The following is a 72,089-nucleotide window of genomic DNA, read 5'->3' as shown; positions in this document are numbered from 1 at the left end:
TTAAAAGCACTGGAAATTTTTTGAATAAAGTATACAGAAAGTTAAATCAATGAGGTTACAAGTACATGTTATGCAATATATAAACAGCCAATGAGACACTAAAGTGTATAAGTAGATGTGCCAATGAGACACTCAAGTGTATAAGTAGATGTGCCAATGAGACACTCAAGTGTATAAGTAGATGTGCCAATGAGACACTCAAGTGTATAAGTAGATGTGCCAATGAGACACTCAAGTGTATAAGTAGATGTGCCAATGAGACACTCAAGTGTATAAGTAGATGTTGGTACAATATCTAATCCTCTTTTCACTTTGCTGAACAGACTTAGATAAGTAAAAGTATTTGCATTATTTGTTCTGATAAATATTTATGGGGGTTTTTTTCTGTTGGTATATTTACTTGCTTATATCTAGAAGTGTGGACTAGTGGTTCTTTCTTTAAATAAATACTTTACTTTCAATAAAATATATTTTTTTAAATTTTGATTCCGTTTTATTTATATAGTACAAGAATTATATCCTATTCCGCTTTTAGCTATGCGGTTTTGTTACCCTTTTCTTTCTTAGAGAAGTTGCAGCCTTCTGTTATGATTTTCGTTTGCAGTTTCAATCCGTCTCCATTTTCTTCCTAGCCACTCCCCTGTGACGTATCGGGATTCATTTTCCTGCCCTCATAGTTAACTCAAAAATCGTCAGACCCGCCTCTACACTCAGTCTGTCAACTTCTTATCCAAATTCCTTTCTAATTTAATTTTTGCAAAATTTGTTGCTTTCGGTTGCATAAACTAAGATTATACTCTCAGCTCATATTACTCATCTGTTCATGTAACGTTTTGTTATTTTGGGACTATTACAGTTTAGTTTTGTATTTTAATATTATAGTTAGTATTCAGGGTAACATCTATGCTCTGAGTTACATTAATGGTTAGAGCAACTGCTTAAAGGGACACTGAACCCAATTTTTTTTCTTTCGTGATTCAGATAGAGCGTGCAATTTTAAGCAACTTTCTAATTTACTCCTATTATCACATTTTCTTCATTCTCTTGGTATCTTTATTTGAAATGCAAGAATGTAAGTTTAGATGCCGGCCCATTTTTGCTGATTGGTGGATAAATTCATCCACCAATAAACAAGTGCTTTCCATGGTCCTGAACCAAAAAAATAGCTTAGATGCCTTCTTTTTCAAATAAAGAAAGCAAGAGAACGAAGAAAAATTGATAATAAGAGTAAATTTGCTTAAATTTGCATGCTCTATCTGAATTATGAAAGAAAAAATTTGGGTTCAGTGTCCCTTTAACCCCTTAAGGGCCAAGGCCATTTTTCAATTTCTTTCCCTTAAGGACCAGGGCTATTTTTACATTTCTGCGGTGTTTGTGTTTAGCTGTAATTTTCCGCTTACTCATTTACTGTACTCACACATATTATATACCGTTTTTCTCGCCACTAAATGGACTTTCTAAAGATACCATTATTTTCATCATATCTTATAATTTACTAATAAAAATATAAATTTAATATAAATTTAATTTATAAATAAATAAAAAAAATTGTTCACTTTTTCACAAACTTTAGGTTTCTCACAGAAATTATTTACAAACAACTTATGCAATTATGGCATAAATGGTTGTAAATGCTTCTCTGGGATCCCCTTTGTTCAGAAATAGCAGACTTATATGGCTTTGGCGTTGCTTTTTGGTAATTAGAAGGCTGCTAAATGTCACTGCGCACCACACGTGTTTTATGCCCAGCAGTGAAGGGGTTAATTAGGGAGCATGTAGGGAGCTTGTAGAGTTCATTTTAGCTATAGTGTAGTGTAGTAGACAACCCAAAGTATTGATCTAGGCCCATTTTGGTATATTTAATGCCACCATTTCACCGCCAAATGCAATCAAATTAAAAAAAAACTTAAATTTTTTCGCAATTTTAGGTTTCTCACTGAAATTATTTACAAACAGCTTGTGCAATTATGGCACAAATGGTTGTAAATGCTTCTCTGGGATGCCCTTTGTTTAGAAATAGCAGACATATATGGCTTTGGCGATGCTTTTTGGTAATTAGAAGGCTGCTAAATGCTGCTGCACATCACACGTGTATTATGTCTAGCAGTGAAGGGGTTAATTAGGGATCTTGTAGGGAGCTTGAAGGGTTAATTTTAGCTTTAGTGTAGAGATCAGCCTCCCACCTGACACATCAGACCCTTTGATCCCTCACAAACAGCTCTCTTCCCTCCCCCACCCCAGAATTGTCCCCGCCATCTTAAGTACTGGCAGAAAGTCTGCCAGTACTAAAATAAAAGGTATCTTTTATTTATTTGTTTAGCATATTTACATATGCTGCTGTGTAGGATCCCCTTTAGCCCCAAACCTCCCTGATCCCCCCCAAACAGCTCTCTAACCCTCCCCCTCTACATTATTGGGCGCCATCTTGGGTACTGGCAGCTGTCTGCCAGTACCCAGTTTACAAAAAAAATATATTTTTAATTTTTTCCCCCACTTTTCTGTAGTGTAGCTTCCCCCCCTAAAGACTAAACCCCCACCCCCTCCCAGATCACTTTGATTATTTATAATAAAATTTGATTCCCATTCTCTCCCTCTAAATTTTAACTAACTGTTCCATAGTGTAATGGTTCCCACCTGCTCCCTCCCCGTGCACTCCCCCTAGCTACCCCGCCCACCACTGAACTTAGAAGTCCATCGATGGCCGCCCACCCGCCTCCCACGTCGGCTCCCACCCACCAACGATTGCGGCCAACGATGTCCGGTGCAGAGAGGGCCACAGAGTGGCTCTCTCTGCATCGGATGGGGAAAAATGTTATTGCAGTGATTCCTCGATATCGAGGCCTCACTGCAATAACCAGAAAGCGGCTGGAAGCGATCACAATCGCTTCCAGCCGCTTTCAACCCCAACGTCGTACAGGGTATGTCGTTGGTCTTTAAAGACCAGTTTGTGCAAGATGTACCCTGTACAACGTATGTCGTTAAGGGGTTAAGGATTTACCATCTTAGGTTAGATTCCCAGTAGGGGAAAAAAGTTTTTTAAGAGATTTCAGTGTTTTCCCCCTCAGTATTTAGTGACATATATTTGGGGATTTTACTTTATCTTGTCAGTTAAGTTATTATTTATCTAGTTTCTCAAATATACTGTATATATTTAAATTATTTCAATATGTCAAATGAAAATACTACAGATGTTTCTAATAATACCGTTCAAGATATTATGTCTTCAATAGCTTCTCTCCAGCAGCAAATGCAGTCTGTTATGGCTGCAGTTAATGATTCTGGTAGCATTCCCAGAAAAGTAGCTTCTGAAAGAAAGAATTTAAACATTAATGATAATTTATCTCCTAAAATTTCTGCTGAAAAAGCAAATAAAATGTCTGCCTGGTTCAGACTATGAGTCTGCGCTTCCTAAAAAAAATTAATGATTTCTCTTCTGAGGATTCTGATCCTGTTATAGCCAAATCATTAAAACAAAATCTAAACGCAAAAGTAACGTTGACTTTGATTCAACGGATGACTCCAATTTTTCTGAGAATTTAAATCTAGATAATGACAAAAGAATATAAGGATGTTTCAGACTCATCATCCTCAAATGGTGATTCAACTAAATATAAAAGGTCTAAGAAATCCAAACCTAAAAAACCTAGATTGATAGATAACGCTGGAGAATCATACTTAGATCCGGATGAGATTGAACATCCGAGATCTTCTAATTGGAGACCTTCTAAAAGGGTAGCTAAATCTATTGCTTAAAAAAAAGTAATAAAATATTTTAGGAGCAGAATATCCAAGACCGGAATTGCCTTGTTCATCCCAAGCCACACCTGAGATTGACCTTAATTTGTTAAAAGTTATAGGTACAAAAAACCATATCCGTAAAGGTCCTGACAGGTTCTTAAAGGCATGTCAGGATAAATTATTGGACACTCTAGGCCCAGTCACTAAACTTCTAGAATTGTCGGAAGATGTAATTACTAATGATACTCAAGTTGACACTACAGTAATTAAACAATGGGTTCAACGCCTGGTATATTTGTTAGGAGACTAACACAGCTTTGTCTTGTCAAAGAAGATGTATTTTATTAAGCAAACTTGATCCAAAATTGTCTGATTTTGCACCCAAAGAGATGGGTCCCAAGGCAAAAGGTTTTTTGTTTGGTGATGCAGGACTCAAAGAACTGTCCAATTATGTCTCTTCACAAAAATTCTCTGAATAAAATCAAATCCCAGACTAAGAAGATGTTCAACCAGAACTCAAGAGTTTTTGAAAGGCGGGGAAAGGAAGGGGCCACTTTCCTGGCCGTTCCTCCTACACATCCAGGCCTCAGTACCAGAATAACCCAGTTCGAACAACCTCATTCAACAGCTTCTTCCCAACAAGAGGCAGATCTTGGTCATCTAGACCATCCAGAGGAAGACCATCTAGAAGACCCTAATCAGGTAAATTTGAACATTTGTCATTCCATACTTTCTTTCCCTCAAAAGATAGGTGGCAGGCTTGCCTTATTTATTCACAATTGGGGAAAAAATAACTCAAGATTCATGGGTGCTTCAAGCAGTCTCGGGTCTTCACCTAAACTTCATATCCATCCCCTATCAGTCATCTCTTCCCAATCCCATAACTTTTTCCCTTTCAGATTATAACCTATTGGATCTAGAAATTACAGAGACCTAGATTTGGAGTTTGGCGTTAGCCGTGAAAACCAGCGTTAGAGGCTCCTAACGCTGGTTTTAGGCTACCGCCGGTATTTGGAGTCACTCAAAATAGGGTCTAACGCTCACTTTTCAGCCGCGACTTTTCCATACCGCAGATCCCCTTACGTCAATTGCGTATCCTATCTTTTCAATGGGATTTTTCTAACTCCGGTATTTAGAGTCGTTTCTGAAGTGAGCGTTAGACATCTAACGACAAAACTCCAGCCGCAGGAAAAAAGTCAGTAGTTAAGAGCTTTCTGGGCTAACGCCGGTTTCTAAAGCTCTTAACTACTGTACTCTAAAGTACACTAACACCCATAAACTACCTATGTACCCCTAAACTGAGGTCCCCCCACATCGCCGACACTCAAATAATTTTTTTTAACCCCTAATCTGCCGACCGCCACCTACGTTATCCTTATGTACCCCTAATCTGCTCCCCCTAACACCGCCGACCCCTGTATTATATTTATTAACCCCTAATCTGCCCCCCTCAACATCGCCTCCATCTGCCTACACTTATTAACCCCTAATCTGCCGACCGCAAAGCACCGCCACCTACGTTATCCTTATGTACCCCTAATCTGCTGCCCCTAACACCGCCGACCCCTATATTATATTTATTAACCCCTAATCTGCCCCCCACAACGTCGCCTCCACCTGCCTACACTAATTAACCCCTAATCTGCCGAGCGGACCTGAGCGCTACTATAATAAAGTTATTAACCCCTAATCCGCATCACTAACCCTATAATAAATAGTATTAACCCCTAATCTGCCCTCCCTAACATCGCCGACACCTAACTTCAATTATTAACCCCTAATCTGCCGACCGGAGCTCACCGCTACTCTAATAAATGGATTAACCCCTAAAGCTAAGTCTAACCCTAACACTAACACCCCATCTAAGTTAAATATAATTTACATCTAACGAAATTAATTAACTCTTATTAAATAAATTATTCCTATTTAAAGATAAATACTTACCTGTAAAATAAATCCTAATATAGCTACAATATAAATTATAATTATATTATAGCTATTTTAGGATTAATATTTATTTTACAGGTAACTTTGTATTTATTTTAACCAGGTACAATAGCTATTAAATAGTTAAGAACTATTTAATAGCTAAAATAGTTAAAATAATTACAAAATTACCTGTAAAATAAATACTAACCTAAGTTACAATTAAACCTAACACTACACTATCAATAAATTAATTAAATAAACTACCTACAATTACCTACAATTAACCTAACACTACACTATCAATAAATTAATTAAATACAATTCCAACAAATAAATACAATTAAATAAACTAGCTAAAATACAAAAAATAAAAAAGAACTAAGTTACAAAAAATAATAAAAATACAATACCCCCCCCAACATTACAACCCACCACCCACATACCCCTAATCTAACCCAAACCCCCCTTAAATAAACCTAACACTAAGCCCCTGAAGATCATCCTACCTTGTCTTCATCTCACCAGGTATCACCGATCCGTCCTGGCTCCAAAATCTTCATCCAACCCAAGCGGGGGTTGGCGATCCATCATCCGGTGGCTGAAGAGGTCCAGAAGAGGCTCCAAAGTCTTCATCCTATCCGGGAAGAAGAGGCGATCCGGACCGGCAACCATCTTGATCCAAGCGGCATCTTCTATCTTCATCCGATGACGACCGGCTCCATCCTGAAGACCTCCACCGCGGACCCATCTTCTTCCGGCGACGTCCAACTGAAGAATGACGGTTCCTTTAAGGGACGTCATCCAAGATGGCGTCCCTCGAATTCCGATTGGCTGATAGGATTCTATCAGCCAATCGGAATTAAGGTAGGAATATTCTGATTGGCTGATAGAATCAGCCAATCAGAATCAAGTTCAATCCGATTGGCTGATCCAATCAGCCAATCAGATTGAGCTTGCATTCTATTGGCTGTTCCGATCAGCTGATTGGATCAGCCAATCGGATTGAACTTGATTCTGATTGGCTGATTCCATCAGCCAATCAGAATATTCCTACCTTAATTCCGATTGGCTGATAGAATCTTATCAGCCAATCGGAATTCGAGGGACGCCGTCTTGGATGACGTCCCTTAAAGGAACCATCATTCTTCAGTTGGACGTCGCCGGAAGAAGATGGGTCCGCGGTGGAGGTCTTCAGGATGGAGCCGGTCGTCATCGGATGAAGATAGAAGATGCCGCTTGGATCAAGATGGTTGCCGGTCCGGATCGCCTCTTCTTCCCAGATAGGATGAAGACTTTGGAGCCTCTTCTGGACCTCTTCAGCCACCGGATGATGGATCGCCAACCCCCGCTTGGGTTGGATGAAGATTTTGGAGCCAGGACGGATCGGTGATACCTGGTGAGGTGAAGACAAGGTAGGATGATCTTCAGGGGCTTAGTGTTAGGTTTATTTAAGGGGGGTTTGGGTTAGATTAGGGGTATGTGGGTGGTGGGTTGTAATGTTGGGGGGGGGGTATTGTATGTTTTTTTTTACAGGCAAAAGAGCTGAACTTCTTGGGGCATGCCCCGCAAAGGGCCCTGTTCAGGGCTGGTAAGGTAAAAGAGCTTTTAACTTTAGTAATTTAGAATAGGGTAGGGCATTTTTTATTTTGGGGGGCTTTGTTGTTTTATTAGGGGGCTTAGAGTAGGTGTAATTAGTTTAAAATTGTTGTAATATTTTTCTTATGTTTGTAAATATTTTTTTATTTTTTGTACTTTAGCTAGTTTATTTAATTGTATTTATTTGTAGGAATTGTATTTAATTAATTTATTGATAGTGTAGTGTTAGGTTAATTGTAGGTAATTGTAGGTAGTTTATTTAATTAATTTATTGATAGTGTAGTGTTAGGTTTAATTGTAACTTAGGTTAGTATGGAGCCGGTCGTCATCGGATGAAGATAGAAGATGCCGCTTGGATCAAGATGGTTGCCAGTCCGGATCGCCTCTTCTTCCCAGATAGGATGAAGACTTTGGAGCCTCTTCTGGACCTCTTCAGCCACCGGATGATGGATCGCCAACCCCCGCTTGGGTTGGATGAAGATTTTGGAGCCAGGACGGATCGGTGATACCTGGTGAGGTGAAGACAAGGTAGGATGATCTTCAGGGGCTTAGTGTTAGGTTTATTTAAGGGGGGTTTGGGTTAGATTAGGGGTATGTGGGTGGTGGGTTGTAATGTTGGGGGCCCTGTTCAGGGCTGGTAAGGTAAAAGAGCTTTTAACTTTAGTAATTTAGAATAGGGTAGGGCATTTTTTATTTTGGGGGGCTTTGTTGTTTTATTAGGGGTTTAGAGTAGGTGTAATTAGTTTACAATTGTTGTAATATTTTTCTTATGTTTGTAAATATTTTTTTATTTTTTGTAACTTAGTTCTTTTTTATTTTTTGTACTTTAGCTAGTTTATTTAATTGTATTTATTTGTAGGAATTGTATTTAATTAATTTATTGATAGTGTAGTGTTAGGTTTAATTGTAACTTAGGTTAGTATTTATTTTACAGGTAATTTTGTAATTATTTTAACTATTTTAGCTATTAAATAGTTCTTAACTATTTAATAGCTATTGTACCTGGTTAAAATAAATACAAAGTTACCTGTAAAATAAATATTAATCCTAAAATAGCTATAATATAATTATAATTTATATTGTAGCTATATTAGGATTTATTTTACAGGTAAGTATTTATCTTTAAATAGGAATAATTTATTTAATAAGAGTTAATTAATTTCGTTAGATTAAAATTATATTTAATTTAGGGGGGTGTTAGTGTTAGGGTTAGACTTAGCTTTAGGGGTTAATCCATTTATTAGAATAGCGGTGAGCTCCGGTCGGCAGATTAGGGGTTAATAATTGAAGTTAGGTGTCGGCGATGTTAGGGAGGGCAGATTAGGGGTTAATACTATTTATTATAGGGTTAGTGAGGCGGATTAGGGGTTAATAACTTTATTAAAATAGCAGTGCGGTCCTCTCGACAGATTAGGGGTTAATAATTGTAGGCAGGTGGAGGTGACGTTGTGGGGGGCAGATTAGGGGTTAATAAATATAATATAGGGGTCGGCGATGTTAGGGCAGCAGATTAGGGGTACATAGGGATAATGTAAGTAGCGGCGGTTTACGGAGCGGCAGATTAGGGGTTAAAAATAAAATGCAGGTGTCAGCGATAGCGGGGGCAGCAGATTAGGGGTTAATAAGTGTAAGGTTAGGGGTGTTTAGACTCGGGGTACATGTTAGAGTGTTAGGTGCAGACGTAGGAAGTGTTTCCCCATAGCAAACAATGGGGCTGCGTTAAGAGCTGAACGCGGCTTTTTTGCAGGTGTTAGGTTTTTTTTCAGCTCAAACAGCCCCATTGTTTCCTATGGGGGAATCGTGCACGAGCACGTTTTTGAGGCTGGCCGCTTGCGTAAGCAACTCTGGTATCGAGAGTTGAAGCTGCGTTAAAAATGCTCTACGCTCCTTTTTTGGAGCCTAACGCAGCCTTTATGTGGACTCTCAATACCAGAGTTATTTTTATGGTGCGGCCAGAAAAAAGCCGGCTTTAGTTTTTCGGGTCGTTACCGACAAAACTACAAATCTAGCCGAGTGTTAGCCAAAAAATAGCTATAGAGATGGCTCCTTCAAACAAAGATTCATATATCAGCAACATGTTTCTAGTCAAAAAGAAAGAGGATTCTTTTTGCCCTGTTATAAACCCGAAGAATCTCAATTGCCATTTAGAATACTATCATTTCAAGATGGAGGGAATTCATCTCCTCAGAGATTGTCTTCTTCCCAAAGATTGGTTAGTTCGTCTAGACCTGAAAGATGCATATTTTTCCACTCCTATTCATCATTCTTTCAGGAATTTTTTAAGATTTCTTTGGAAAAACAACCTTTGGCAGTTTACTTGCCTTACTTTTGGGCTTTCTTCTGCTCCTTTGGGCATTTACAAAAAACCTTCGTCCTGTAGTTGCTTGGCTTTGGATGAGGGGTGTTCGTTTTATAATTTATTTAGACGACATATTGTAACAATCTGGTATTGGATCTGTATCTTTAAGTCTTTATCACCTGACCCTGCCCACAATCCCTTTAAGTAGGCTGAACTCCCAGTATTCAGTGCTTAGTTTTTTGTGTATGTCTAGCTGTTTGCTGATAACCCTACCTAAGTTACCTACTTATATTCCTACACACCATATTTGGAACAAAGAAATTACAAGCTCTCACCAAGAGTTAAAGATCCTCTTTTACAAGAAATCTCCTGCTGCAACATCAAGGAACAACTTTACTTACAGACAATAAGACCAGTCACAACTGCTGCTGCACCAAAGCTAATTTCTTCCCTACAGCTCCGGATCTCACTGTAAAGGTATATCCTCTTCATAAGCAAATTCCTCATTTGATTTCTCTTCCTCAGAGATCCGCATCAACTGTACATTCTATTTTGCTTGTGTTTGTACCTGTGGAGACTGAACTGAAACCGGAGTAAAACTCCTCCCACTTTGGCTTTGAAAATCACTAACCGCTCTGGAAGTGAATCGACCAGCTGCTGAGCAAACCAAAAGAGTGAGTAATTTTCTTCCTTCATTTTTCTCTACAATAACCTTATCCCTGCTGTTACAAGTTAAACTCTTGTGTCAATCTGTTGCTATAAAGTATTACTCAGAGGTCCTGCTAAGAATTGATTAACCCAGAGACTGTATTATTATATCTGTGACTTGTGAATCTCAGAGCACCTGAGTACCGGCTGTTACATTACTAAATAAGAGACTTGCAAATCTCAGCTAATCTGTGTACAGGCAATCATAGGCCTAGATTTAGAGTTTGGCGGTAGCCGTGAAAACCAGCGTTAGAGGCTCCTAACGCTGGTTTTAGGCTACCGCCGGTATTTGGAGTCACTGAAAAAAGGGTCTAACGCTCACTTTTCAGCCGCGACTTTTCCATACCGCGGATCCCCTTACGTCAATTGCGTATCCTATCTTTTCAATGGGATATTCCTAACGCCGGTATTTAGAGTCGTTTCTGAAGTGAGCGTTAGAGCTCTAACGACAAAACTCCAGCCGCAGAAAAAAAGCAGGAGTTAAGAGCTTTCTGGGCTAACGCCGGTTCATAAAGCTCTTAACTACTGTACCCTAAAGTACACTAACACCCATAAACTACCTATGTACCCCTAAACCGAGGTCCCCCCACATCGCCGCCACTCGATTACATTTTTTTAACCCCTAATCTGCCGACCGCCACCTACGTTATACTTATGTACCCCTAATCTGCTGCCCCTAACACCGCCGACCCCTGTATTATATTTATTAACCCCTAACCTGCCCCCCTCAACGTCGCCGCCAGCTACTTACAATAATTAACCCCTAATCTGCCGACCGCAAAGCGCCGCCACCTACGTTATCCTTATGTACCCCTAATCTGCTGCCCCTAACACCGCCGACCCCTATATTATATTTATTAACCCCTAATCTGCCCCCCTCAACGTCGCCGACACCTGCCTACACTTATTAACCCCTAATCTGCCGAGCGGAACTGAGCGCTACTATAATAAAGTTATTAACCCCTAAACCGCCTCACTAACCCTATCATAAATAGTATTAACCCCTAATCTGCCCTCCCTAACATCGCCGACACCTAACTTCAATTATTAACCCCTAATCTGCCGACCGGAGCTCACCGCTATTCTAATAAATGTATTAACCCCTAAAGCTAAGTCTAACCCTAACACTAACACCCCCCTAACTTAAATATAATTTACATCTAATGAAATTAATGAACTCTTATTAAATAAATTATTCCTATTTAAAGCTAAATACTTACCTGTAAAATACATCCTAATATAGCTTCAATATAAATTATAATTACATTGTAGCTATTTTAGGATTAATATTTATTTTACAGGCAACTTTGTAATTATTTTAACCAGGTACAATAGCTATTAAATAGTTAAGAACTATTTAATAGTTACCTAGTTAAAATAATAACAAAATTACCTGTAAAATAAATCCTAACCTAAGTTATAATTAAACCTAACACTACCCTATCAATAAATTAATCAAATAAAATACCTACAATTACCTACAATAAAACCTAACACTACACTATCAATAAATAAATTAAATACAATTCCTACAAATAACTACAATTACATAAACTAACTAAAGTACAAAAAATAAAAAAGAACTAAGTTACAAAAAATAAAAAAATATTTACAAACATAAGAAAAATATTACAACAATTTTAAACTAATTACACCTACTCTAAGCCCCCTAATAAAATAACAAAGACCCCCAAAATAAAAAAATGCCCTACCCTATTCTAAATTAATAAAGTTAAAAGCTCTTTTACCTTACCAGCCCTGAACAGGGCCCTTTGCGGGGCATGCCCCAAGAAAATCAGCTCTTTTGCCTGTAAAAAAAAACATACAATACCCCCCCCCAACATTACAACCCACCACCCACATACCCCTAATCTAACCCAAACCCCCCTTAAATAAACCTAACACTAAGCCCCTGAAGATCTTCCTACCTTATCTTCACCTCACCGGGTATCACCGATCGGTCCTGGCATCCGGTGCTGAAGAGGTCCAGAAGAGGCTCCAAAGTCTTCCTCCTATCCGGCAAGAAGAGGACATCTGGACCGGCAAACATCTTCATCCAAGCGGCATCTTCGATCTTCTTCCATCCGGTGCGGAGCGGGTCCATGTTGAAGCAGCCGACGCGGATCCATCCTCTTCTTTCTGCGTCTCCCGACGAATGACGGTTCCTTTAAGGGATGTCATCCAAGATGGCGTCCCTCGAATTCCGATTGGCTGATAGGATTCTATCAGCCAATCGGAATTAAGGTAGGAATATTCTGATTGGCTGATTCCATCCGATCAGCCAATAGAATGCAAGCTCAATCTGATTGGCTGATTGGATCAGCCAATCGGATTGATCTTGATTCTGATTGGCTGATTCCATCAGCCAATCAGAATATTCCTACCTTAATTCCGATTGGCTGATAGAATCCTATCAGCCAATCGGAATTCGAGGGACGCCATCTTGGATGACGTCCCTTAAAGGAACCGTCATTCGTCGGGAGACGCAGAAAGAAGAGGATGGATCCGCGTCGGCTGCTTCAACATGGACCCGCTCCGCACCGGATGGAAGAAGATCGAAGATGCCGCTTGGATGAAGATGTTTGCCGGTCCGGATGTCCTCTTCTTGCCGGATAGGAGGAAGACTTTGGAGCCTCTTCTGGACCTCTTCAGCACCGGATGCCAGGACCGATCGGTGATACCCGGTGAGGTGAAGATAAGGTAGGAAGATCTTCAGGGGCTTAGTGTTAGGTTTATTTAAGGGGGGTTTGGGTTAGATTAGGGGTATGTGGGTGGTGGGTTGTAATGTTGGGGGGGGTATTGTATGTTTTTTTTTTACAGGCAAAAGAGCTGATTTTCTTGGGGCATGACCCGCAAAGGGCCCTGTTCAGGGCTGGTAAGGTAAAAGAGCTTTTAACTTTATTAATTTAGAATAGGGTAGGGCATTTTTTTATTTTGGGGGTCTTTGTTATTTTATTAGGGGGCTTAGAGTAGGTGTAATTAGTTTAAAATTGTTGTAATATTTTTCTTATGTTTGTAAATATTTTTTTATTTTTTGTAACTTAGTTCTTTTTTATTTTTTGTACTTTAGTTAGTTTATGTAATTGTAGTTATTTGTAGGAATTGTATTTAATTTATTTATTGATAGTGTAGTGTTAGGTTTTATTGTAGGTAATTGTAGGTATTTTATTTAATTAATTTATTGATAGGGTAGTGTTAGGTTTAATTATAACTTAGGTTAGGATTTATTTTACAGGTAATTTTGTTATTATTTTAACTAGGTAACTATTAAATAGTTCTTAACTATTTAATAGCTATTGTACCTGGTTAAAATAATTACAAAGTTGCCTGTAAAATAAATATTAATCCTAAAATAGCTACAATGTAATTATAATTTATATTGTAGCTATATTAGGATGTATTTTACAGGTAAGTATTTAGCTTTAAATAGGAATAATTTATTTAATAAGAGTTAATTAATTTCGTTAGATGTAAATTATATTTAATTTAGGGGGGTGTTAGTGTTAGGGTTAGACTTAGCTTTAGGGGTTAATCCATTTATTATAGTAGCGGTGAGCTCCGGTCGTCAGATTAGGGGTTAATAATTGAAGTTAGGTGTCGGCGATGTTAGGGAGGGCAGATTAGGGGTTAATACTATTTATGATAGGGTTAGTGAGGCGGATTAGGGGTTAATAACTTTATTATAGTAGCGCTCAGGTCCGCTCGGCAGATTAGGGGTTAATAAGTGTAGGCAGGTGTCGGCGACGTTGTGGGGGGCAGGTTAGGGGTTAATAAATATAATACAGGGGTCGGCGGTGTTAGGGGCAGCAGATTAGGGGTACATAGGGATAATGTAAGTTGCGGCGGTTTACGGAGCAGAAGATTAGGGGTTAATAATATAATGCAGGGGGCGGCAGATTAGGGGTTAATAAGTGTAAGGGTGTTTAGACTCGGGGTACATGTTAGAGTGTTAGGTGCAGACGTAGGAAGTGTTTCCCCATAGGAAACAATGGGGCTGCGTTAGGAGCTGAACGCTGCTTTTTTGCAGGTGTTTTTTTTTCAGCTCAAACAGCCCCATTGTTTCCTATGGGAGAATCGTGCACGAGCACGTTTTTGAGGCTGGCCGCGTCCGTAAGCAACTCTGGTATCGAGAGTTGCATTTGCGGTAAAAATGCTCTACGCTCCTTTTTTGGAGCCTAACGCAGCATTTTTTTGGACTCTCGATACCAGAGTTAATTTTATGGTGCGGCCAGAAAAAAGCCCGCGTAGCGTTAACAACCCATCTACCGCCAAACTCCAAATCTAGGCCATATTGTTTTTCCTTCAAGGAAAGTATTATTCAAGTGCTGTTGCAGGTTATCAAATACCATTTTCCTCTCTCCCACTTAATAAGGAATTAATAATACTCACTAGCTCTCTCCAGAGGGAACACTTGAACCATAGTGTGCTTCTAAGAGTTTGTGATACAAAAAAAACTATTTCCTTGTGAAATCTGCAAATTGAGTTCCACTTACCAGTTCCTGACACATACTTATCATGCACTAAGATTGTCTTTCTTTAACATCTCATCTCAATCTAGCGATAGATCTCTTTCAGAATTTAGGGTTTGTTATCAACTTCAACAAATCTGAAATCAATCCTTCACAGTCTTTAAATGTTCTGGGGTTTATAATAGATTCTCAGTCTGCAACTTTGAGTCTTCCTTTAGACAAAGTCAAGAATATAAAGAAATTTCATCTGTTCTCCAGAAAACTCAATTTCCTATTCGGACTTTAGTCCGTATAATTGGTATTCTGTTGTCATCCATCCAAGCTATTTTTCCAGCTCCCCTTCACTACCGAGCTCTTCAGAGATTTATTATCTTTGACAAGGTTTTTTTTATTTTCACAAGATTTCTTTGTCAGAAGAAGCAAGATGAGAATCGTTATAGTGGTTAGCCAATTTAGAGGCTTGGAATGGGAAGAGCATTTTTTGGGTGTTCTCCTGAGATTATTTTAGAATATCAGCAATGCGGGATGGGGTGCCAGATTTGGTCCCCTCATTACGGGAGGCAAATAGACTTCAGAAGAAAAGAACCTTCATATCAATTGTTTAGAACTGTTAGCAGGTTCTTTTTCTGTCAAGAGTTTTGTTTGTTCGACCGTCCAAAATGGACAATATTTCTACTGTCAAGTACCTCAACCGTTTAGGTGGTACTACATCAAAAATATTGTCAGATTTAACATCGGAATTTATCCATTCTTGTTTGGATCACAATATTGAATTACAAGCAGAATACATTCCGGGTCAGAACAACACGATGGCAGATTGGGGTTCTCATTACCTCTAAGATTCCAGTGACTGGAAATTGAATTATGTCTTACTGCAGAGGTCCTTTTTCCATAGATCTCTTTGCCTCTTGCCTGAACCCCCAACTGACTCCCTTTTTCAGTTGGAGACCAGACCCCCTAGCTTTAGCGACAGATGCGTTCCTTCAGAAATGGGCAATTCTAGGAGCTTATGCATTCCCCTCTTTTTCAATGATTCCTCTGACAATATCTTTTGTCAGAAGGAACCTCCTTTCAATGCTTCTAATAACTCCTTGGTGGTCAGCCCAGTCCTAGTTTCCAGCCCTACTGGAGATGTCTTACCTTCCTCCTCTCCAACAAGATCTTCCAACAAGATCTTCTATTGGACCTGAAAGGACAGCCTCACAACCTGGTCCTTCAAGGATCCTTACATCTAAATGCTTGGATGATTTCAGGGGATCCTGGTCATTCGAGGGACTTTCGGAAGTAGCTAAATCACTACTCTGAGAATCTTGGGCACCAGAAACCAAGAAATTATACAAATATGCATGGCTCAAATGGTCTAATTGGTGCAGTTGCAGGAATCTGGATCCCTTTTCAGCTTCTGTGAATTAAGTCATTAAATATTTGACGTCTTTGTTCAAAGCAGGATTGGCATACAGATCTATTAATGTAGCACGATCTGCAATCTCGGCATGGACATTACCCTTTAGCTAATATTCCTATTGGTCAGATCTCTTCTGTTAAAAAACATCTTAAAGCAATCAGAGTAAAAAAAAACTCCTGTTCCTAAAGATTCTTATTTTTGGGATGTAGATTTAGTGTTTAATTTGTTTAATAGTTGGCTTCTTAATAAAGATCTTTCTCTTAAACAACTAACCTGCAAATTAGCTACCTTAAAATGTTTACTTTCCTGTAAAAGAGTTTCAGATGTGAGAGCCATAGATACAATTCTAAAATGTTTTCTCCTCAAGGTGTAATTTTTTTTTTATCCAGGAGAACTAAATCTCTCTCGTCCTCTATTTTCTATCCTTACTTCTTTGACTTCCATAAATTGTGTGTGGTTTCATGTTTGAAAGAATATGAATCTATAACTTTACCTTTTACATCGTCTTCTTCCTGTAAACTCCTTATTTCTTTTGTTCCTCCTCATTTACCTGTCACTACTACGACAATAAGTAGATGGGGTAAGTGGATTATGTATTTAGCTGGTGTGGAAGACAAGTTTTCAGCTGATTCTGTTAGATGAGCTGCTGCTTCTAAAGCCTTTGTTAAATCTGCTTCATTACAAGAAATCCTCAATGCAGTAGATTGGTCCTCTGATTCTGCATTTCGTCAGTTTTATTTTAAACCTATGACTTCGATTCCACATCATATTTTGCTTTAAACTTGCAAAAACATAATTTATGTAAGAACTTACCTGATAAATTAATTTCTTTCATATTAGCAAGAGTCCATGAGCTAGTGACGTATGGGATATACATTCCTACCAGGAGGGGCAAAGTTTCCCAAACCTCAAAATGCCTATAAATACACCCCTCACCACACCCACAAATCAGTTTAACGCATAGCCAAGAAGTGGGGTGATAAGAAAAAAGTGCGAAAGCATAAAAAAATAAGGAATTGGAATAATTGTGCTTTATACAAAAAAATCATAACCACCACAAAAAGGGTGGGCCTCATGGACTCTTGCTAATATGAAAGAAATGAATTTATCAGGTAAGTTCTTACATAAATTATGTTTTCTTTCATGTAATTAGCAAGAGTCCATGAGCTAGTGACGTATGGGATAATGACTACCCCAGATGTGGATCTTCCACGCAAGAGTCACTAGAGAGGGAGGGATAAAATAAAGACAGCCAATTCCGCTGAAAATAATCCACACCCAAAATAAAGTTTAAATTTTATAATGAAAAAAACTGAAAATATATGCAAAAGAATCAAACTGAAACAGCTGCCTGAAGTATTTTTCTACCAAAAACTGCTTCAGAAGAAGAAAACACATCAAAATGGTAGAATTTAGTAAAAGTATGCAAAGAAGACCAAGTTGCTGCTTTGCAAATCTAATCAACCAAAGCTTCATTCCTAAACGCCCAGGAAGTAGAAACTGACCTAGTAGAATGAGCTGTAATCCTTTGAGGCGGAGTTTTACCCGACTCGACATAGGCATGATGAATTAAAGATTTTAACCAAGATGACAAAGAAATGGCAGAGGCCTTCTGACCTTTCCTAGAACTGGAAAAGATAACAAATAGACTAGAAGTCTTTCGGAAATTCTTAGTAGCTTCAACATAATATTTCAAAGCTCTAACTACATCCAAAGAATGCAATGATTTCTCCTTAGAATTCTTAGGATTAGGACATAATGAAGGAACCACAATTTCTCTACTAATGTTGTTAGAATTCCCAACCTTAGGTAAAAATTTAAAAGAAGTTCGCAACACCGCCTTATCCTGATGAAAAATCAGAAAAGGAGACTCACAAGAAAGAGCAGATAATTCAGAAACTCTTCTAGCAGAAGAGATGGCCAAAAGAAACAAAACTTTCCAAGAAAGTAATTTAATGTCCAATGAATGCATAGGTTCAAACGGAGGAGCTTGAAGAGCCCCCAGAACCAAATTCAAACTCCAAGGAGGAGAAATTGACTTAATGACAGGTTTTATACTAACCAAAGCTTGTACAAAACAATGAATATCAGGAAGATTAGCAATCTTTCTGTGAAAAAGAACAGAAAGAGCAGAGATTTGTCCTTTCAAGGAACTTGCAGACAAACCTATATCCAAACCATCCTGAAGAAACTGTAAAATTCTCGGAATTCTAAAAGAATGCCAGGAAAAATGATGAGAAAGACACCAAGAAATGTAAGTCTTCCAGACTCTATAATATATCTTCCTAGATACAGATTTACGAGCCTGTAACATAGTATTAATCACAGAGTCAGAGAAACCTCTTTGACTAAGAATCAAGCGTTCAATCTCAATACCTTTAAATTTAAGGATTTGAGATCCTGATAGAAAAAAGGACCTTGCGACAGAAGGTCTGGTCTTAACGGAAGATTCCACGGTTGGCAAGAGGCCATCCGGACAAGATCCGCATACCAAAACCTGTGAGGCCATGCTGGAGCCACCAGCAGAACAAACGAGCATTCCTTCAGAATCTTGGAGATTACTCTTGGAAGAAGAACTAGAGGCGGAAAGAGATAGGCAGGATGATACTTCCAAGGAAGTGACAATGCATCCACTGCTTCCGCCTGAGGATCCCTGGATCTGGACAGATACCTGGGAAGTTTCTTGTTTAGATGAGAAGCCATCAGATCTATTTCTGGAAGTCCCCACATTTGAACAATCTGAAGAAATACCTCTGGGTGAAGAGACCATTCGCCTGGATGTAACGTTTGGCGACTGAGATAATCCGCTTCCCAATTGTCTATACCTGGGATATGAACCACAGAAATTAGACAGGAGCTGGATTCCGCCCATACCAGTATTCGAGATACTTCTTTCATAGCCAGAGGACTGTGAGTCCCTCCTTGATGATTGATGTATGCCACAGTTGTGACATTGTCTGTCTGAAAACAAATGAACGATTCTCTCTTTAGAAGAGGCCATGACTGAAGAGCTCTGAAAATTGCACGGAGTTCCAACATATTGATTGGTAATCTCACCTCCTGAGATTCCCAAACCCCTTGTGCTGTCAGAGACCCCCAAACAGCTCCCCAACCTGTCAGACTTGCATCTGTTGAAATTACAGTCCAGGTCGGAAGAACAAAAGAAGCCCCCTGAACTAAACGATGGTGATCTGTCCACCACGTCAGAGAGTGTCGTACAATCGGTTTTAAAGATATTAATTGAGATATCTTTGTGTAATCCCTGCACCACTGGTTCAGCATACAGAGCTGAAGAGGTCGCATGTGAAAACGAGCAAAGGGGATCGCGTCCGATGCAGCAGTCATAAGACCTAGAATTTCCATGCATAAGGCTACCGAAGGGAAGGATTGTGATTGAAGGTTTCGACAAGCTGAGATCAATTTTAGACGTCTCTTGTCTGTCAGAGACAGAGTCATGGACACTGAATCTATCTGGAAACCTAAAAAGAATACCCTTGTCTGAGGAATCAATGAACTTTTCGGTAAATTGATCCTCCAACCATGATCTTGAAGAAATAACACAAGTTGATTCGTATGAGATTCTGCTAAATGTGAAGACTGAGCAAGTACCAAGATATCGTCCAAATAAGGAAATACCACAATACCCTGTTCTCTGATTACAGACAGAAGGGCACCGAGAACCTTTGTAAAAATTCTTGGAGCTGTTGCTAGGCTAAACGGCAGAGCCACAAACTGGTAATGCTTGTCTAGGAAAGAGAATCTCAGAAACTGATAGTGATCTGGATGAATCGGAATATGCATCCTGTAAATCTATTGTGGACATATAATGCCCTTGCTGAACAAAAGGCAGGATAGTCCTTATAGTTACCATTTTGAATGTTGGTATCCTTACATAACGATTCAATATTTTTAGATCCAGAACTGGTCTGAAGGAATTCTCCTTCTTTGGTACAATGAAGAGATTTAAATAAAACCCAGCCCCTGTTCCAGAACTGGAACTGGCATAATTACTCCAGCCAACTCTAGATATGAAACACATTTCAGAAATGCTTGAGCTTTCGCTGGATTTACTGGGACACGGGAAAGAAAAAATCTCTTTGCAGGAGGCCTTATCTTGAAGCCAATTCTGTACCCTTCTGAAACAATGTTCTGAATCCAAAGATTGTGAATTGAATTGATCCAGCTGGGTTGGAATGAGGGCTGTACCTTCATGTGGACTTGGGAGCTGGCTTTGGTTTTCTGAAAGGCTTGGATTTATTTCAGACTGGAGATGGTTTCCAAACTGATACCGCTCCTGTGGGTGAAGGATCAGGTTTTTGTTCCTTATTGTGACGAAAGGAACGAAAACGATTATTAGATCTAAATTTACCTTTAGATTTTTTATCCTGTGGTAAAAAAGTTCCTTTCCCTCCAGTAACAGTTGAGATAATAGAATCCAACTGAGAACCAAATAATTTATTACCCTGGAAAGAAAGAGAAAGCAAAGTTGACTTAGAAGACATATCAGCATTCCAAGTTTTAAGCCATAAAGCTCTTCTAGCTAAAATAGCTAGAGACATATACCTGACATCGACTCTAGTGATATTAAAGATGGCATCACAAATAAAGTTATTAGCATGTTGAAGAAGATTAACAATGCTATGAGAATTATGATCTGTTACTTGTTGCGCTAAAGCTTCTAACCAAAAAGTTGAAGCTGCAGCAACATCCGCTAAAGATATAGCTGGTCTAAGAAGATTACCTGAACATAAGTAAGCTTTTCTTAGAAAGGATTCAATCTTCCTATCTAAAGGATCCTTAAAGGAAGTACTATCTGCCGTAGGAATAGTAATACGTTTAGCAAGAGTAGAGATAGCCCCATCAACTTTAGGGATTTTGTCCCAAAACTCTAATCTGTCAGATGGCACAGGATATAATTGCTTAAAACGTTTAGAAGGAGTAAATGCATTATCCAAATTATTCCATTCCCTGGAGATTACTTCAGAAATAGCATCAGGGACAGGAAAAACTTCTGGAATAACTACAGGAGATTTAAAAACCTTATTTAAACGTTTGGATTTAGTATCAAGAGGACCAGAATCCTCTATTTCTAATGCAATTAAGACTTCTTTAAGTAAAGAACGAATAAATTCCATTTTAAATAAATATGAAGATTTATCAGCATCAACCTCTGAGACAGAATCCTCTGAACCAGAGGAACCATTATCAGAATCAGAATGATGATGTTCATTTAAAAATTCATCTGAAAAATGAGAAGTTTTAAAAGACCTTTTACGTTTACTAGAAGGAGGAATAACAGACATGGCCTTCTTAATGGATTTAGAAACAAAATCTCTTATGTTAACAGGAACACTCTGAGTATTAGATGTTGACGGAACAGCAACAGGTAATGTAACATTACTAAAGGAAATATTATCTGCATTAACAAGTTTGTTATGACATTCATTACAAACAACAGCTGGAGGAACAGATACCACAAGTTTACAGCAGATACACTTAACTTTGGTCGATCCAGCACCAGGCAGCGTTTTTCCAGAAGTATCTTCTGACTCAGTGTCAACCTGGGACATCTTGCAATATGTAATAGAAAAAACAACATATAAAGCAAAATTGATCAAATTCCTTAAATGACAGTTTCAGGAATGGGAAAAAATGCCAGCAAACAAGCTTCTAGCAACCAGAAGGAATAAATAATGAGACTTAAATAATGTGGAGACAATAGTGACGCCCATATTTTTTAGCGCCAAAAAAAATGCCCACATTATTTGGCGCCTAAATGCTTTTGGCGCCAAAAACGACACCACATCCGGAACGCCGACACTTTTGGCGCAAAAAAAGTAAAAAAATGACGCAACTTCCGGCGACACGTATGACGCCGGAAACAGAAAAAAAAATTTGCGCCAAAAAAGTCAGCGCCAAGAATGACGCAATAAAATTAAGCATTTCAGCCCCCGCGAGCCTAACAGCCCACAGGGAAAAAGTCAAATTTAAGGTAAGAAAAAAATTGATTTATTCATATGCATTATCCCAAATATGAAACTGACTGTCTGAAATAAGGAACGTTGAACATTCTGAGTCAAGGCAAATAAATGTTTGAATACATATATTTAGAACTTTATATAAAAGTGCCCAACCATAGCTTAGAGTGTCACAGAAAATAAGACTTACTTACCCCAGGACACTCATCTACATGTAGTAGAAAGCCAAACCAGTACTGAAACGAGAATCAGTAGAGGTAATGGTATATAAGAGTATATCGTCGATCTGAAAAGGGAGGTAAGAGATGAATCTCTACGACCGATAACAGAGAACCTATGAAATAGACCCCGTAGAAGGAGATCATTGAATTCAAATAGGCAATACTCTCCTCACATCCCTCTGACATTCACTGCACGCTGAGAGGAAAACCGGGCTCCAACCTGCTGCGGAGCGCATATCAACGTAGAATCTAGCACAAACTTACTTCACCACCTCCATAGGAGGCAAAGTTTGTAAAACTGATTTGTGGGTGTGGTGAGGGGTGTATTTATAGGCATTTTGAGGTTTGGGAAACTTTGCCCCTCCTGGTAGGAATGTATATCCCATACGTCACTAGCTCATGGACTCTTGCTAATTACATGAAAGAAATAGGAGTCTCTAAATGTCCTAACTTAGTGACAGAATAATCTAGATTTTATTAAAGTATTTTTCCTCCCTTTGTTGATATATATTATTTATACTATGTACATTTTTTCCCTCCCAAGTGAATAAGGATTTATTATATATTATGTTATTATTTTATATGTTCTCTCTTTTCAGCCGTGAACGCTGCAAATTCAGGATTCCAGTAATGATCAAGCTTTAGTATCTTATGTTTCCAGAGGAAATCCTTCTTTTCATCAGGCTGACATCAGACCCCTTGAAGATATTTCATCTCATCTTGGGAAGCAATTTTCTGTATACTTTATTCAAAATAATTTCCAGTGCTTTTAAGTGCTGTCTGTTCAGTAAAGGAAAAGTTATTGCAAAATACTCATCTCTGTCTCTTTAATAAAATCTAGATTATTCCGTCACTAAGTTAGGATAATCGTCATTTTGTTTCATGCTTTCCCAAGTCCTTAGGGCCAACTGACCAGCCTGGATGTACAGGACAGAAGATATAATTAGCTTATCAGTAATTGTGGTTATCTATTAATCTGGCCTGAGTGGGTCCTGAGTACTAGCGTAGGGAAACCCTGTTCTATACATATACAGATATATTATGTGTTAATCCTACAGATCAGATCAGTAGAATAATCATGGGCTAGATATAAAGGAGTCTCTGATGATCATACATACGAGAATACCAGGCATCAGTTTCATGCTTTTTCTTTCTTGCAAGCAGCATTTGGTAGGGAGCTCTCAAATACTGATCCTGTCCCGAATTGATGCTGCCATGAACACTGTAGGAGAAACGAAGATTCATTTCTTGTAGGTACAATTCCTAATGCTGTTCTTTTAATCTTATTTGGGGCAGTTCTCTTTCTTTTTCGTTAGTTTACTCTCACACAGAGACATATTCGTATACTAGTGGTGATATAGATAAAAATCTGTGGAGAATAATAGCCTAAGTAGGCGGCAGCACTAATACAACCAGAACCAGTCAGACTTTACCCTTTCTTTTTTTACGCCATTTTGAGGTTTACTACATCATGTTGAATAGATTATGAATACATTTACTGTTTTAATGGAAAACCTTATTTATTTATTTTTAAGGATGATGATGAGGAGGAGGAAATGGGTCTCAAATAGGTTAGAGAACCCCTGTCAAACAATGTAAAGATCAGCACTTGTTCACTTAGAAGAAAAAAAAATGACTGAGGGATCATGGGAAAGTGGGAAGGATTAAAAACTCTTGTGTTTGCCTACTCCTAGTGGACTAGACTCTAATGCCACATTTGATGGCTTATGGACTCTCATCATCTTATGAAAGAAACATTTCTTGTCTTTAATTTGTGGGTGCATCACTTTCTACCAAAAGAACTAAGGGAGTTTTCTTTATAAGCCAGAAAACATCCATCCCATTTACCAGTTACAGTACGTGCTTCTTGTTCATTGTAAAAGGAAATATAAAATAAAAAAAATAATGCCCTTTCATAAGCAAGGGAAATTAAATTCAATACTGAATTACGAATAAAATATTTACTTATATATAGGATAAAAGTATCACAATCCACTTTCATGATTTTACATTTTTCCTGATTTAAATCTGAAAGCTCTTATGCTACCCCACACACTGCACACTGATTGCTTGATATCTGCAGCAGCAGAATATCTGTCTCTGGCCACAACAAATAATGATATGATAAAGAACAATCAAGAAGAGGTCTGTTAGGATAGATCTAGGAAAGGGAGCTAAATTTCCGTTGCACTACTAATATCATCTTCACTTAATGATTTATTATTGCCATGGGCAGAAAATTCCAGGCAAGCCTGCTGTTAGCTGATCCACTCTCTAGTCCAACATAGAAAATGGCAAAATAAATCCATTTTAGTGCCACTGATACATAAAGTTATGTGCTGACAGTGCCAGAAAGATTTACAATCGGCTAGATTTAGAGTTCTGCGGCCAAAGGGGTGCGTTAGCTACGCATGTATTTTTTCTCCCGCACCTTTTAAATACCGCTGGTATTTAGAGTTCACAGAAGGGCTGCGTTAGGCTCCAAAAATGGAGCGTATAGCATAATTTACCGCCACTGCAACTCTCAATACCAGCGGTGCTTACAGACGTGGCCAGCTTCAAAAACGTGCTTGTGCATGATTCCCCCATAGGAAACCTAAAAAAAACCTAGAAAAAAAACCTAACACCTGCAAAAAAGCAGCGTTCAGCTCCTAACGCAGCCCCATTGTTTCCTATGGGGAAACACTTCCTATGTCTGCACCTAACACCCTAACATGTACCCGAGTCTAAACACCCCTAATCTTACACTTATTAACCCCTAATCTGCCGTCCCCGCTATCGCTGACCCCTGCATATTATTTTTAACCCCTAATCTGCCGCTCCGTACACCGCCGCAACCTACGTTATCCCTATGTACCCCTAATCTGCTGCCCCTAACACAGCCGACCCCATATTATATTTATTAACCCCTAATCTGCTGCCCCAAACGTCGCCGCTACCTACCTACAATTATTAACCCCTAATCTGCCGACCGGACCTCACCGCTACTCTAATAAATGTATTAACCCCTAAAGCTAAGTCTAACCCTAACACTAACACCCCCCTAAGTTAAATATAATTTTTATCTAACGAAATAAAATAAATCTTATTAAATAAATTATTCCTATTTAAAGCTAAATACTTACCGGTAAAATAAACCCTAATATAGCTACAATATAAATAATAATTATATTGTAGCTATTTTAAGATTTATAGTTATTTTACAGGCAACTTTGTATTTATTTTAACCAGGTACAATAGCTATTAAATAGTTAATAACTATTTAATAGCTACCTAGTTAAAATAATTACCAAATTACCTGTAAAATAAATCCTAACCTAAGTTACAATTAAACTTAACACTACACTATCAATAAATTAATTAAATAAACTACCTAAAATTATCTACAATTAAATCAACTAAACGACAAAAAAAAAAACCACTAAATTACAAAAACAAACAAACACTAAATTACAAAAAATAAAAAAAGATTACAAGAATTTTAAACTAATTACACCTACTCTAAGCCCCCTAAAAAAATAACAAAGCCCCCCAAAATAAAAAAATGCCCTACCCTATTCTACAATAAAAAATGTAAAGCTCTTTTACCTTACCAGCCCTTAAAAGGGCCTTTTGCGGGGCATGCCCCAAAGAATTCTGCTCTTTTGCCTGTAAAAAAAAACATACAATACCCCCCCCAACATTACAACCCACCACCCACATACCCCTAATCTAACCCAAACCCCCCTTAAATAAACCTAACACTAAGCCCCTGAAGATCTCCCTACCTTGTCTTCACCACGTTGGGTATCACCGATCCGTCCAGAAGAGGGTCTGAAGTCTTCATCCAATCCAGGCGATGTCTTCATCCAAGCGGGGGCTGAAGAGGTCCATCATCCGGCTGAAGTCTTCATCCAAGCGGGGGCTGAAGAGGTCCATCATCCGGCTGAAGTCTTCTATCAAGCGGCATCTTCAATCTTCTTTCTTCCGGCTCCATCTTCATCCCGCCGACGAGGAACATCCTTCCTCCATGACGAACTCCCGACGAATGAAGGTTCCTTTAAGGGACGTCATCCAAGATGGAGTCCCTCGAATTCCGATTGGCTGATAGGATTCTATCAGCCAATCGGAATTAAGGTAGGAAAATTCTGATTGGCTGATTGAATCAGCCAATCAGATTCAAGTTCAATCCGATTGGCTGATTGGATCAGCCAATCAGATTGAGCTCGCATTCTATTGGCTGATTGGAACAGCCAATAGAATGCAAGCTCAATCTGATTGGCTGATTGGATCAGCCAATCGGATTGAACTTGAATCTGATTGGCTGATTCAATCAGCCAATCAGATTATTCCTACCTTAATTCCGATTGGCTGATAGAATCCTATCAGCCAATCGGAATTCGAGGGACGCCATCTTGGATGATGTCTCTTAAAGGAACCGTCATTCGTCGGGAGTTCGTCGTGGAGGAAGAATGTTCCGCGTCGGCGGGATGAAGATGGAGCCGGAAGAAAGAAGATTGAAGATGCCGCTTGATAGAAGACTTCAGCCGGATGATGGACCTCTTCAGCCCCCGCTTGGATCAAGACTTCAGCCGGATGATGGACCTCTTCAGCCCCCGCTTGGATGAAGACATTGCCCGGATTGGATGAAGACTTCGGACCCTCTTCTGGACGGATCGGTGATACCCAGCGTGGTAAAGACAAGGTTGGGAGATCTTCAGGGGCTTAGTGTTAGGTTTATTTAAGGGGGGTTTGGGTTAGATTAGGGGTATGTGGGTGGTGGGTTGTAATGTTGGGGGGGGTATTGTATGTTTTTTTTTTACAGGCAAAAGAGCAGAATTCTTTGGGGCATGCCCCACAAAAGGCCCTTTTAAGGGCTGGTAAGGTAAAAGAGCTTTACAATTTTTATAGTAGAATAGGGTAGGGCATTTTTTTATTTTGGGGGGCTTTGTTATTTTATTAGGGGGCTTAGAGTAGGTGTAATTAGCTTAAAATTGTTGTAATATTTTTAAAATGTTTGTAAATTATTTTTTTATTTTTTGTAACTTAGTTCTTTTTTATTTTTTGTACTTTAGTTAGTGTATTTATTTGTAGGTATTTGTATTTAATTTATTGATAGTGTAGTGTTAGGTTTAATTGTAACTTAGGTTAGGATTTATTTTACTGGTAATTTTGTATTTCTTTTAGCTAGGTAGTTATTAAATAGTTAATAACTATTTAATAGCTATTGTACCTGGTTAAAATAAATACAAAGTTGCCTGTAAAATAAATATAAATCCTAAAATAGCTACAATATAATTATTATTTATATTGTAGCTATATTAGGGTTTATTTTACAGGTATTTAGTATACAAGTATTTAGCTTTAAATAGGAATAATTTATTTAATAAGATTTATTTTATTTTGTTAGATAAATATTATATTTAACTGGGGGGGGGTGTTAGTGTTAGGGTTAGACTTAACTTTAGGGGTTAATACATTTATTATAGTAGCGGTGAGGTCCGGTCGGCAGATTAGGGGTTAATAATTGTAGGTAGGTAGCCGCAACGTTGGGGGGGCAGATTAGGGGTTAATAAATATTATGTAGGTGTCGGCGATGTTAGGGGCATCAGATTAGGGGTACATAGGGATAATGTAGGTGGCGGCGGTGTGCGGTCGGCAGATTAGGGGTTAAAAAAATTTTATAGATTGGCGGCGATGTGGGGGGCCTCGGTTTAGGGGTATATAGGTAGTTTATGGGTGTTAGTGTACTTTAGAGCACAGTAGTTAAGAGCTTTATGAATCGGCGTTAGCCCAGAAAGCTCTTAACTCCTGGCTTTTCTCTGCGGCTGGAGTCTTGTCGTTAGATTTCTAACGCTCACTTCAGTCAAGACTCTAAATACCGGCGTTAGAAAGATCCCATTGAAAAGATAGGATACGCAATTGGCGTAGGGGGATCTGCGGTATGGAAAAGTCGCGGCTGGAAAGTGAGCGTTAGACCCTTTCCTGACTGACTCTAAATACCAGCGGGCGGCCAAAACCAGCGTTAGGACCCCCTAACGCTGGTTTTGACGGCTAACGCAGAACTCTAAATCTAGGCAATAGTGAATCTTTGGTTTACTCTGAGACTAATTTATTAAAGGGAAGGAATGCACCAATTGTCATATAACTGAATGTAATAGACACTAATATAAAGAAGAATATGCACAGATACTGATCTAAAAATCCAGTATAAAACTTACTTACAAGCTCCCGCCTCTCAGTTTAGGACTGTTGATGAGGGTAGGCTGGGACACCCACTGAAAGGGGCTGGGAAAACATGGAAGAGCAGACCCCCCTTCCTCCTTCCCTACATGTGAAAAGACAGATTAGACAGACAGGAGCAAGCAGTAGTCTGCAAACGAATGTATACATATGATACTTTGGGACATGGTTAGGAGCCAGAAAATCAGCACAATGTTAATAAATAAATAAGTAAAACTATACGTTGTTACAAAAACACTCCCAGATGGGCTGTATAAATAAATCATCTACGTAACATTTATGCAAACAAAAATGTCCCTTTCAAAACCCAATTTTGTAATAGTCTATATAAAAACATAATTTATGTAAGAACTTACCTGATAAATTCATTTCTTTCATATTAGCAAGAGTCCATGAGCTAGTGACGTATGGGATAACATAATTTATGTAAGAACTTACCTGATAAATTCATTTCTTTCATATTAACAAGAGTCCATGAGCTAGTGACGTATGGGATATACATTCCTACCAGGAGGGGCAAAGTTTCCCAAACCTTAAAATGCCTATAAATACACCCCTCACCACACCCACAAATCAGTTTAACGAATAGCCAAGAAGTGGGGTGATAAGAAAAAAAGTGCGAAGCATATAAAATAAGGAATTGGAATAATTGTGCTTTATACAAAAAAATCATAACCACCACAAAAAAGGGTGGGCCTCATGGACTCTTGTTAATATGAAAGAAATGAATTTATCAGGTAAGTTCTTACATAAATTATGTTTTCTTTCATGTAATTAACAAGAGTCCATGAGCTAGTGACGTATGGGATAATGACTACCCAAGATGTGGATCTTTCCACACAAGAGTCACTAGAGAGGGAGGGATAAAATAAAGACAGCCAATTCCTGCTGAAAATAATCCACACCCAAAATAAAGTTTAACGAAAAACATAAGCAGAAGATTCAAACTGAAACCGCTGCCTGAAGAACTTTTCTACCAAAAACTGCTTCAGAAGAAGAAAATACATCAAAATGGTAGAATTTAGTAAAAGTATGCAAAGAGGACCAAGTTGCTGCTTTGCAGATCTGGTCAACCGAAGCTTCATTCCTAAACGCCCAGGAAGTAGATACTGACCTAGTAGAATGAGCTGTAATTCTCTGAGGCGGAATTTTACCCGACTCAACATAGGCAAGATGAATTAAAGATTTCAACCAAGATGCCAAATAAATGGCAGAAGCTTTCTGGCCTTTCCTAGAACCGGAAAAGATAACAAATAGACTAGAAGTCTTACGGAAAGATTTCGTAGCTTCAACATAATATTTCAAAGCTCTAACAACATCCAAAGAATGCAACGATTTCTCCTTAGAATTCTTAGGATTAGGACATAATGAAGGAACCACAATTTCTCTACTAATGTTGTTGGAATTCACAACTTTAGGTAAAAATTCAAAAGAAGTTCGCAACACCGCCTTATCCTGATGAAAAATCAGAAAAGGAGACTCACAAGAAAGAGCAGATAAATCAGAAACTCTTCTAGCAGAAGAGATGGCCAAAAGGAACAAAACTTTCCAAGAAAGTAATTTAATGTCCAATGAATGCATAGATTCAAACGGAGGAGCTTGAAGAGCTCCCAGAACCAAATTCAAACTCCATGGAGGAGAAATTGACTTAATGACAGGTTTTATACGAACCAAAGCTTGTACAAAATAATGAATATCAGGAAGAATAGCAATCTTTCTGTGAAAAAGAACAGAAAGAGCGGAGATTTGTCCTTTCAAAGAACTTGCGGACAAACCCTTATCTAAACCATCCTGAAGAAACTGTAAAATTCTCGGTATTCTAAAAGAATGCCAAGAAAAATGATGAGAAAGACACCAAGAAATATAAGTCTTCCAGACTCTATAATATATCTCTCGAGATACAGATTTACGAGCCTGTAACATAGTATTAATCACGGAGTCAGAGAAACCTCTTTGACCAAGAATCAAGCGTTCAATCTCCATACCTTTAAATTTAAGGATTTCAGATCCGGATGGAAAAAAGGACCTTGCGACAGAAGGTCTGGTCTTAACGGAAGAGTCCATGGTTGGCAAGATGCCATCCGGACAAGATCCGCATACCAAAACCTGTGAGGCCATGCCGGAGCTATTAGCAGAACAAACGAGCATTCCCTCAGAATCTTGGAGATTACTCTTGGAAGAAGAACTAGAGGCGGAAAGATATAGGCAGGATGATACTTCCAAGGAAGTGATAATGCATCCACTGCCTCCGCCTGAGGATCCCGGGATCTGGACAGATACCTGGGAAGTTTCTTGTTTAGATGAGAGGCCATCAGATCTATCTCTGGGAGCCCCCACATTTGAACAATCTGAAGAAATACCTCTGGGTGAAGAGACCATTCGCCCGGATGCAACGTTTGGCGACTGAGATAATCCGCTTCCCAATTGTCTACACCTGGGATATGAACCGCAGAGATTAGACAGGAGCTGGATTCCGCCCAAACCAAAATTCGAGATACTTCTTTCATAGCCAGAGGACTGTGAGTCCCTCCTTGATGATTGATGTATGCCACAGTTGTGACATTGTCTGTCTGAAAACAAATGAACGATTCTCTCTTCAGAAGAGGCCAAAACTGAAGAGCTCTGAAAATTGCACGGAGTTCCAAAATATTGATCGGTAATCTCACCTCCTGAGATTCCCAAACTCCTTGTGCCGTCAGAGATCCCCACACAGCTCCCCAACCTGTGAGACTTGCATCTGTTGAAATTACAGTCCAGGTCGGAAGAACAAAAGAAGCCCCCTGAATTAAACGATGGTGATCTGTCCACCACGTTAGAGAGTGTCGAACAATCGGTTTTAAAGATATTAATTGATATATCTTCGTGTAATCCCTGCACCATTGGTTCAGCATACAGAGCTGAAGAGGTCGCATGTGAAAACGAGCAAAGGGGATCGCGTCCGATGCAGCAGTCATAAGACCTAGAATTTCCATGCATAAGGCTACCGAAGGGAATGATTGAGACTGAAGGTTTCGACAAGCTGTAATCAATTTTAGACGTCTCTTGTCTGTTAAAGACAGAGTCATGGACACTGAATCTATCTGGAAACCCAGAAAGGTTACCCTTGTTTGAGGAATCAAAGAACTTTTCGGTAAATTGATCCTCCAACCATGATCTTGAAGAAACAACACAAGTCGATTCGTATGAGACTCTGCTAAATGTAAAGACTGAGCAAGTACCAAGATATCGTCCAAATAAGGAAATACCACAATACCCTGTTCTCTGATTACAGACAGAAGGGCACCGAGAATCTTTGTGAAAATTCTTGGAGCTGTAGCAAGGCCAAACGGTAGAGCCACAAATTGGTAATGCTTGTCTAGAAAAGAGAATCTCAGGAACTGATAATGATCTGGATGAATCGGAATATGCAGATATGCATCCTGTAAATCTATTGTGGACATATAATTCCCTTGCTGAACAAAAGGCAATATAGTCCTTACAGTTACCATCTTGAACGTTGGTATCCTTACATAACGATTCAATAATTTTAGATCCAGAACTGGTCTGAAGGAATTCTCCTTCTTTGGTACAATGAAGAGATTTGAATAAAACCCCATCCCCTGTTCCGGAACTGGAACTGGCATAATTACTCCAGCCAACTCTAGATCTGAAACACAATTCAGAAATGCTTGAGCTTTCACTGGATTTACTGGGACACGGGAAAGAAAAAATCTCTTTGCAGGAGGTCTCATCTTGAAACCAATTCTGTACCCTTCTGAAACAATGTTCTGAATCCAAAGATTGTGAACAGAATTGATCCAAATTTCTTTGAAAAAACGTAACCTGCCCCCTACCAGCTGAACTGGAATGAGGGCCGTACCTTCATGTGAACTTAGAAGCAGGCTTTGCCTTTCTAGCAGGCTTGGATTTATTCCAGACTGGAGATGGTTTCCAAACTGAAACTGCTCCTGAGGACGAAGGATCAGGCTTTTGTTCTTTGTTGAAACGAAAGGAACGAAAACGATTGTTAGCCCTGTTTTTACCTTTAGATCTTTTATCCTGTGGTAAAAAAGTTCCTTTCCCACCAGTAACAGTTGAAATAATAGAATCCAACTGAGAACCAAATAATTTGTTTCCCTGGAAAGAAATGGAAAGTAGAGTTGATTTAGAAGCCATATCAGCATTCCAAGTCTTAAGCCATAAAGCTCTTCTGGCTAAGATAGCCAGAGACATAAACCTAACATCAACTCTAATAATATCAAAAATGGCATCACAGATAAAATTATTAGCATGCTGGAGAAGAATAATAATATCATGAGAATCACGATTTGTTACTTGTTGCGCTAGAGTTTCCAACCAAAAAGTTGAAGCTGCAGCAACATCAGCCAATGATATAGCAGGTCTAAGAAGATTACCTGAACACAGATAAGCTTTTCTTAGAAAAGATTCAATTTTTCTATCTAAAGGATCCTTAAACGAGGTACCATCTGACGTAGGAATGGTAGTACGTTTAGCAAGGGTAGAAATAGCCCCATCAACTTTAGGGATTTTGTCCCAAAATTCTAACCTGTCAGGCGGAACAGGATATAATTGCTTAAAACGTTTAGAAGGAGTAAATGAATTACCCAATTTATCCCATTCTTTGGAAATTACTGCAGAAATAGCATTAGGAACAGGAAAAACTTCTGGAATAACCGCAGGAGCTTTAAAAACCTTATCCAAACGTATAGAATTAGTATCAAGAGGACTAGAATCCTCTATTTCTAAAGCAATTAGTACTTCTTTAAGTAAAGAGCGAATAAATTCCATCTTAAATAAATATGAAGATTTATCAGCATCAATCTCTGAGATAGAATCCTCTGAACCAGAAGAGTCCAAAGAATCAGAATGATGGTGTTCATTTAAAAATTCATCTGTAGAGAGAGAAGATTTAAAAGACTTTTTACGTTTACTAGAAGGAGAAATAACAGACAAAGCCTTCTTTATAGATTCAGAAACAAAATCTCTTATGTTATCAGGAACATTCTGCACCTTAGATGTTGAGGGAACTGCAACAGGCAATGGTACATTACTAAAGGAAATATTATCTGCTTTAACAAGTTTGTCATGACAATTATTACAAACAACAGCTGGAGGAATAGCTACCAAAAGTTTACAGCAGATACACTTAGCTTTGGTAGATCCAGCAGGCAGTGATTTTCCTGTAGTATCTTCTGGCTCAGATGCAACGTGAGACATCTTGCAATATGTAAGAGAAAAAACAACATATAAAGCAAAATAGATCAAATTCCTTATAAGACAGTTTCAGGAATGGGAAAGAATGCCAAATATCAAGCTTCTAGCAACCAGAAGCAAATGAAAAATGAGACTGAAATAATGTGGAGACAAAAGCGACGCCCATATTTTTTAGCGCCAAATAAGACGCCCACATTATTTGGCGCCTAAATGCTTTTGGCGCCAAAAATGACGCCACATCCGGAACGCCGACATTTTTGTCCGCGCCAAGAATGACGCAATAAAATGAAGCATTTTCAGCCCCCGCGAGCCTAACAGCCCACAGGGAAAAAAGTCAAATTTTTGAGGTAAGAAAAATATGATAATTCAATGCATAATCCCAAATATGAAACTGACTGTCTGAAAATAAGGAAAGTTGAACATTCTGAGTCAAGGCAAATAAATGTTTGAATACATATATTTAGAACTTTATAAATAAAGTGCCCAACCATAGCTTAGAGTGTCACAGAAAATAAGACTTACTTACCCCAGGACACTCATCTACATGTTTGTAGAAAGCCAAACCAGTACTGAAACGAGAATCAGTAGAGGTAATGGTAAATATAAGAGTATATCGTCGATCTGAAAAGGGAGGTAAGAGATGAATCTCTACGACCGATAACAGAGAACCTTATGAAATAGACCCCGTAGAAGGAGATCACTGCATTCAATAGGCAATACTCTCTTCACATCCCTCTGACATTCACTGCACGCTGAGAGGAAAACCGGGCTCCAACTTGCTGTGGAGCGCATATCAACGTAGAATCTAGCACAAACTTACTTCACCACCTCCCTTGGAGGCAAAGTTTGTAAAACTGATTTGTGGGTGTGGTGAGGGGTGTATTTATAGGCATTTTAAGGTTTGGGAAACTTTGCCCCTCCTGGTAGGAATGTATATCCCATACGTCACTAGCTCATGGACTCTTGTTAATTACATGAAAGAAATACATTCCTACCAGGAGGGGTAAAGTTTCCCAAACCTCAAAATGCCTACAAATACACCCCTCACCACACCCACAAATCAGTTTAACGAATAGCCAAGAAGTGGGGTGATAAGAAAAAAGTGCGAAAGCATATAAAATAAGGAATTGGAATAATTGTGCTTTATACAAAAAAATCATAACCACCACAAAAAGGGTGGGCCTCATGGACTCTTGCTAATATGAAAGAAATGAATTTATCAGGTAAGTTCTTACATAAATTATGTTTTCTTTCATGTAATTAGCAAGAGTCCATGAGCTAGTGACGTATGGGATAATGACTACCCAAGATGTGGATCTTTCCAAGCAAGAGTCACTAGAGAGGGAGGGATAAAATAAAGACAGCCAATTCCTGCTGAAAATAATCCACACCCAAAATAAAGTTTAATGAAAAACATATACAGAACAATCAAACTGAAACCGCTGCCTGAAGTACTTTTCTACCAAAAACTGCTTCAGAAGAAGAAAATACATCAAAATGGTAGAATTTAGTAAAAGTATGCAAAGAGGACCAAGTTGCTGCTTTGCAAATCTGATCAACCGAAGCTTCATTCCTAAACGCCCAGGAAGTAGAAACTGACCTAGTAGAATGAGCTGTAATCCTTTGAGGCGGAGTTTTACCCGACTCGACATAGGCATGATGAATTAAAGATTTCAACCAAGATGCCAAAGAAATGGCAGAAGCTTTCTGGCCTTTTCTAGAACCGGAAAAGATAACAAAGAGACTAGAAGTCTTTCGGAAAGACTTAGTAGCTTCAACATAATATTTCAAAGCTCTAACAACATCCAAAGAATGCAACGATTTCTCCTTAGAATTCTTAGGATTAGGACATAATGAGGGAACCACAATTTCTCTACTAATGTTGTTGGAATTCACAACCTTAGGTAAAAATTCAAAAGAAGTTCGCAACACCGCCTTATCCTGATGAAAAATCAGAAAAGGAGACTCACAAGAAAGAGCAGATAATTCAGAGACTCTTCTGGCAGAAGAGATCGCCAAAAGGAACAAAACTTTCCATGAAAGTAATTTAATGTCCAATGAATGCATGGGTTCAAAAGGAAGAGCTTGAAGAGCCCCCAGAACCAAATTCAAACTCCAAGGAGGAGAAATTGACTTAATGACAGGTTTTATACGAACCAAAGCTTGTACAAAACAAGGAATATCAGGAAGATTAGCAATCTTTCTGTGAAAAAGAACAGAAATAGCAGAGATTTGTCCTTTCAAAGAACTTGTGGACAAACCTTTATCTAAACCATCCTGAAGAAACTGTAAAATTCTCGGAATTCTAAAAGAATGCCAAGAAAAATGATGAGAAAGACACCAAGAAATATAAGTCTTCCAGACTCTATAATATATCTCTCTAGATACAGATTTACGAGCCTGTAACATAGTATTAATCACAGAGTCAGAGAAACCTCTTTGACCAAGAATCAAGCGTTCAATCTCCATACCTTTAAATTTAAGGATTTGAGATCCTGATGGAAAAAAGGACCTTGCGACAGAAGGTCTGTTCTTAACGGAAGAGTCCACGGATGGCAAGAGGCCATCCGGACAACATCCGCATACCAAAACCTGTGAGGCCATGCCGGAGCTACCAGCAGAACAAACGAGCATTCCTTCAGAATCTTGGAGATTACTCTTGGAAGAAGAACTAGAGGCGGAAAGATATAGGCAGGATGATACTTCCAAGGAAGTGATAATGCATCCACTGCCTCCGCCTGAGGATCCCGGGATCTGGACAGATACCTGGGAAGTTTCTTGTTTAGATGAGACGCCATCAGATCTATTTCTGGAAGTTCCCACATTTGAACAATCTGAAGAAATACCTCTGGGTGAAGAGACCATTCGCCCGGATGCAACGTTTGGCGACTGAGATAATCCGCTTCCCAATTGTCTATACCTGGGATATGAACCGCAAAGATTAGACAGGAGCTGGATTCCGCCCAAACCAGAATTCGAGATACTTCTTTCATAGCCAGAGGACTGTGAGTCCCTCCTTGATGATTGATGTATGCCACAGTTCTGACATTGTCTGTCTGAAAACAAATGAACGATTCTCTCTTCAGAAGAGGCCAAGACTGAAGAGCTCTGAAAATTGCACGGAGTTCCAAAATATTGATCGGTAATCTCACCTCCTGAGATTCCCAAACTCCTTGCGCCGTCAGAGATCCCCACACAGCTCCCCAACCTGTAAGACTTGCATCTGTTGAAATTACAGTCCAGGTCGGAAGAACAAAAGAAGCCCCCTGAATTAAACGATGGTGATCTGTCCACCACGTTAGAGAGTGTCGTACAATCGGTTTTAAAGATATTAATTGAGATATCTTTGTGTAATCCCTGCACCATTGATTCAGCATACAGAGCTGAAGAGGTCGCATGTGAAAACGAGCAAAGGGGATCGCGTCCGATGCAGCAGTCATAAGACCTAGAATTTCCATGCATAAGGCTACCGAAGGGAATGATTGTGACTGAAGGTTTCGACAAGCTGAAATCAATTTTAGACGTCTCTTGTCTGTCAAAGACAGAGTCATGGACACTGAATCTATCTGGAAACCCAGAAAGGTTACCCTTGTCTTAGGAATCAAAGAACTTTTTAGTGAATTGATCCTCCAACCATGATCTTGAAGAAACAACACAAGTCGATTCATATGAGATTCTGCTAAATGTGAAGACTGAGCAAGTACCAAGATATCGTCCAAATAAGGAAATACCACAATACCCTGTTCTCTGATTACAGACAGAAGAGCACCGAGAACCTTTCAAAAAATTCTTGGAGCTGTAGCTAGGCCAAACGGCAGAGCCACAAACTGGTAATGCTTGTCCAGGAAAGAGAATCTCAGGAACTGATAATGATCTGGATGAATCGGAATATGCAGATATGCATCCTGTAAATCTATTGTGGACATATAATGCCCTTGCTGAACAAAAGGCAAGATAGTCCTTACAGTTACCATTTTGAACGTTGGTATCCTTACATAACGATTCAATATTTTTAGATCCAGAACTGGTCTGAAGGAATTCTCCTTCTTTGGTACAATGAAGAGATTCGAATAAAACCCCAGCCCCTGTTCCAGAACTGGAACTGGCATAATTACTCCAGCCAACTCTAGATCTGAAACACATTTCAGAAATGCTTGAGCTTTCACTGGATTAAAGGAGGTCTTATCTTGAAACCAATTCTGTACCCTTCTGAAACAATGTTCTGAATCCAAAGATTGTGAACAGAATTGATCCAAATTTCTTTTAAAAAATGTAACCTGCCCTCTACCAGCTGAGCTGGAATGAGGGCCGCACCTTCATGTGGACTTAGAAGCTGGCTTTGCTTTTCTAGAAGGCTTGGATTTATTCCAGACTGGAGATGGTTTCCAAACTGAAACTGCTCCTGAGGATGAAGGATCAGGCTTTTGTTCTTTGTTGAAGCGAAAGGAACGAAAACGATTATTAGCCCTGTTTTTACCCTTAGATTTTTTATCCTATGGTAAAAAAAGTTCCTTTCCCACCAGTAACAGTTGAGATAATAGAATCCAACTGAGAACCAAATAATTTGTTACCCTGGAAAGAAATGGAAAGTAGAGTTGATTTAGAAGACATATCAGCATTCCAAGTTTTAAGCCATAAAGCTCTTCTAGCTAAAATAGCTAGAGACATAAACCTGACATCAACTCTGATAATATCAAAATTGGCATCACAGATAAAATTATGAGCATGTTGAAGAAGAATAATAATATTATGAGAATCATGATCTGTTACTTGTTGCGCTAAAGTTTTTAACCAAAAAGTTGAAGCTGCAGCAACATCAGCCAATGATATAGCAGGTCTAAGAAGATTACCTGAACACAGATAAGCTTTTCTTAGAAAGGATTAAATTTTCCTATCTAAAGGATACTTAAACAAAGTACCATCTGACGTAGGAATAGTAGTACGTTTAGCAAGGGTAGAAATAGCCCCATCAACTTTAGGGATTTTGTCCTAAAATTCTAATCTGTCAGACGGCACAGGATATAATTGCTTAAAACGTTTAGAAGGAGTAAATGAATTACCCAAATTATTCCATTCTCTGGAAATTACTTCAGAAATAGCACCAGGAACAGGAAAAACTTCTGGAATAACCACAGGAGATTTAAAGACCTTATCTAAACGTTTAGATTTAGTATCAAGAGGACCAGAATCCTCAATTTCTAAAGCAATTAGTACTTCTTTAAGTAAAGAACGAATAAATTCCATTTTAAATAAATATGAAGATTTATCAGCATCAACCTCTGAGACAGAATCAGAATGATGATGTTCATTTAAAAATTCATCTGTATAAAGAGAAGTTTTAAAAGATTTTTTATGTTTACTAGAAGGAGGAATAACAGACATAGCCTTCTTGATGGATTCAGAAACAAAATCTTTTATGTTATCAGGAACACTCTGAACATTAGATGTTGATGGAACTGCACATTACTAAAGGAAATATTATCTGCATTAACAAGTTTGTCATGACAATTAATACAAACAACAGCTGGAGGAACAGCTACCAAAAGTTTACAGCAGATACACTTAGCTTTGGTAGTTCCAGCACCAGACAGCGATTTTCCTGAAGTATCTTCTGACTCAGATGCAACGTGAGACATCTTGCAATATGTAAGAGAAAAAACAACATATAAAGCAAAATTGATCAAATTCCTTAAATGACAGTTTCAGGAATGGGAAAAAATGCCAAGGAACAAGCTTCTAGCAACCAGAAGCAAAGAAAAATGAGACTTAAATAATGTGGAGACAAAAGCGACGCCCATATTTTTTTTTTAGCGCCAAATAAGACACCCACAATATTTGGCGCCTAAATGCTTTTGGCGCCAAAAATGACGCCACGTCCGGAACGCCAACATTTTTGGCGCAAAAGAACGTCAAAAAATGACGCAACTTCCGGTGACACGTATGACGCCGGAAACAGAAAACATTTTTTGCGCCAAAAAAGTCTGCGCCAAAAATGATGCAATGAAATGAAGCATTTTCAGCCCCCGCGAGCCTAACAGCCCACAGGGAAAAAAAGTCAAATTTTAAGGTAAGAAAAAATGATTGATTCAAATGCATTATCCCAAATATGAAACTGACTGTCTGAAAATAAGGAATGTTGAACATCCTGAGTCAAGGCAAATAAATGTTTGAATACATATATTTAGAACTTTATTAAAAAAGTGCCCAACCATAGCTTAGAGTGTCACAGAAAATAAGACTTACTTACCCCAGGACACTCATCTACATGTTTGTAGAAAGCCAAACCAGTACTGAAACGAAAATCAGCAGAGGAAATGGTATATATATAAGAGTATATCGTCGATCTGAAAAGGGAGGTAAGAGATGAATCTCTACGACCGATAACAGAGAACCTATGAAATAGACCCCGTAGAAGGAGATCATTGAATTCAAACAGGCAATACTCTCCTCACATCCCTCTGAGATTCACTGCACGCTGAGAGGAAAACCGGGCTCCAACCTGCTGCGGAGCGCATATCAACGTAGAATCTAGCACAAACTTACTTCACCACCTCCATAGGAGGCAAAGTTTGTAAAACTGATTTGTGGGTGTGGTGAGGGGTGTATTTGTAGGCATTTTGAGGTTTGGGAAACTTTGCCCCTCCTGGTAGGAATGTATATCCCATACGTCACTAGCTCATGGACTCTTGCTAATTACATGAAAGAAAACACAATGCTGTTTTCGCTGTCACTTCATTAACTTAGTTCACATATTAACCCCTTAATGACCGCAGCACTTTTCCATTTTCTGTCCGTTTGGGACCAAGGCTATTTTTACATTTCTGCGGTGTTTGTGTTTAGCTGTAATTTTCCTCTTATTCATTTACTGTACCTACACACATATTATATACCGTTTTTCTCGCCATTAAATGGACTTTCTAAAGATACCATTATTTTCATCATATCTTATAATTTACTATAAAAATTTTTATAAAATATGAGGAAAAAATTGAAAAAAACACACTTTTTCTAACTTTGACCCTCAAAATCTCCTACACTTCAACAACTACCAAAAAACTCCCATGCTAAATAGTTTCTAAATTTTGTCCTGAGTTTAGAAATACTCAATGTTTACATGTTCTTTGCTTTTTTTGCAAGTTATAGGGCAATAAGTACAAGTAGCACTTTGCTATTTCCAAATTTTTTTAAAAAAAATTAGCGATAGTTACATTGGAACACTGATATCTGTCAGGAATCCCTGATTAACCCTTCACATATATATATTTTTTAAAAGAACACAACCTAAGGTATTAAATATGGGGTATTTTGACTCTTTCCATGCAACTATTTTACCACCAATCTATGCCAAAGTTTGAAAAAAAAAAAAGTGGTGATTTTTTGACAAAATAGCAATTCAAGAATACATTTACTGAGAACGTTAAGGGTTACTGCCAAATAACACCCCAATATGTCTTCAGCAGCATCTCCTGAGTACAGTGATACCACCCATGTATAGGTCTGTTGGGTTCTCTGGGGGCTAAAAGGCCTTATTTTTAGGGGGCGCATTCCAGTTTTTTAACTTGGAATTTTCACATCTGTCATCATGCACCCATGTCCTATTTGGGACATTTCTGAAGCCGGACAATGCAAATTACCCCCATCAAACCATATATTTTTAAAAAGTAGACACCCTAGGGTATTTCAAATGCTGGTATTTTAACACTTTGCATGCACTAATTCAACCACCAGTCTTTGTCAAACTTTTGGGTAGTCATTTTGGTGTGTTATTTTTCACACGCATTGTACTTTAGGCATGGATTCTCAGTTCCTGTTATATGTTACTGACCAAAAACACCTCAATATGTATTCAACAACATCTCCTGAGTACAGTGATACCACCCATGTATAGGTGTGTTGGGTTCTCTGGGGGCTAAAAGGCCTTATTTTTAGGGGGCGCATTCCAGTTTTTCAACTTGGAATTTTCATATCTGTCATCATGCACCCATGTCCTATTTGGGACATTTCTGAAGCCGGGCAATGTAAATTACCCCCATCAAACCATATATTTTTGAAAAGTAGACACCCTAGGGTATTTCAAATGCTGGTATTTTAACACTTTCCATGCACTAATTCAACCACAAGTCTTTGTCAAACTTTTAGGTAGTCATTTTTTTGTGATATTTTTCACACACATTGTACTTTAGGCATATATTCTCAGTCCCTGTTATGTGTTACTGCCAAAAAAAACCTCAATATGTATTCAACAACATCTCCTGAGTACAGTGATACCACCCATGTATAGGTGTGTTGGGTTCTCTGGGGGCTAAAAGGCCTTATTTTTAGGGGGCGCATTCCAGTTTTTCAACTTGGAATTTTCATATCTGTCATCATGCACCCATGTCCTATTTGGGACATTTCTGAAGCCGGGCAATGTAAATTACCCTCATCAAACCATATATTTTTGAAAAGTAGACACCCTAGGGTATTTAAAATGCTGTTATTTTAACACTTTCCATGCACTATTTCAACCACTAGTCTTTGTCAAACTTTTGGGTAGTCATTTTTTGTGTTATTTTTCACACACATTGTACTTTAGGCATATATTCTCAGTCCCTGTTATGTGTTACGGCCAGAAAACACCTCAATATGTATTCAACAACATCTCCTGAGCACAGTGATACCACCCATGTATAGGTGTGTTGGGTTCTCTGGGGGCTAAAAGGCCTTAATTTTAGGGGGCGCATTCCAGTTTTTCAACTTGGAATTTTCATATCTGTCATCATGCACCCATGTCCTATTTGGGACATTTCTGAAGCCGGGCAATGTAAATTACCCTCATCAAACCATATATTTTTGAAAAGTAGACACCCTAGGGTATTTAAAATGCTGTTATTTTAACACTTTCCATGCACTATTTCAACCACTAGTCTTTGTCAAACTTTTGGGTAGTCATTTTTTTGTGTTATTTTTCACACACATTGTACTTTAGGCATATATTCTCAGTCCCTGTTATGTGTTACTGCCAGAAAACACCTCAATATGTATTCAAAAACATCTCCTGAGCACAGTGATACCACCCATGTATAGGTGTGTTGGGTTCTCTGGGGGCTAAAAGGCCTTAATTTTAGGGGGCGCATTCCAGTTTTTCAACTTGGAATTTTCATATCTGTCATCATGCACCCATGTCCTATTTGGGACATTTCTGAAGCCGGGCAATGTAAATTACCCTCATCAAACCATATATTTTTGAAAAGTAGTCACCCTAGGGTATTTAAAATGCTGTTATTTTAACACTTTCCATGCACTATTTCAACCACTAGTCTTTGTCAAACTTTTGGGTAGTCATTTTTTTGTGTTATTTTTCACACACATTGTAATTTAGGCATATATTCTCAGTCCCTGTTATGTGTTACTGCCAAAAAACACCTCAATATGTATTCAACAACATCTCCTGAGCACAGTGATACCACCCATGTATAGGTGTGTTGGGTTCTCTGGGGGCTAAAAGGCCTTAATTTTAGGGGGCGCATTCCAGTTTTTCAACTTGGAATTTTCATATCTGTCATCATGCACCCATGTCCTATTTGGGACATTTCTGAAGCCGGGCAATGTAAATTACCCCCATCAAACCATATATTTTTGAAAAGTAGACACCCTAGGGTATTTCAAATGCTGGTATTTTAAAACTTTCCATGCACTAATTCAACCACTAGTCTTTGTCAAACTTTTAGGCAGTCATTTTTTTGCATTATTTTTCACACACATTGTATTTTAGGCATATATTCTCAGTCCCTGTTATGTGTTACTGCCAAAAAAAAACTCAATATGTGTTCAACAACATCTCCCGAGTACAGTGATACCACCTATGTATAGGTGTGTCGGGTTCTCTGGGGGCTAAAAGGCCTTATTTTTAGGGGGCGCATTCCAGTTTTTCAACTTGGAATTTTCACATCCCATGCACCCATGTCCTATGTAGGACATTTCTGAAGCCGGCCAATGTAATTTACCCCCATCAAACCATATATTTTTGAAAAGTAGACACCCTAGGGTATTTCAAATGCTGGTATTTTAACACTTTCCATGCTCTAATTCAACCACCAGTCTTTGTCAAACTATTGGGCAGTCATTTTTTGTGTGTTATTTTTCACACACATTGAACTTTAGACATGAATTCTCAGCTCCTGTTATGTGTTACTGCCAAAGAAGACCCCAATATGTGTTCACCAACATCTCCTGAGTACAGTGATACCACCTATGCATAAGTTTCTTGGCTTGTTCGGGGGGTGTAATGTCCAACATGCGTTTTTGATTTTTTTTTCACATTTAACATATTTTCTTTGCCTATTGTCTTTTTGGGGGTATTTTAACATACCCCAATTTATTTGTTTCCATGAATGTGCATATTTTTGAAATGTTGACACCCCAAGGTATTGTATATGGTGTGCTTTGATGCATTTGAAGTAACTGTTTTAGCCAAAAAAATTGGAGAAAGTGTATGGTGGCATTTTTTCAATTTTCATTTTTACACACACATTGCTTTTTGACTATGATTTAGGAGAGACTGTTGTAAGTTAGTGCAAAAAAATACTTCAGGTTGTTTTCTGCTAGGCACCCTGAGTACACCTATGCCCCCCATGCATAGGTTTGCCAGGATTTTGGGAAGGTTATGTTACAATTTTATGACTTGTGATTTTAGTTATTAAGTGAGAGTATTTCTTCTGATAGGCCTATCTTTAGTTTGGGGCCTATTGTAAACCCCACTTTTATTTATTGCCATGAAAGTGTATATTTTTGAAATGTTGACACCCCAAGGTATTGTATATGGTGTGCTTTGATGCATTTGAAGTAACTGTTTTAGCCAAAAAAAATGGAGAAAGTGTATGGTGGCATTTTTTCAATTTTCATTTTTACACTTACATTGCTTTTTGACTATGATTTAGGAGAGACTGTTGTAAGTTAGTGCAAAAAAATACTTCAGGTTGTTTTCTGCTAGGCACCCTGAGTACACCTATGCCCCCCATGCATAGGTTTGCCAGGATTTTGGGAAGGTTATGTTACAATTTTATGACTTGTGATTTTAGTTATTAAGTGAGAGTATTTCTTCTGATAGGCCTATCTTTAGTTTGGGGCCTATTGTAAACCCCACTTTTATTTATTGCCATGAAAGTGTATATTTTTGAAATGTTGACACCCCAAGGTATTGTATATGGTGTGCTTTGATGCCTTTGAAGCAACCGTTTTAGCCAAAAAATTGGAGAAAGTGTATGGTGGCAATTTTTCAATTTTCATTTTTACACACACATTGCTTTTTGACTATGATTTAGGAGAGACTGTTGTAAGTTAGTGCAAAAAAAATACTACAGGTTGTTTTCTGCAAGGCACCTTGAGAACACCTATGTCCCCCATGCATAGGTTTGACAGGGGTTTTTGTAAAAAAAAAAAAAAAAGAACAGCCCCATTTTAGAAAAAAAAATATATTAGTGAAATGTAAAAATCTGGCACATTAAAAGTAAAAAAATAACAACAAAAAATTTAACAGTAAACATAACAAAAAAAAAATAACAGGAAATGTATTTATTTTTTAAAAATTGAGAGTCCAGGCTGTCCAGGGCAATCAGGACAGTGATATACAGTGTCCCTTCTCTGCCCCCTCTTGGTACAGACTCTGCATTTTTTTTGTGGTCTCTGCTTTGCGGCAGTAGAGGGGATTTTAAAAATAAAATGAGTAGCCCCAACTCTGCTCTCTCCCATCACCGCCCATGGAGCAGGTGCATCATGGTACAAAATCCCCGAAATGATCTGGAGCTGAAATTGTAAAAAAGTCTGTTTCATTCCGGGGTTTGCTTTTTTGAACAACAAAAAAGCGTTGTGGGTTGCAATCTGCATTAGGTAAATTGCAACCTTTTTGTACCAGGCCCTTGTCTTCCGCATAATTAGGTAGGGCTGCAGCAGCTGATCTGCCAGATCAACCCCACCCATATGCCGGTTATAAGATTTGATGCACACTGGCTTCCTTATGATCTCAGCTCTGCCACGTACAGAGACCGCCACCGTGCTCTCTGTGTGGATGGTGGTAAGAAGGTATACATCCTTCTTGTCTCTGTACTTAAGTGCCAACAGCTCCTCTTGGCGCAGAGCTGAGGTCTCCCCCCTTTGTAGCCGGGTGCGTACAAGTTGTCCTGGGAAACCTGTGCGGTTCTTTTTAATAGTACCGCAAGCTACTGTATCAAAGCAATACAGTAGCTTGAACAAAAGGACACTTGTATAAAAATTGTCTAAGTACAAGTGATACCCTTTGTTCATTAGGGGTAATATCAGGTCCCAGACAATCTTGCCAGTGGTTCCCATATGTTCTGGGCAACCTGGAGGGTCAAGGTGGCTATCCTTTCCCTCATACACCCGGAAGGCCTGAGTATACCCAGTCTCGCTCTCACAGAGCTTATACACCTTTACCCCATACCTGGAGCGCTTGGAAGGAATATACTGCTTGAATCCCAGCCTTCCCTTATACTTCATCAGGGATTCATCAACGCATATATTCCTTCCAGGTGTATAAGCCTCTGCAAACCTGGCAGAAAAGTGGGTAATCAGGGGGCGGATTTTATACAGCCTGTCAAATTGGGGATGCTCCCTAGGGGGGCACAGGCTGTTGTCGCTGAAGTGCATGAAATGAAGAATCATTTCATACCTCTGCCTCGACATACTCTGGGAGAAAATGGGGGTAGAGCAGATGGGGCTACTGCTCCAGTAGGAGCGAACGGAGGGCTTCTTTATGATGCCCATCAGCATAGTCAATGCCCAGAATTTTTTAAATTCTGGCACATTGATGGGGGCCCATTGCTGCTTTGCCAAATATGTTTCAGGCTTTGCAGCACGGTACTGATGGGCATATAAATTAGTTTGGGCGACAATGTTCCCCAATACATCATCACCCAGAAACACCTCCAGAAACTGTTGGGGGCTAAAACCTGCCACATCTATATTTATGCCAGCATTTGCTGTGAAGGGTGGGATATCTGGCCTCTGGAGATGAGGCGTTACCCACTCTTCAGCGGCAATGGCAGCAACACGCCTCCTTCTAGCAGGGGGGCTGGCAGGGGGGCTAGCAGGGGGGCTAGCAGCCACAGATACATCACTATCAGTTGAGACTGCATCTAATGATGTATCTGAGCATATGGCAGGGTCAAAATTGGGGTCTGAGTCAGACATAGAGGCATCTGACTCTGACGCAAGGATGGCATATGCCTCCTCAGCACTATATGTTTTCTTTGACATTATTGTATCTGTCACAGAAAACCAAAATTAATTAATTAACTAAATGGCCTTTGGGTTTTTTTTTTATTTATAGCGATCACTGGCAAGCTAGGGGTTAAATACTCTTTAAATTAAATTAACTAAATGGCTCTGAAAGGAGCCTTTGGGTTTTTAAAAAATTACAACAAAAATTAACCCCTAAAAAAATGCACAGACAGCAAAAAAGTACAGCTATGCTAATGCCAGTGATTTATAGCGATCACTGGTAAGCTAGGGGTTAAATACTCTTTAAATTAAATTAAATTAGCTGAATGGCTCTGAAAGGAGCCTTTGGGTTTTTAAAAAATTACAACAACAAAAATTAAGCCCTAAAAAAATGCACAGACAGCAAAAAAGTACAGCTATGCTAATGCCAGTGATTTATAGCGATCACTGGCAAGCTAGGGGTTAAATACTCTTTAAATTAAATTAAATTAGCTAAATGGCTCTGAAAGGAGCCTTTGGGTTTTTAAAAAATTACAACAACAAAAATTAACCCCTAAAAAAATGCACAGACAGCAAAAAAGTACAGCTATGCTAATGCCAGTGATTTATAGCGATCACTGGCAAGCTAGGGGTTAAATACTATTTAAATTAAATTAGCTAAATGGCTCTGAAAGGAGCGTTTGGGTTTTTAAAAAATTACAACAACAAAAATGAACCCCTAAAAAATGCACAGACAGCAAAAAAGTACAGCTATGCTAATGCCAGTGATGTATAGCGATCACTGGCAAGCTAGGGGTTAAATAGTCTTTAAATTAAATTAGCTAAATGGCTCTGAAAGGAGCCTTTGGGTTTTTAAAAAAAAATACAACAACAAAAATTAACCCCTAAAAAAATGCACAGACAGCAAAAAAAGTGCAGCTGTGCTACTGCCAGTGATTTATAGTGATCACTGGCAAGCTAGGGGTTAATGGCTCTGAAAAGAGCCTTTGGATTTTAAATTTTTTAACAAATAAAAGAAATAAATCTCTCTCTGCTAAATATAGGTCTCTCTCTCTCTCCAACAAAATAGCAAGTGAGGAGAGGGAGGGAGATCCACACTGATCAGAGTCAATATTTACAAATATTGACATGATCAGACAAATGGGAGATTTTATTATTATTATTATTTTTTTGTGGGAAGGCTCAGATTGGGTGACCCTAGCTTGCCCCTATGGTGAGGAAGGCTAGGGACACCCCCAGAGGCCCCATGATGCACTGGGTATCGCCATTTTGGAAGCCTCATGGGGGGGGGGCTATATAGGGGCTTTTATATTTTATTACCTGTTTTTTTTTTTCCCTATTTTTAATTTAATTTATATACTAACTAAGTGCCTCGACCCACCGAGGCACTTAGCACACTAGCAGAGCATCGGAAGCGTGTCCGATCGCTTCCGATGCTCTGCTGCACTGCCGGGCTCCACGTGGAGCAAAAGGGGGAGTGATCAATCCGGTCCCAGCACTCCGGAACAGCACTGCAGGGATGCCTAGACATCGAGGCATCTCTGCGGTACTGTAATAGTGTCTGGAAGCGATCTTGATCGCTTCCAGCACTCACTTTAGCCGAGGACGTGCAGGGTACGTCGTCAGGCGTTAACTGCCTTTTTTTTTTCAGACGTACCCTGCACGTCCTCGGTCACTAAGGGGTTAAACAAACTAAAACCAAAATAATAATAAACACAATGAAAAAAAATGCATGTGTTAAAATAAAACAATAAAAATAGCAGATGTCCTATACTTATCTAACTAATATAGTCATTTCTGCCTCAAGGGAGATTGGTGAAAATAAATATTTATTCATGCAACTTTCTATTGCCTCTCAAGTTAAAGACACATTGCTATTTTACAGTACACATTAAAGGGACATTAAACACTAAACAAATCCTAGATAGATTGATGTAATCAAATGAAAGGTTTTCATGAGAGTAATATGAAGATGCTTTTTATAACTACATTAGCTGTTTAAATGATGATAAAATAAGTGTAAACTTTTAGTTCCCATAAAGCAGTGGTTGGCGACATGTTGTAAACTAGGTTTTCTTATCTCCTGTGGCCAATAGAAGACAGCTATAATGGGAAAGATAAGTTTGTAACTAATGGCTGTGGGTACAGCATTGTTATGTCTAAAGTCTGAATTTCCATTTTTAAGTTAAGAGGAATTGGAACACCCCCAATAGTGTTACTAGATATAATTAAACAAAGTGTTTGTGTCCCTTAAATATGTTTTAGTTCATACAGTGGCGGACCTAATGAACAGAAGGCCCTGGTACAAGAATAATTTTTGCCCCCTATATCTTGCATAAAGCAAAGCACACATTTAATACTGTAAAGCACTTTATGGTGTATGATATGAAAGGGTAAAATGCAGTTGTAATCTGAACATTACCTCACTGTAGCTTTTCAAAACCAAAACAAACAAGTAAAGCAGAGACTGAGATACTACGTTCATCTTAATTCTCATGCTCAACATTGGAAGCAGCAGGTACGCTACCTTCAGTGCAACCAGCACTGCTGCAATAGTAAAAACTAATAGCCTCAGCTACTTCACTCTTGCTCCATGTGATAGAGAAAATCATTGTAGCCATTTTTCTAGGTCGCAAAAATGCGGTCAGTCTGTCAGAGCATTCAAGGGCCATTTTCTGGGGCATGTCACTGGGCCGGCGGGTCTGACAAGGCGCCAGTCTGAATGACTTTTTATTCTGCTACTGTCCCATAGGCTGCACACTTTTTTTGTCTTTTCCAATTAAGAAATGTAATATACCCGGGTACTTATACAGTGCGCCCGGTTCAGCCCGCTGTCATTCACTCCTAGTCCCTCCCTCCCCTGTACTACACTGCCTATTTGGCTATCTCTAAACACAAGCCTTTTAAAATGTTAAACTTTAAAAAAGTGGAATGATACAATTATATATATATATATATATATATATATATATATATATATATATATATATATATATATACATACTGTATATATAATACACAGTCTCCAATCTGTGTTTTTAATCATAGTTTAGGCTGCTGTCTGTTGGACTCTGCGTGGACCCCCCCCCCCCCAGCCCTTGGGCCCCGGTGCAGTGGCACTGCCTGCACCAGCAGTAGTTCCGCCCCGAGTTTATATCAAATTCTCACTCTGGTCTCCTTCAGGGAGCCATATAATGTATCCACCCTCTTTATGGTGGGCAATAAACCAGTAAGACTTGGCTTATATTTTTCAGAGGCATGACACTATATTTAGTGTAAATATAATTAGGCACAATCACATTTTGGAACCAAGTGGAGTCTTTTGACATGACTTTTCTGACATATTTAGCCACATGGTAACATAAAATAAATTACCCTGGGGGACTTCCGGGCGGCGGTCATCTTACTGGTCGCACTTCGCTTCAGCTCAAGTTTTCTCCATATTTGATCAATTCTTTGAAGCAGATTTGATAATATTTTACTTAAAGTAGTGGAGAGACTTGTCTGTTGGTGACCCGATCCGAGATTTAGGGTATTGGATTGTGGCACAAATTAATTGCCCTAAGTACCGGACTTTTCACTTTGGGGCCTCCCCCTATAACCAAAGCCTCAACACCGTCCCAACAACTAACTGTGCCTTGAGTGCGCAGCTTTCACAAAACAATGGAGAACACTCTGATCTGTATGGCTGAACTGACCTTACTCTTGGAAGAACACAGAATCAAACTCTGCAATGCTATAGAATGAGCATTCCGTTCTGAGCCTCTCCAAAGTAAGAAAGTCATGGAGCAGCCACAGGCAGCAAATTCACCCAGCCCTTCTAGGGAAGCTACTGCAGAAACAGAGCAGACTATAGGTCTAAATCCTTGTTATGACAATTGCAAACCTACCTCTGACCCAAGCGTTGCGATAAACCAGCACGCCTCTTAGGCCACAGCCAAAGAACTGGCACCATACATGCCTGAAGATGCAGCGATCCCCACATAAGCTAGTCCCAGAAATTAATAGTCCTGCGAGACAATCAAAAGAACCGGACAATTTGCCCCACTTGATTGAGCTGGGATGCATAGAAGATGGCAGGCTGAGCACGCTAAGTAGAAGCTATCATATGGAGATACCTAACATGGAAACGGATACATGGCCAGAGACCTTTCTTATCATACAAGCGCAGTTACAGACTATCACAGGCTCCACATGTTCTCAAGTAGCCCAACAACATTGAGAATGGCCCTGGCAGAGGTTGCGGTAGCCAAGGGGTATGAAGAGCATACGGAATTGAGAATGAATCACCAAGCTAAAGACTTTCCACATTCGGCACCCTGCGATCTCCGGTCTGGTGTCGGATAGAGGGATCTCTTGATGTGGACTTTGCAGCCTGAAGCCCTAAATCCATAATCTATTATTGGGATCTAAAATCTTAGATGACTGTTACCTTGTGTATACTTTTCATTTTTATCGTGACCCTGATTATCAAATTGAGAGGGTGCATTCCTTACATTTATTCACTTTGGTCCTGCTGGAATAAATCGTTTTATTCATAAGCACTGAGCAATAGTACCTGTCAACTCATGTTTTGTTTATTACATTGAGATAGGTCAATATTTATGCAAGTCCTCCTCTCATGTTCAGGTCTTGTATCACTGTAACGTCCATAATCCCCAGAGATTAACAGCAAGCACAGTAGCCAGGACCACATACTTTATCCCTCGTCAGTGATCTATAGGTCATTTGGAGTTTGTGAGCTACCTACTATGGGTTTAACTTTATTAAATGGCTGGAATTTATATCATTATAGCTCATTACATGACAGTAGTCTCTCCTACTATATTCCCTAATAATGGCCGGAGTTTGCATGAGTGCTTATGTATGCTGTATTAACATGTCAACTCATTAGTATGCAATTGTAAACCCTGAGACATGCTAGTTATCTCATACTAAGCCTGGCAGATGGTTAACAACCTCAAAGTTTTCCTTTTTGATCCTTTTCATGCCCCCTGCACGAATGCATCTGCGTGTTAATGTTCCAGTATGTCTTAGAGCTTCACCCTGTGTCTGGATTGCAGAACTGTGTGTCTCCCTGATAAAATGTCAGTATTTGTTGAAATAATAGTCATTCTTATTATTTCCAACTGCCTTTATCATATATGCAACTTGTTTTGATAGAATCAACTATATAAATATAAAAGAGGTTTATACCACTCACTGAGATCCAAAAGCGGTCCCCTATTTTCCTAATGTCTTCTTTCTATTACAAGTTTTTAAAGGGCAATAGAGTCCAAGAGTGGCCCCTTCTATTAGCAAGAAGGCTTTGAGAAATGGTACAATGATACTTGCAACTTTATAATATTTGTGCCTCATCATTGTATTTTGTAAAGCTGTTGCAACTCTTTTTCTTGTAAGTGTATTAAAATTACTTGTTATCTATCTACCACTTGGTAAACCTCAATAAAAATATTAAATAAAACATAATTTATGTAAGAACTTACCTGATAAATTAATTTCTTTCATATTAGCAAGAGTCCATGAGCTAGTGACGTATGGGATATACATTCCTACCAGGAGGGGCAAAGTTTCCCAAACCTCAAAATGCCTATAAATACACCCCTCACCACACCCACAAATCAGTTTAACGAATAGCCAAGAAGTGGGGTGATAAGAAAAAAGTGTGAAAGCATAAAAAATAAGGAATTGGAATAATTGTGCTTTATACAAAAAAATCATAACCACCACAAAAAAAGGGTGGGCCTCATGGACTCTTGCTAATATGAAAGAAATGAATTTATCAGGTAAGTTCTTACATAAATTATGTTTTCTTTCATGTAATTAGCAAGAGTCCATGAGCTAGTGATGTATGGGATAATAAATACCAAAGATGTGGAGCTTCCACGCAAGAGTCACTAGAGAGGGAGGGATAAAATAAAGACAGCCAATTCCGCTGAAAAAATAATCCACACCCCAAAATAAAGTTTAAATCTTATAATGAATAAAACTGAAATTATAAGCAGAAGAATCAAACTGAAACAGCTGCCTGAAGTACTTTTCTACCAAAAACTGCTTCAGAAGAAGAAAACACATCAAAATGGTAGAATTTAGTAAAAGTATGCAAAGAAGACCAAGTGGCTGCTTTGCAAATCTGATCAACCGAAGCTTCATTCCTAAACGCCCAGGAAGTAGAAACTGACCTAGTAGAATGAGCTGTAATCCTTTGAGGCGGAGTTTTACCCGACTCGACATAAGCATGATGAATCAAAGATTTTAACCAAGATGCCAAAGAAATGGCAGAGGCCTTCTGACCTTTCCTAGAACCGGAAAAGATAACAAATAGACTAGAAGTCTTTCGGAAATCCTTAGTAGCTTCAACATAATATTTCAAAGCTCTAACTACATCCAAAGAATGCAACAATCTTTCCTTAGAATTCTTAGGATTAGGACACAATGAAGGAACCACAATTTCTCTACTAATGTTGTTAGAGTTCACAACTTTAGGTAAAAATTTAAATGAAGTTCGCAACACCGCCTTATCCTGATGAAAAATCAGAAAAGGAGATTCACAAGAAAGAGCAGATAATTCTGAAACTCTTCTAGCAGAAGAGATGGCCAAAAGGAACAGGACTTTCCAAGATAGTAATTTAATGTCCAGAGAATGCATAGGTTCAAACGGAGGAGCTTGTAAAGCCCCCAGAACCAAATTCAAACTCCAAGGAGGAGAGATTGACTTAATGACAGGTTTGATACGAACCAAAGCCTGAACAAAACAATGAATATCAGGAAGATTAGCAATCTTTCTGTGAAGCAACACAGAAAGAGCAGAAATTTGTCCTTTCAAAGAACTTGCAGACAAACCCTTATCCAGACCATCCTGAAGAAATTGTAAAATTCTAGGAATTCTAAAAGAATGCCAGGAAAAATGATGAGAAGAGCACCAAGAAATGTAAGTCTTCCAGACTCGATAATATATCTTCCTAGATACAGATTTACGAGCCTGTAACATAGTATTAATTACGGAGTCAGAGAAACCTCTATGACTGAGAATCAAGCGTTCAATCTCCATACCTTCAAATTTAATGATTTGAGATCCTGATGGAAAAAAGGACCTTGCGATAGAAGGTCTGGTCTTAACGGAAGAGTCCATGGTTGGCCAGAAGCCATCCGAACAAGATCCGCATACCAAAACCTGTGAGGCCATGCTGGAGCCACCAGCAGAACAAACGAACGCTCCTTTAGAATCTTGGAAATCACTCTTGGAAGAAGAACAAGAGGCGGAAAGATATAGGCAGGATGATACTTCCAAGGAAGTGACAATGCATCCACTGCTTCCGCCTGAGGATCCCTGGATCTGGACAGATACCTGGGAAGCTTCTTGTTTAGATGAGAAGCCATCAGATCTATTTCTGGAAGTCCCCAGATTTGAACAATCTGAAGAAATACTTCTGGGTGAAGAGACCATTCGCCCGGATGTAATGTTTGGCGACTGAGATAATCCGCTTCCCAATAGTGATGTTGCGAACCTAAAATTTTCGGTTCGCGAACGGCGGACTCGAACTTCCGGTATTGTTCGCGAACGCGCGAACCGCCATTGAATTCAATAGGCAGGCGAACTTTAAAACCTACAAGGACTCTTTCTGGCCACAATAGTGATGGAAAAGTTGTTTCAAGGGTACTAACACCTGGACTTTTGCATGCTGGAGGGGGATCCCTGGCAAAACTCCCATGGAAAATTACATAGTTGATGCAGAGTCTGCTTTTAAGCCATAATGGGTCTAAATCAACTAACATTCCCAAAGTGGCTGTCTCAAAACATCCCGGACAGAAGATAGATTGATAGATAGGATAGATAGATAGATATACATAGATTGATAGTTAGATAGAATCGATAGAAGAGAAATAGATAGATTTGTTAGATATATAATTACCCTAATAAATTCTAATAATCAAACATGCGTTCTTGGACCCAACTAGCTTGTGTTAATTAGTACTTTTCTTAGCACTTTAATCCCTGTTCCCCCCCCTATCGGGGGAGTTCTATATGGCCTGCCAGATTACCCTGAAAAATTATAATAATAAGACATGTGGTCTGCTACCTATTTTAACTAGGTTGTGTTTTAAGTACTACCATTCTTAGCACTTTAATCTCTGTAACTCGCCCTATTTGGTGAGGTCTATACGGCCTGGATGATTACCCATACAAAATATAATAATAAGACATCTGCTCTTGGTCTGCGACCCATGGTAACTATGTTGTGTTAATTAGTAATGTCCTTCGCATTTTAATAGCTGTTACTCATACTCACCCTATAGGTGGAGGTCTATATGGCCTGCATGATTACCCTTACAAAATATAACAACCAAACATATGCTCTGGGACCCATGGTAAGTAGGTTGTGTTAAGTAGTACTGTTCTTTGCATTTTCATACCTGTTACAACACCAAATGGTGGCAGGTCTATCTGGCCTTCATGATTAGCTGCACCCAAACCCAAAAAAAATCCGAGTAGTCTTAGACTAACACCCATGGCTAACTCGGTTGTTTCAATTAGTATTATTCTTAGCACTTTCATCCCTGTTACGGGCGGTCTACATGGCCATCATGATTAGCCGAACAAAATACTACAATCCAACCTTTGCTCAGTCTTCATAGGCCCTTCATTGTCTGTATTTTGATAGTACAGTTCTTATTATTTTTATAGCTGATACAACACCGAATGGTGGCAGCTCTATATGGCCTGCATGATTAGCCGCACCCAATACAAAAATAAATCCAAGCGGTCTTGGATTAACACCCATGGCTAACTCTGTTGTTTCAAGTAGTACTATTCTTAGCACTTTCATCTCATCATCCCTGTTACTTCCAGGACTCTCGGTGGTGGTGGTCTACATGGCCATCATGATTAGCCTAACCAAATACTACAATCCAACCTTGGCTCAGTCTTCCTAAGGCCCTTCATTGGCTGTATTTTGGTAGTACTGTTCTTATTAGTTTAATAGCTGATACGACACCGAATGTTGTCAGCTCTATATGGCTTGCATGAATAGCCACACCCAAAGCCAAAAAAAAGCCAAGCGGTTTTGCACTAACACCCATGGCTAACTCTGTTGTTTCAAGTAGTACTATTCTTAGCACTTTCATCTCATCATCCCTGTTACTTCCAGGACTCTCGGTGGTGGTGGTCTACATGGCCATCATGATTAGCCTAACCAAATACTACAATCCAACCTTGGCTCAGTCTTCCTAAGGCCCTTCATTGGCTGTATTTTGGTAGTACTGTTCTTATTAGTTTAATAGCCGATAGGAACACTGAATGTTGTCAGCTCTATATGGCCTGCATGAATAGCCGCACCCAAAGCCAAAAAAAAAGCCCAGCGGTTTTGCACTAACACCCATGGCTAACTCTGTTATTTCAAGTTCTACTATTCTTAGCTCTTTCATCTCATCCCTGTTACTTCCAGGACTCTCGGTGGTGGTGGTGGTCTACATGGCCATCATGATTAGCCTAACCAAATACTACAATCCAACCTTGGCTCAGTCTTCCTAAGGCCCTTCCATTGGCTGTATTTTGGTAGTACTGTTCTTATTAGTTTAATAGCCGATAGGAACACTGAATGTTGTCAGCTCTATATGGCCTGCATGAATAGCCGCACCCAAAGCCAAAAAAAAAGCCAAGCGGTTTTGCACTAACACCCATGGCTAACTCTGTTATTTCAAGTTCTACTATTCTTAGCTCTTTCATCTCATCCCTGTTACTTCCAGGACTCTCGGTGGTGGTGGTGGTCTACATGGCCATCATGATTAGCCTAACCAAATACTACAATCCAACCTTGGCTCAGTCTTCCTAAGGCCCATCATTGGCTGTATTTTGGTAGTACTGTTCTTCTTAGTTTAATATCTGATACGACACCGAATGTTGGCAGCTCTATATGGCCTGCATGAATAGCCGCACCCAAAGCCAAAAAAAAGCCAAGCGGTTTTGCACTAACACCCATGGCTAACTCTGTTGTTTTAAGTTCTAATATTTTTACTTCTTTCATCTCATCCCTGTTACTTCCAGGACTCTCTGTGGTGGTGGTCTACATGGCCATCATGATTAGCCTAACCAAATACTACAATTCAACCTTGGCTCAGTCTTCCTAAGGCCCTTCATTGGCTGTATTTTGGTAGTACTGTTCTTATTAGTTTAATAGCTGATACGACACCGAATGGTGGCAGCTCTATATGGCCTGCATGAATAGCCGCACCCAAAGCCAAAAAAAAGCCAAGCGGTTTTGCACTAACACCCATGGCTAACTCTGTTGTTTCAAGTTCTAATATTTTTACTTCTTTCATCTCATCCCTGTTACTTCCAGGACTCTCGGTGGTGGTGGTCTACATGGCCATCATGATTAGCCTAACCAAATACTACAATCCAACCTTGGCTCAGTTTTCCTAAGGCCCTTCATTGGCTGTATTTTGGTAGTACTGTCATCCTTTTGAATAATAGATTACAGGAAAGGCATTGATTTTAGAATCCCAGAGATCATTTATATGACCCGTGAAATAAAAAAAAAACATTCATTAGATACCCGTTACACAATTATTTATCCTCAGGCCTTTTTAATACGAGGGTCCCGGAGCCTCAACCGAAACAACAGCATGAAAGAGGAGATATGTCATCCTTTTGAATAAAAGATTACAGTAAAGGCATTGATTTTAGAAACCCACAGATCATTATTTGCAACCGTGAAATTAGAAAAAAACATTGATTAGACACCCGTGACACTAATTTATGCTCAGGCCTTTTTAATACGAGGGTCCCGGAGCCTCAACCGAAACAACAGCATGAAAGAGGAGATATGTCATCCTTTTGAATAAAAGATTTCAGTAAAGGCATTGATTTTAGAAACCCACAGATCATTATTTGCAACCGTGAAATTAGAAAAAAACATTGATTAAACACCCGTGTCACTTATTTATGCTCAGGACTTTTTAATACGAGGGTCCCGGAGCCTCAACCGAAACAACAGCATGAAAGAGGAGATATGTCATCCTTTTGAATAAAATATTACAGTAAAGGCATTGATTTTAGAAACCCACAGATCATTATTTGCAACCGTGAAATAGAAAAAAACATTGATTAGACACCCGTGACACTTATTTATGCTCAGGCCTTTTTAATACGAGGGTCCCGGAGCCTCAACCGAAACAACAGCATGAAAGATGAGATATATCATCCTTTTGAATAAAAGATTACAGTAAAGGCATTGATTTTAGAAACCCACAGATCATTATGTGCAACCGTGAAATTAGAAAAAAACATTGATTAGACACCCGTGACACTTATTTATGCTCAGGCCTTTTTAATACGAGGGTCCCGGAGCCTCAACCGAAACAACAGCATGAAAGAGGAGATATGTCATCCTTTTGATTTCCTTTACAGGAAAGGCATTGATTTTAGAAACACAGAGATCATTAGTTGCAACCGTGAAATCGCAAAAAACTTCGATTATACACCAAGTACACTTATTTATCCTTAGGCCTTTTTAGCAGAGGCTCCAGGACCCTCCACAAAACCAGCAGCATGAAAGAGGACATATGGCATCCTTTAGAAAATTAGATTACAGGAAAGGCATTGATTTTAGAAATACAGAGATCATTAGTTGCAACTGCGAAATCTAAAAAAACATAGATTATACACCCAGTACACTTCGTTATCCTTAGGCCTTTTTATAAGAGTGTCCCGGAGCCTCAACACAAAGAACAGCATGAAATAGGACATATGGCATTCTTTTGAAAAATAGATTACAGGAAAGGCATTGATTTTAGAAAAATCCAAAAAGTGGAAAACAGCACACCTGAATTTTTCTCTTATGGGGCACGGAGCAGCAGACTTGCCAGGTCCACAGTACAATCACAAACTTCAAAAAACTCCAGCCACCATATCAGTTAAAAGACCTTTATTTTCTTATCCTGGGTCCAAACATACAACGTTTCAAGCCAATGTGGCTCTTAGTCATGTACATCTTAATTATACAGGTTCATGCTTTTTATACCCTCACCTGTTAATTATTCATCAACTGTTCATTAACCCATTGTGTGAAAAAACATGTATTGCAACATGCAATAGTGACACCTGTTGGTTGTAAAATATAGTACATTCTTTTTTACTTTTGATGTCTCTTTGTTTTTCAATAGAATGGGTGAACAGTATACATATCATTTAAAATATAAACATAAAACCTATATACAATATTAAAAGAGGAGCATAAAATCCAAACATCCACAATGTCTACACAGTCTACAGAGTATGTTTACATCAATCAAGATGTATTCCTTTGCAGAATGTATTTTTTATTGAGAAGAATTCTTTCACTTTAATTGATTCATTTATCCCTTATTTTACCATTATAACACCCTGCTATTCACAAGCCATTTTTATGCGCCCATGATCAACCAAAAATATACAAACAATCCTAACCTTATCCATGAGTGATTTCCTTTAGTAAAATAGACTCCAATCAAAGTCTTTATTGAGGCCCTTGGGGATAAGGCAATCCAGTTTGTGAATCCAGAACATCTCCCTAACTTTTAGGAGATGCTCTCTATCGCCCCCCCTCCTTGGTTTCATCACCTGGTCTATAACTAAGAATCTAAGCTGACTTATGTTGTGACCTGCAGAGAGGAAGTGAGAGGATACTGGTGCTTCTTTATTATTACACCTTATGTTAGATTTGTGTTCCGTTATCCTCTCGCTTACCTCTCTGCAGGTCTCGCCAATATAAATAAATCCACACGGACATTTAATCATGTAAATAGCATATGTTGCTCTGCATGTAAAATGTTTGTTTATTGTAAACTTCCTACCACTCGTAGGATGGTAGAAGTATTTGCCTTTTATCATTGAGCTGCAATGGCTACAGTTTAAACATGGATAGCAGCCATTATTGCTACTACCAATTGTTGATTGTATACTTCTCTTTCCAGGGCCTATGTCTGTGTGTATGATCCAATCCCTAATTCTTTTATTTCTCTTGTACGCAATCATTGGTTCTTTTTTGAATTCTTCCACCTGTGGGTTGCATTCCCTAATGATGTGCCAATGTTTTTTTAGGATACCTGCAATTTTTCCACTCAATCTATTATGCTGTGTTACAAATATCATATTGTTCTCATTTCTTTTGTCTGTCTGTTTTTGGCTCTGTCCTAAACCCTCCTCAACATTCACAAGCTGTTCTGTTATTAGTTTTTCTGGGTAGTTCCTAGTGATGAACTTATTGGCCATTTCTCCCAGTCTCTGTTTGCACTTGCTACCATCTGAGACAATCCTCTTCACTTTAGTGAACTGAATCTTGGGTATTGCTCTGAACACACTTTCTGGGTGGCAACTGCCATACTGTAACAAATTATTCTTATCAGTTTTTTTTGTGTACAGGTCAGTCTCCAAGAAACCTTTATCCTTATAAACATAAGTATCCAAATACTCTACTCCTACCTCGCTCATATTTAAACTGAACTTCAATCCATTCACTGAACAATTAAGGTCTTCTATAAATGATAAAAGGCTCACAACGTCGCCCCCCCCCCCCACACGCCAAACACATCATCGATAAATCTCCACCAGGAGATACCATATGTTTGAAAATTCATATTAGAGTATACAAAATGTTCCTCAAAACTACTCATAAATATGTTGGTGTATGTGGGGGCGACGTTGGAGCCCATTGCTGTACCCTGTTTTTGGAGGTAGTAAGTGTCCATGAATAAAAAATAGTTCTGATAGAGAATGATAGTCAACAAATTTATCAGAAACTCAATCTCTTGGGCAGTATAATTGCTACTAGATTTCAATATGTTTTCTACTGCTGCAATTCCACTAGTATGCCTAATAGAGGTATACAAACTGGAGACATCTAGTGTAAATAATATGCATTTATCCCCAACCTGCCCAAGATTTTTGAGTTTGGATAAAAAATCATTTGTGTCCCTTATATAAGAGGTAGTTTTCTGTATTAAGGGTTGTAATACTTTGTCCAAAAAGACAGAAATGTTTGAGAACACAGACCCTATTCCAGCCACAATAGGGCGCCCAGGTGGTTTATTAAAGGGACATTATACACTCATTTTTTCTTTGCATAAATGTTTTGTAGATGATCTATTTATATAGCCCAGGAAGTTTTTTTAAAAAAAAAAATGTTTAGGTTTGCTTATTTTTAAATAACATTGCTCAGATTTTCAGACTCCTAACCAAGCCCCAAAGTTTTATGTGAGTACTGATGTATACCTTCTCCAGCTTGCTCCTGTTTGTGTAAAGGGTCTTTTCATATGCAAAAGAAGGGGGAGGGGGGAGAGTCTTATTTCCCACTTGCAGTGGGCTTTCCAGCTACCTTTTTAACAAAGCTAAACTGAAAGCTTCTAAGTAAGTTTTTAAACAGTTTTATACTGGATTTTTATATTGGTATCTGTGCATCTTATTCTTTATAGTAGTGTCTATTACATGCAGTTATATGGAAATGAGTGTATACTGTCCCTTTAATAGCTTTATGGATCTTAGGTAACACGTAAATAACAGGTCTAATGGGATTTTTCTCAAATAAATCATCTTTAAATGATCTCCCTCTTGACTGCTGATTGCAATATGTTCTCTATTTCCTTGTTAATTTGTATAGTGGGATCTCTGGTTAGTTTTTCATATACTTGACTATCTGCTAGTTGACGTTCAATCTCCTCTATATAGTCTGATTTATTAAGTATAACCACCGCCCCACCCTTGTCCGCCTCCTTGATGATTATATCAGTATTACCTCTTAGTGATTGTATTGCTAATTTACCTTTCTTATTTTTTTGTACCAGTTTCCTTTTTTCATCTTTCTTTAATAAGATATTTATCTCCCTCTGAACAAGGTTCATATAGGTTGTGACACTGTGTGTACTTGTGGGTGTAAATTTACTCTTTCTGTTAATACCAAAATCTTTAACATTATCAAATCTGATTTTGTTTTTTTTGTGCCCCTTCAGTGAACTTGTGACCAACATCTTTCTGTAAAGAAAAATATATCCTTAATTTTAGTTTTCTAAAAAACCTGTGTAAATCCTGAAAAACAGTGAAATCATTCAAAGTGTCATCCAAACAATATGATAAACCCTTGTTTAATGCTGCGAGTTCCTCATTACTGAGAACATAATTAGATAAATTGGTTACTAAATTATTAGTGTCAAATAAAACATTGTCATACAAAACTTCAGATGCTAGCTGTGAGCTAGCCACTTGTGAAACATCGTGATTAGTATTAGATTCTGAGAAATGTCCCAACAAAGCCTTGTTCAGAGAGTCACTGTTGCAAAAAATATCACACTTACTCTTATCAAGGGGTTTCTGTATACAACAATTGATCTTATCCGCATTATTTGTGTTGCCAGTCTCCTTATGAGCAATATGATCAAATGGGGTTACGCTATCAGATGCAATTTCATTTACTGTCCCCCTTTGTGTACTTCTTGTGGGTAATCGGTCTCGGGTGGCAGCCGGTGTACTCTTATGTTGTATAGGTATGTTAGCTAGTGTGTTGTTTGGCTTCTCATACCTGTAACCCCTCGGCTGGTTTTCCGTCTCCTCTGTTCCATCTTCCGTCAGTACCGGTAGCTTCCTCTCTGCATCCCACGTGTGCGGCGTGGGCGCTGACGCTGTGACGTCATCGCTAGGCCGACTCCACTGTTTCCGGTGCTTCCTCCCGGCCCGGTGGTATCGATGTCCGAGTCCTCGGTTAAAAAACTGGCAGAGGACTCAGAACCACTATGGCCATCTCCTTGGGCGGCATTTTGTCTAGCGAATCTTCTCTGTCCCCGCATCTGACTACTGGGGTTCTTGTTTGATCCTGCACTCTGACGCCACCTGTAGACTACTCCATGGCTGTAGTCCTGCTCATCCCTGATTAACTTCTGGCGTTTACGGCTCTCAAGTTGTTTCCTGTAGTCACTCAGGGACTTCTCCACATCCATTACCAGTTTCTTGTACTCATCCAGGGGTAAGTTTTTTACGAGTTGCTCCTTTTGCACATTAATCTTGTCTTTATATGCATTTATTTCTTGTTGGGCAAACTCGACTGTCCAGGTGATAATATCGAAGGAACACTTGTTAAGTATACTTTCAAACTTATCTGTGTATTCCTTCCTGTCAGCAAATAAAGTTGGACAAGTGGACATTCTCAACCCCCTGGGGATACGTTGAACTTTATGGTACTCTGACAAGGTTATAGCATGCAATTCAAGCACCATTTTCTTCGTACTCTCTTTATCCAAGAGTCTCCATGTGGTTTCAGAGGGAGTGATGTTTAAAAAGTCTCTGTTACCTAGTACTGTGGCATTGATGTGTTGGGCTGTCTCCTCATCATACCCAAACACCATAGGTCCCAGCTGTGCATTATTCATTATATTAGATATGGTACCTTCAGCCATTTTTCTGGTGTGCACGTTAATCCCAAGGCCACAAACAGCAAAATCCAAAAAGTGGAAAACAGCACACCTGAATTTTTCTCTTATGGGGCACGGAGCAGCAGACTTGCCAGGTCCACAGCACAATCACAAACTTCAAAAAACTCCAGCCACCATATCAGTTAAAAGACCTTTATTTTCTTATCCTGGGTCCAAACATACAACGTTTCAAGCCAATGTGGCTCTTAGTCATGTACATCTTAATTATACAGGTTCATGCTTTTTATACCCTCACCTGTTAATTATTCATCAACTGTTCATTAACCCATTGTGTGAAAAAACATGTATTGCAACATGCAATAGTGACACCTGTTGGTTGTAAAATATAGTACATTCTTTTTTACTTTTGATGTCTCTTTGTTTTTCAATAGAATGGGTGAACAGTATACATATCATTTAAAATATAAACATAAAACCTATATACAATATTAAAAGAGGAGCATAAAATCCAAACATCCACAATGTCTACACAGTCTACAGAGTATGTTTACATCAATCAAGATTTATTCCTTTGCAGAATGTATTTTTTATTGAGAAGAATTCTTTCACTTTAATTAATTCATTTATCCCTTATTTTACCATTATAACACCCTGCTATTCACAAGCCATTTTTATGCGCCCATGATCAACCAAAAATATACAAACAATCCTAACCTTATCCATGTGTGATTTCCTTTAGTAAAATAGACTCCAATCAAAGTCTTTATTGAGGCCCTTGGGGATAAGGCAATCCAGTTTGTGAATCCAGAACATCTCATCTCCCTCCCTACCTTCCTCTCTGCAGGTCACAACATAAGTCAGCTTAGATTCTTAGTTATAGACCAGGTGATGAAACCAAGGAGGGGGGGCGATAGAGAGCATCTCCTAAAAGTTAGGGAGATGTTCTGGATTCACAAACTGGATTGCCTTATCCCCAAGGGCCTCAATAAAGACTTTGATTGGAGTCTATTTTACTAAAGGAAATCACACATGGATAAGGTTAGGATTGTTTGTATATTTTTGGTTGATCATGGGCGCATAAAAATGGCTTGTGAATAGCAGGGTGTTATAATGGTAAAATAAGGGATAAATGAATCAATTAAAGTGAAAGAATTCTTCTCAATAAAAAATACATTCTGCAAAGGAATAAATCTTGATTGATGTAAACATACTCTGTAGACTGTGTAGACATTGTGGATGTTTGGATTTTATGCTCCTCTTTTAATATCGTATATAGGTTTTATGTTTATATTTTAAATGATATGTATACTGTTCACCCATTCTATTGAAAAACAAAGAGACATCAAAAGTAAAAAAGAATGTACTATATTTTACAACCAACAGGTGTCACTATTGCATGTTGCAATACATGTTTTTTCACACAATGGGTTAATGAACAGTTGATGAATAATTAACAGGTGAGGGTATAAAAAGCATGAACCTGTATAATTAAGATGTACATGACTAAGAGCCACATTGGCTTGAAACGTTGTATGTTTGGACCCAGGATAAGAAAATAAAGGTCTTTTAACTGATATGGTGGCTGGAGTTTTTTGAAGTTTGTGATTGATTTTAGAAAGACAGAAAAAAATTGTTACAAACGGGAAATCTAAAAAAACATTGAATAGACACCCAGTACACTTCTTTATCCTTAGGCCTTTTTAGCAGAGGCTCCAGGACACTCAACAAAACCAGCAGTAGGAAAGAGGACATATGGCATCCTTTGTGAAAAAAAGATTATAGGAAAGGCATTGATTTTAGAAACCCGGGGATAATTTGTTGCAACCGTGAATTTAAATTAAAAAAAATGATTGGATGGACACCCAGTACAATTCTTTCTCCTTAGGCCTTTTTATAAGAGGGTCCAGGACCCTCAAACAAAACACCAGCAGGAAAGAGGACATATGGCATACTTTTGAACAATAGAGTACAGGAAAGGCATTTATATTAGAAACCCATAGATAATTTTTTGCAAATGGAAATTTGAATCAAATAAATGATTCGATGGGCACCCAGTACACCTCTTTCTCCTTAGGCCTTTTTATAAGAGGGTCCTGGACCCTAAAAAAAAACACCAGCAGGAAAGAGGACGTATGGCATCCTTTTGAACAATAGAGTACAGGTACGGCATTGATTTGACAAACCCAGAGATCATTTTGGTCAATTGTTAAATAGAAAAATAAAAATGAGTGGCCAACCAGTACACCTCTTTCTCCTTAGGCCTTTTTATAAGAGGGTCCTGGACACTCAAAAAAAACACCAGCAGGAAAGAGGACGTATGGCATCCTTTTGAACAATAGAGTACAGGTACGGCATTGATTTTACAAAACCAGAGATAATTTTGGTCAAAGGTGAAATAGAAAAGAAAAATAAGTGGACACCCAGTACACCTCTTTCTCCTTAGGCCTTTTTATAAGAGTGTCCAGGACCCTCAAACAAAATACCAGCAGGAAAGAGAACACATGGCATACTTTGGAACAATAGAGTACTGGTACGGCATTGATTTGTGAAACCCACAGATAATTGTTTGTAAAAGTGAAATAGCCCCAAAAACCATGCTTGGACTCATACTCCAGGTCATTCACCTTCAGCTTTTTTATAAGAGGTTCCAGCACCCTCAACAGAAACAACTGCAGGAAACACCACCACATATGCCATCCTTTTGCACAAGCGAGTACAGGTATGGCATCCATTTTAGAAACCCAAAGATAATTGAGAGGAACCAGGAACATTTTTCTAAAAACTGGATGGGGCACCCATTACTACAGGTCGTTCTCCTTCAGCCTTTTTATATCATGGGCCACGACCTGCAACAGGCACAACAGCATAAAACACAACATATGCCACCCTTTTGCACAATAGAGTACAGGTATGGCATAGATGGAACACGGAGATAATTTAGAGCAACCAAGAGACGGATAAAGATGCTTGGCCGGTCCTACTCTTTCAAATTTGTTGCATTTTGCGTTCAATTGAATGGTCCACCGGATATGAGTGGTGTGTTAAGTTGTACAATTCGTAACAGTTTAATCACTAGTGTTATGTGCCTTATTTTTTTTATTTGAGTTTTGTACCCACAGAGATGCAGCAGAGGCCAGAAAAATTAGGAATGTACAAATGACTGAAAAATTGGTGTATTGTTGTAGCAACTGCTGTAGCAGCGGCCAGAAAAATCGATGTTTGTAAAACATTTATAAAGTGCCCTAAAAGCTTGTGGCTTGAACACTAGTTGTTGGCGGATAAGTCAAGCGAGTCCTCCGTCTTTATAACCAAAAAAAAAGGCCAGCCTGTGTACCAGTTGTAGCCCAAGCCAGCTCATATCATCATCAGTAGTTTTTTATTCAAATGTATCGCCCAATGTCAGTCCCTTCGGGATCCAGCCCTCATTCATTTTTATAAAAGTGAGATAGTCAAGGCTTTTTTGACCTAGGCGACTTCTCTTCTCAGTGACAAAACCTCCTGCTGCACTAAAAGTCCTTTCGGACAGGACACTTGAAGCGGGGCAGGCCAGAAGTTCCATTGCAAATTGGGATAGCTCAGGCTACAAGTCCAGCCTGCACACCCAGTAGTCAAGTGGTCCATCGCTCCTGAGAGTGTCGAGATCCGCAGTTAAAGCTAGGTAGTCTGCTACCTGTCGGTTGAGTCTTTCTCTAAGGCTGGATCCCGAAAGGCTCTGATGGTGCATGGGAGTTAAAAAGGTACGCATGTCCTCCATCAACAAGACGTCAGGAAAGCGCCCGGTCCTTGCCGCCATGGTCGTGGGAGGAGGAGGATTAATTTCATCTCTTCCCCTGTTACATTCCCGTGGTGCTGTGACATCACCCTTATACGCTGTGTAAAGCATAGTTTTTAATTTATGATGAAAATGCTCCATCCTTTCCGATTTGCGGGAATTTGGTAACATTTCAGGCACTTTATGCTTATACCGGGGGTCGAGGAGCGTGGACACCCAGTACAGGTCGTTCTCCTTCAGCTTTTTTTATACGAGGGTCCCTCAACAGGCACGACAGCATGAAAGAACCCATTTGAACAAGGTTGGATGCTGAGCTAATCATGTCGCGTTCCTCCTCCTCACTGATCTCACTGATGGTATCTTCTTCCCCCCAGCCACGTACAACACCACAGGTACCAGAGAGGTGACAACAATGAGCACCCTGGGATGACTGTTGTGCTCGGTCTTCCTCCTCCTCATCCTCCCCAAAGCCACATTCCTCCTCTGACTCCTCTTCCTCACAATCCTCTTCCTGCGTTGACGCAGGTCCAGCAAGCAATGCTGATTCGGCTGTTTGCGGGGGTGATGGACACCACAACTCTCCCGCTTCCTCTTCACGCTCATCTACTGCCTGATCCAGCACTCTTCGCAGGGCACGCTCCAGGAAGAAAACAAATGGTATGATGTCGCTGATGGTGCCTTCGGTGCGACTGACAAGGTTTGTCACCTCCTCAAAAGGACGCATGAGCCTACAGGCATTGCGCATGAGCGTCCAGTAATTTGGCAAAAATATCCACAGCTCCCCAGAGGCTGTCCTAGCACCCCGGTCATACAAATACCCATTAACAGCTTTTTCTTGTTGGAGCAGGCGGTCAAACATTAGGAGTGTTGAATTCCACCGTGTCGGGCTGTCGCAAATCAAGCGCCTCACTGGCAGGTTGTTTCGACGCTGGATTTCAGACAAGTGCGCCATGGCCGTGTAGGAACGCCTGAAATGGCCACACACCTTCCTGGCCTGCTTCAGGACGTCCTGTAAGCCTGGGTACTTATGGACAAATCGTTGTACAATTAGATTACACACATGTGCCATGCAAGGCACATGTGTCAACTTGCCCAATTTCAATGCCGCCACCAAATTACTTCCATTGTCAGAAACAACCTTGCCAATCTCCAGTTGGTGCGGAGTCAGCCACTGATCCATCTGTGCGGTCAGGAGTGCTGGTGCGGTGTGACTCTCCGCTTTCAGGCAAGTCAACCCCAAGACGGCGTAACACTGCCGTACCCGGGATGTAGCATAGTACCTGGGGAGCTGGGGGGGTGCCATAGATGTGGAGCAAGACGCAGAAGTTGAAGAGGACTCAGCCGAGGAAGAGATTATGGAAGAGGATGGAGTAGGAGGAGTAGAGGAGGTAGCAGCAGGCCTGCCTGCAAGTCGTGGCGGTGTCACCAACTCTTCTGCAGAGCCACGCATTCCATGCTTGTCAGAAGTCAGCAGGTTTACCCAATGCGCAGTGTAGGTGATATACCTGCCCTGACCATGCTTTGCAGACCAGCTATCCGTGGGCATATGGACCCTTGCCCCAACGCTGTGTGCCAGACATGCCATAACTTCCTTTCTCACAACAGAGTACAGGTTTGGGATTGCCTTTTGTGAAAAGAAATTTCTGCCAGGTACCTTCCACTGCGGTGTCCCAATAGATACAAATTTTTTGAAAGCATCAGACTCCACCAGCTTGTATGGTAAAAGCTGGCGGGCTAAGAGTTCAGACAAGCCAGCTGTCAGACGCCGGGCAAGGGGGTGACTTTGAGAAATTGGCTTCTTACGCTCAAACATGTCCTTGACAGACACCTGACTGTGGGCAGATGACCAGGAACTGCTACGTAAGAGAGACTGAGTGGAGGATGGTTGAGAGGGGGCAAGGAGGAAAGCACTGGTTGACATGGCTGAAGATGCTGGAGCAGGAGGAGGAGGGCGGATTTTACTTTGTGTGCTGCTTCTACTCATGTGTTCTTCCCATCGGCCTTTGTGATGGGAGACCATGTGCCTTCGCAAAGCAGTTGTACCTAGGTGGCTGTTGGACTTCCCACGACTCTTTTGGCACAGGTTGCAAATGGCATCGCTGTTGTCAGAGGCAGACACACAAAAAATGCCACACTGCTGAGCTCTGCGATGACGGCATTCTGGTGGTGGCAACAGCATGCGTTGATGGGCGTCGGCGGGCTGTCTAGCTGACCCCTGGTGACGATGCATGCTGTCTGACTGTGCCACTAGCTCCTTGAGACAACCTCCCCGTGCTTCCAAATCGTCTCCTCCTCCTCCTCTCTGTCACCCCATCTTAACTTTACCCCTCTTCTTCTTCTCTTCTAGCAGGCACCCACGTGACATCCACCAACACATCATCATCAACCGCTTCACTTGTATCTGAAACATCAAGAAAGGAAGCAGCAGCGGGTACAACATCATCATCATCATCACACCGTACCTCCATGTCGGTAATGCTGCCTGACTGAGACTGATCACTATTATCTACATCTTCTGTCAATGATGGTTGCGCATCACTCATTTCTTCCAAATGATGTGTCAATAACTCCTGTGACAGATCAAGTGAAGCAGCTGTGGTGCTAGTGTTGGTGGTGGCGACAGGCGGCGGAGTGGCACTGGTCACTTGAGACCTGCCCAAAGCACAGCTGGACTTAGATGGTGCGTCAAGGTTAGGAGGACTAGCAGCGGAAGCTGAAGAAGATTGGGTTTCCTGTGTTAGCCATTCAACTAGGTCCTCCTCAGAAGATTTTGCGTCCCCCCTGGCACCCGGCGTCTGAACAATGTGCATATTTGTAGGGTCTAAAGGAATCACAGCACCACCACCACGACCATGGAACCTGCGGGGTGGCCTGCCTCTGCCTGTTATTTTTTTTAAAATGGACACTAACAATACTATTACACCAATTGAGTGGTGGCACTGTGAAAGTGGGCACAGTATACGCTGTGAGACTGACAACAACAAAAAAGACAGATGTTTTAAAAATCACAAATTGTTAATTTTTTAAAATATTACAACTTACAAGTACTGTGGCAACAAATATGATTGTTTGGCACTATTTGGCAAATGGGCCTGTCTGGCACACACGCTGGGAGAAAGGAAACTGCAATTCAATGGCACTAGGAGACTGAAGAATCACAGTCAAAACAGTTATGATTAACAAAAATTCCAATCCTGTTACAATAAATATGAGTGGTGGCACTAATTGGCTAGTTGGGACTGGCACACAGGCAGGCAGGAGGAAAATGCAATTCAAGGGCACTAGTAGACTGCAGATTGACAGTCAAAACAGTGTTGATTGACGAATTTTGCAATACTGTTAAGAGAAATATGATTGTTGGCACTAATTGGATAGTTGGGCCTGGCACACAGGCTGGCAGGCAGTAGAAAAGTGCAATTCAAAGGCACAAGCAAACTGAGGATTAAGATCATCAACAATCAAGATTTTTTTAATTGTAATTAGTAACTATACTGTGACAAAAAATTAGGATTGGTGTAAATAGTTTGCAAGACGGCCTGGCACAAAAGGATGGCAGGCAGGAGGTAGATGCAATTCAAGGACACTAGGAGACTGATTACTGACAGTCTAAACAGTGATGATTGACAATTTTTGCAATACTGTTAACAGAAATATGATTGCTGACAACAATTGGCTAGGTTGCCTGGCTCACAGCAGGCTGCAAGGCAGGAGGAAAGTGCTATTCAATGGCACCAGCAAACTGAGGATTCAAATCACAGCAACTATTACCAAAAATTTTAATTTTTAATTATTAGAATACTGTCACAACAAATATGATTGGTGTAAATATTTTTTAAGTAGGCCTGGCACACAGGCTTGGAAGGCTGTAGAAAAGTGCAATTCAAAGGCACGAGCAAACAGGATTAAGATCATCAACAATAAAGATTTTTTTAATTGTAATTAGTAACTATACTGTGACAAAAAATTAGGATTGGTGTAAATAGTTGGAAAAACGGCCTGGCACAAAAGGATGGCAGGCATGAGGTAGATGCAATTCAAGGACACTAGGAGACTGATTACTGACAGTCTAAACAGTGATGATTGACAATTTTTGCAATACTGTTAACAGAAATATGATTGCTGACAACAATTGGCTAGGTGGGCCTGGCTCACAGCAGGCTGCAAGGCAGGAGGAAAGTGCTATTCAATGGCACCAGCAAACTGAGGATTCAAATCATAGCAACTATTACCAAAAATTTTAATTTTTAATTATTAGAATACTGTCACAACAAATATGATTGGTGTAAATATTTTTTAAGTAGGCCTGGCACACAGGCTTGGAAGGCTGTAGAAAAGTGCAATTCAAAGGCACGAGCAAACTGAGGATTAAGATCAACACTAAAAAATTTTTTTATTTAAATTAATAACTATACTGTCTGACTGTGACAACAATTATGATTGGTGTAAATAGTTGGCTAGACGGCCTGGCACAAAAGGCTGGCAGTGGCAGGCAGGAGGTAAATGAAATTCAATGGCACTAGGAGACTGAATATTTGCAGTCCAAAAAATTATGATTTTTTTTTTTATTACTGTTACAAGAATTGTGATTGGTGCCACTAATTGGCTACTTGGGCCTGGCAGACAGGCTGGCAGATATGAGTCGTGGATGGTAGGTAGGACAGCAATTTAACACAGTATGCTGTGTAAGTGACAAAAACACAGGACTGATAGAAAATTAAGTTACATTACACTAGCAAAATATTTTAAAATTTTTTATTTTAATATTAAAATTATGTTAAGAAGTGCAATGCACATATGACTCTATGAGTGGTCGCACTGGCTGGCTGCTACGTAGGGCAGCAATTATAACAACAGTATGCTGTGTAAGTCAGATAGACAGTTAGACACAGGCCTGATAGAAAATACAATTAGATTACACTAGC

The sequence above is a fragment of the Bombina bombina genome, chromosome 4 (genome assembly GCF_027579735.1).
Source record: "Bombina bombina isolate aBomBom1 chromosome 4, aBomBom1.pri, whole genome shotgun sequence".
Taxonomy (NCBI): domain Eukaryota; kingdom Metazoa; phylum Chordata; class Amphibia; order Anura; family Bombinatoridae; genus Bombina; species Bombina bombina.
This window is presented reverse-complemented; position numbering follows the sequence as displayed.